The sequence below is a fragment of the Gymnoscopelus microlampas genome, assembly GCF_963454915.1.
Source record: "Gymnoscopelus microlampas genome assembly, chromosome: 1".
NCBI lineage: Eukaryota > Metazoa > Chordata > Actinopteri > Myctophiformes > Myctophidae > Gymnoscopelus > Gymnoscopelus microlampas.
Window position 1 is genome coordinate 8,166,282 of NC_139962.1, and position 72,089 is coordinate 8,238,370.

At 40.1% G+C, this 72,089-nt stretch overlaps 2 protein-coding genes across 2 annotated transcripts; one reads left to right on the forward strand and one right to left on the reverse strand.

The window, feature by feature from the left end:
- The first annotated feature begins 14,122 nt into the window (after positions 1–14,122).
- LOC311048215 (uncharacterized protein) lies at positions 14,123–23,695 on the forward strand. The gene is made up of 5 exons (XM_084061333.1): positions 14,123–14,343; positions 18,576–19,715; positions 20,216–20,296; positions 20,989–21,067; positions 21,613–23,695. Exons 1-5 carry the CDS (start codon positions 14,274–14,276, stop codon positions 21,788–21,790), a joined length of 1,548 nt encoding a protein of 515 aa, XP_083917459.1. The 5' UTR covers positions 14,123–14,273; the 3' UTR covers positions 21,791–23,695.
- A 7,305-nt stretch (positions 23,696–31,000) lies between these two features.
- LOC311042618 (excitatory amino acid transporter 2-like) lies at positions 31,001–53,825 on the reverse strand (the record flags this gene model as incomplete). The annotated part of the gene is made up of 10 exons (XM_084053452.1): positions 31,001–31,084; positions 32,679–32,943; positions 34,624–34,758; positions 35,466–35,660; positions 41,689–41,922; positions 43,761–43,887; positions 44,315–44,423; positions 45,456–45,706; positions 49,118–49,270; positions 53,687–53,825. 10 exons carry the CDS (start codon positions 53,823–53,825, stop codon positions 31,001–31,003), a joined length of 1,692 nt encoding a protein of 563 aa, XP_083909578.1.
- Between the last annotated feature and the right edge of the window lie 18,264 nt (positions 53,826–72,089).

Sequence of the window (72,089 nt, forward strand, 5' to 3'; positions counted from 1 at the left end):
CACGCACGCACGCACGCACGCACGCACGCACGGGGCTGCCTTCTCCGTGAGGAAGATGCGAATCCTCCTGATGTTGTAGAAGAGGAATCTGCAGGACCGTGTCACTGATGCGATGTTTGCAGAGAACGACAGTTGATCGTCCAGGGTCACACCCAGCCACACCCAGCCAACTACCTTGTTAGTAGTTGGCTGTGTGTTTTCTTTTCTGTGTTTTGGGTCCTACCTTCGCATCCTGAGTCAGTTTGTGATTTCACAAGTTGTTTGGTGGCAAGAATTTGTTCAGTGTTTTGAAATTCACCCTTTTAAATGATTTCGCCTTAAAACAGCACTGTGCCACTTTTTAGTACTATATAGCATATTATTTCCCACAAAATGATAAAGTTACAAAGTTCCATACAGTTATAGACTCAGGGGGGTCCCTGCGAGGGGATTGACTGTATTACTATGTATAGACTCCGGGGGGTCCCTGCGTGGGACTTGACTGTATTACTATGTATAGACTCCGGGGGGTCCCTTCGAGGGACTTGACTGTATTACTATGTATAGACTCCGGGGGGTCTCTGCTAGGAATTTGACTGTACTATGGATGGACTCAGGGGGGTCTCTGCTAGGGGCTTGACTTTATTACTATGTACGGGTCTCTGCTAGGGTCTTGACTGTATTACTATGGATGGACTCTGTGAGAGGTATTTGTGTTTGTTCACTTTTTGTCAGTGAAGACTTTCGGTTTTGCCAACTACCTTGCTAAAGTGTTTTTTTTTGTGTTTTGGGTCCTACAGATGTGCCACTTCAAAACTTCACACGTTACTGTTCTTTCCCTGAAAGTGGCCTGAAAACGCTTTTTTTTCCCTCCCTGTTCTGCCATTAAAATTGCACTGTTTTGCCCCTGAAAAGAAGTTGTCACTACACACCCCCGTTTTTCCCTTCAACAGACATCCATATACATGAGAACAAAAGAATGTGTGTTGAAGAAGGTGTCAGACTCATTATGAGGCGAAAGGTGATTTGAAGAGGTCCTTGACCAGTTGCTCAAATTAATTAGCATCATAAAAGCAGTGATCATCAAAATAATTCAGCATTTTAAATGCCCTTCTTTGTCCCTCTTATTGCCCTGGGAATCCCCTGAAAATTTACTGTCTTGCCGATGGCAGGAATTTTGAAGTTTTGAAATGGCACATCTTGTACCTTTGCATCCTGAGTCAGTTTGTGATTTCACAAGTTGTTTAGTGGCAAGAATTTGTTCAGTGTTTTGAAATTCACCCTTTTAAATGATTTCGTCTTAAAGCAGCACTGTGTAACTTTTTAGTACTGTATAGCATATTTTATCCCACAAAATGATAAAGTTACAAAGTTCCATAAAGTTATAGACTCCGGGGGGTCCCTGCTAGGGGCTTGACTGTATTACTATCTACTCCGGGGGGTTTCTGCTAGGGTCTTGACTGTATTACTATGTATAGACTCCGGGGGGGGTCCCTGCTAGGGGCTTGACTGTATTACTATGTATAGACTCCGGGGGGTCCCTGCGAGGGTCTTACTGTATTACTATGTACTCCGGGGGTCCCTGCAAGGGACTTGACTGTATTACTATGTATAGACTCCGGGGGGTCCCTGCTAGGGTCTTGACTGTATTACTATGTATAGACTCCGGGGGGTCCCTGCTAGGGACTTGACTGTATTACTATGTATAGACTCCGGGGGGTCCCTGCGAGGGACTTGACTGTATTACTATGTATAGACTCCGGGGGGTCTCTGCTAGGAATTTGACTGTACTATGGATGGACTCAGGGGGGTCTCTGCTAGGAGCTTGACTGTATTACTATGTATAGACTCCGGGGGGTCCCTGCTAGGGTCTTGACTGTATTACTATGTATATAGACTCTGTGAGAGGTATTTGTGTTTGTTCACTTTTTGTCAGTGAAGACTTTCGGTTTTGCCAACTACCTTGTTAAAGTGTTTTTTTTCCTGTGTTTTGGGTCCTACCTTCGCATCCTGAGTCAGTTTGTGATTTCACAAGTTGTTTAGTGGCAAGAATTTGTTCAGTGTTTTGAAATTCACCCTTTTAAATGATTTCGTCTTAAAGCAGCACTGTGTAACTTTTTAGTACTATATAGCATATTATTTCCCACAAAATGATAAAGTTACAAAGTTCCATAAAGTTATAGACTCCGGGGGGTCCCTGCGTGGGACTTGACTGTATTACTATGTATAGACTCCGGGGGGTCCCTGCGAGGGGCTTACTGTATTACTATGTACTCCGGGGGGTCCCTGCTAGGGGCTTACTGTATTACTAGGTATGGACTCAGGGGGGTCTCTGCTAGGGTCTGTATTATAGGGGAGACAATGAGTTTCATCCTGGCATTTGCCAAGGCACCATAACATCCAGTCAAAGCCAAGACTGGCCAATCACAGCGCGTCCTCGCCGGACATGCTTGCAGAGACTCTTAATGAAGTCAAAGACGTCGGCTGCCATGTCATCTGTGTCCAAAGTGGCCACTGATACCCCAAACCGCATAGTGCTGCTGTAAGACGGTTCAGTGATATTTTTGGGCCTGTAATTATTCATTAGTGAGATGATTAGTTACATGATTGGCTGGCTGACAGCAGATGTCAGGGCCTGTGGGACGCAGCCTGCAGAACAGAGACACATGTTGACAATTTGTAGAAGATCTGAAGGCCGTGAAATGGTTGAAACGGTTTTGAAAAAGCCTGTTGGCAGAATATCAAGGCAGGAGGAGGATTCCATACCTTTGCTCCAAGGTTTTATGACTACTTGTCTAAGTTTCTGAATTTTATGGTAGGCAAATGCATTGCAGGCTCTGGTGGATAAAAGCGTTTGTTAGTAAGTAGTATAGCCTTTATTGGAACCACGGTTCCCGAGCCATGATGTTACCAACAATTCTCAGATCAGATCTCTCGTTTTTTGTTGCGCAGTGGTTCTCAACTAGTTGTCCGGGGACCACCAGTGGTCCTCCTGTGGGGGTTCCAGGCAGTGTTGATTTTGACAGCAAATTTTGATTTAGTCATAGTCTTTAGAATAAAATTCCATTTAGTTTTAGTCACATTTTAGTCATCCGAAATGTTTTAGTTTTTGTCTAGTTCTAGTCGACTAAATATCATAAGATTACAGTCGACTAAATCTACAGTTGATTTAGTCGACTAAAATGTATTTTTAGACACCCACCATAAGGGGCCATTTGGGAACCAAAATGGAGTGTTTCTAGTGAGCCAACATGCACGATATCAGCACCCTGACCAGAATGGAACAGAGCCCTTCATTAGTATCATTGGTAACACCTGTGAAGGAAGTAAGAAGAGGCCCAATTTCTATCCAAAATGGCTGCTGTGCATAGAGCCTATTGCATCAATAACATTCGCAATTTTTGAATTGAAATGATCTACAAGATAATTGACTGAGACCCAAGAAAGAGAGAGTGAGAAAGCCTGAGTAAATATTACACTGACTGGTGTTTTCAGTGTTATGCAATTGTGTGATTACGTCTTATTGAGCATCTGCGTACACGGGGATACAGACAGTAGTACTCTCATGGAACACACATGAATGATCAGAGAGAGACACATTAGTCACCATTACCTTGAGCCGTTCAGACACTTAATGGAGGTGATTAAGACGAGAGTGTTTCCCCGTTGTGTGTGGCCCCGCCCCCCTCGTTATGCTGACTCAGTCCTCCTTGGTTACCAAGATTAAGAACACAATGAACTGCTGTAGTGCTTTGTCCTGAGGGCTGTTAACATGGAGAGATAGACAGACAGACAGACAGACAGACAGACAGACAGACAGACAGACAGACAGACAGACAGACAGACAGATAGACAGACAGACAGACAGACAGACAGACAGACAGACAGACAGACAGATAGTGTGGAGGCGGAGTGATTTTGATTAATATATTCATTAATATATTAAGAATAAAGTATATAACCAAGTGTGCCTTACCTAGAAAAGGATTACTTAAACATTATTAAGAACCAAGTGTGCCTTATATAAAAAGGTTTATTTAATCATTAGTCAAATATATAATCCTACTTGTAGTAAAAGAATGTATCTCTCTGTATGTAAGCATGTAACCCGTGTGGCCTTGAGGCTTTATTAGAATATGCTGTGCTTGGAATTATGAATCAGTACAGGACATCAGGTGCAGAAACCACCCTTATCAGATGTATGGTGGCTGCAGAGCTGCTGGAGGAAGATCTATAATAGGCAAATAATCATGTGTACATGCATGCCTAGGATGCTGAATCAAGGGAAGGGCGTGAGAACGCCACCTTAATAGGACTCAGGGGATTTAAATATCCTCATCAGACCCTAAGAGGAAAAGATCACCCATCTGGTTTAGGTAATATGTGCCGCCAGGCACATATATTTGTAACTCAGTCATGATTTAGGCCCAAACTTGGAGGATGTGAGCTGCAATGTGTTGCAGTTTCTATGTGTTTAATGTACTCTGAACATACGATATGATGACAGTTGATGACAGCGTAAAGGGCCAAGGTCGAACCTTGTGTCGGATGACGTGTGATGATGATATTTTTTGATCTTTTGGGACAGTATAAAAGCTTGTCGCCTGTTGTACACTTCACTTGGCTTGATGCTTGTACATTGAATCAAGGCATTGCATCAGTTATTGAATAAATCATTGCTTTTGAAGAGTATCTTGGTCTTCTCGATAGATAGACAGACAGACAGACAGACAGACAGACAGAAAGACAGGTTGGTAGGTAGGTTGGTATAGGTCGGTCAGAAGGTCAGTATACAGACAGACAGACAGACAGGTGGCCTGTAGATATTTTGAAATATAGGCCGACAAGAGGAAATCCACAAAAAAACTATTTCCAGCTCCTTTTTTTTAAACATGGTGCTTTGTTGTTTTAAACTTCTGCTGTGTGTTATTCCTTCAAGGGACATGCATGCACAGCACATTACTCTAAGGACCGGTTCAAACTGCTTTTGTGCGACTGGATGTAAGCAAGCAGGGCTTTTTTTCTGTTCTATTAAAGTGAACATTATTATATTATTACTATGATATTAGGTTATTTGTTATTGTATTTCATTGATTTCAGATTTTGTCTCACGAAGCGTTGTTTTTTATTGCAAAATTGATAATAAATCGGTAAAATCAGGCAAAAATAAGAATGAAATAACCTAACCCTAACCTTAAAACCGAAATAAAGTAACCAAAACACGGGGAAAAAAAACACGCCCAAAAAACGCAACATTTTGAAAATACAGAATTTGTTTACATTTGACAGTTACAAATGTTTTTCACGTTTTTTCAAAAATATCAGATCTACAAGCTCATAGCGCGGCACTCTGTGCCGCGCTATGAGCTTGTATATCTGCTATTTTTGAATAGTGTAAAATAAGTGTATCTGCTATTTTTGAAAAGTGTAAAATAAGCGGTATACAGTAGTCCACCGAAAGTCCATCCCCCCCACCTTCTGAGAGCCCGTGACGTCCCTGGTAAGATTGTATATCTAAATGAAGGCAGCTGGGTGCATCATGAATATGTGACAGCCAGTCACAGGGTCCGGATCTGGCAGAGACAGCTGGCACCAGTTTGCTTGCGCAGGTGAAGATAGAGAGAGCAGATAGACAGAGGAAGCTCTGCCATGACGCATGCACTTCTCTTCTCACTGAGAGAAGAAGTACTCGGATTTGGTACTTAAGTAATAGTAGCAATACCACGATGTAGAAAGTACATGAGTATAAAAGGCCCGTCTTCAACTTGTTTTTGCATGATGCGTTGTGAGCTTGCAGACTGGCCATTGTTTGAATTGACAAAGTATAAAAAGAGGGCTTCATTGGTTAAAGTATGTCATTTTAATCTAAATCTACAAAGTAAAGTGTGGCTAAAGTTTTCAACACTAGAAAAGTACATGTGCTCCTCTGAGTTTGGCTCTCTGTAGGGCTAGTGTGTTGCCTATACCCAGGGCTGTGTTGCAACCTGTCATAGCGCGACCAAGAGGCTGATTTTAATCAATTGGGGTGGCAGATCTTCTTTCCAGATCCATTCCTGAAGGCCAAGTTGGCCTATACTGGGAATGTGCGTGCAAAGTCTCATGCCTATTGGACACTGTTTGCACACTGACACATTTTGTGCAAAACGGGCCCCTCCCGCAAACTTTGGAAGCCAATGGAAAAGGATTATTGACAATCTGACAGCTATATCTTGACCACATGACTAATATGAGATAACTGGTACCGATGTGCGTGAGGTTTGGACAGAATCTGTAGTTGGCACTATAACAAACACTCAGACAGACAGACAGACAGACAGACAGAGCCTTCGGTCGTTCCGGGCTGGCGGGATGATAACATAAAAGTAAAGCAGAAGCACCACATGTTTTTTAAACTTAAGTAAAAGTGTCAATATACTGCAATGTAGATATACAGAATGTCCCATTTCAGAAGTTCAAAATGAATAAAAAAATCTTTTGAAATGAGCAAATCTACAAGCTCACAATGCATTGCGATGCGATGTGACGCATTGTGATCTACAACCAGGTAACAGGTTGTAGATCGGCTATTTTCAAATGGCCAAAACATATATAGGTCTGAAGCGCTTGTAATAATAATCAAAATCTACAAAATAACTACTAAAATGTTCAAATAAATGTAGTGGAGTAAAAGTATAATATTTGCCTCTGAGATAGTAGCTGAGTAGAAGTAAAAGTACTGAAAATGTGAAATACTCCAGAAAAGTAAAAAGAAATACCTCAAAATTGCACTTCAAGTACAGTACTTCAAGTAGATGTACTTTAGTTACTTCCCCCATCACCGGCACTCCTTTCGGCCGGGGTGTGGAGGTGTACAAGACTGAACAGGGACCAGCCCACACCTCGATGAGTCACTAGAATCTCATCATACTATCTGAGTCACCACCAGACAATACCTGCGTCGTAGCCCCAGGCTATTCCCATGTTTTCAGCCATCCTGCAAATATTACCACACTGCAGTGAAAACAGTGAAAACAGCCACCCCGCTTATACAAAACCACACCGTTAGATCAGCGCTTCTCAAGGGGAGGTCCGGGGGACCCCCTCCTCCGGGGTCCTTGAGGGGGTTCCCCGGCAAAAATAAGTTAACCCATTAAGACCTGGAACTGTGTCATTTTTAGATTTGAGCTAAAAAGCATTGTTTTACACTTTGGGCTATTCAAAAATAGCAGATATACATCTGCTATTTTTTGAAAAATCGTGAAAACGTGTGCAAATCTTTGAAATATATATATTTTTAAAGCGAACATTTTTAACTCAAATCTTTGCTTCTGGGGGGTCCCTGGAACAAAATATTTTGATGGGGTCCGCGGCCAAATACATGTAATTTTGGGGGTCCTTGACAGTTTGAGCACCACTGATATTTTCAGAATACTGTTGAGATTTAGGAGACATGTAGAATCGGCTTCAGGTCTTAATGGGTTGATGTAGAATAGAGAGTTTGAACCACTTTCAACTGTAGACTATACACCGGCTATTTGAGAATATCTGACATACAAGCTCACAACGTGTCGATTGTAGATCCGCTATTTTCATAAAATCTTGATAATCTTTGGAAAAACACACGGGGCCACTACGCGGCCCTCACGCCTACGTTGGCACAGCCAATCGGACCAATGTGTCGGAGTCAGAGTACCCGTTCTGTCTGTCTGTGTCCCTTTTGTTGCCCATATATGGGGATCTCTCTATCTGTCTGTCTGTCTGTCTGTGTCCCTTTTATGCCCAAATAAATCTCTGCATCTGTCAGTCCTTGTCCCGTGTATGCATATCGGTCGGATCGGCCATTCTGGACAACCATATCGGGTTTGTTTATGGTTATGTTTGAGTCAGAGTGACGTGTCCGTGGTCCTGCCTATATATGGGGGTATCAGGTTTGTTTATGGTTATGTCTGAGTCAGCCCGCCGACCAGCCTGCCCCTCCCATTAGCGAATTTTGAATATAGGATCGGAATGTGAAATCTTGTATGGAAATCCCTGGCACTCAGCGTTTTCAGATGAGGATCGGCTATACTTTGGCTATTAAAAAATAGCAGATATACAGTACAAGCTTGTAGATCTGCTATTTTTGAAAAATCGTGACAATTTGTGCAAACCTTTGAATTTTAAGCGAACATTTGTAACTCAAATCTTTGCTTCTGGGGTTCTCTGGAACAAAAATAATTAGATGGGGGTCCACGGCCAAATATATATCATATGTGTAGGATCATATGTAGGAGACATGTTCTCTGTTACTCTATGTTCAATGTCTCATGCACACGTACAGAACTATAGGCTACACAGTATACATTAGAGCAGCTAGATTAGCTGGTTGTCAAAGCCCTTCCCTGCATGCACTACATTCTGTAATAAAACAATGATTTGCATAAAGCCCATCAGGTAGATACTATCAATCAAGGCAGTTATTTTACCCTCAGGTTGTTTTCAACCTGCATGGCTTCTTCATTATGATGATGATGGGGTGAAACCGCTGGGCATCAGGTGCTCTCTTAATCCATTAAGACCGGGAACGCATACTGTGTCATTTTAAGATGTCTTTGGCTATTCAAAAATAGCAGATTTACAAGCTCATAGCGCGGCACCAAGTGCCGCGCTATGAGCTTGTAGATCTGCTATTTTTGAAAAATTGTGAAAATGTGTGATCTTTTTTTAATCTATATATTTTATTTATTTTAATGTATTATTATTGTTTTATTTTTAAGCGAACATTTTGTAAAATATGTTGTTCCAGTGAACCCCAGAAGCAAAGGTTTGAGTTACAAATGTTCAAATGTTCAAAGATTTGCACACATTTTCACCATTTAAAAAAAAAATAGCAGATCTACAAGCTCATAGCGCGCCACCGAGAGCCACCAAAGAAAACCAAAGAAATCTTCAAATGAAACAGATGCGTTCCTGGACGGAATGGGTTAAGCAATCGATTTATGCCCCGTCATGTGACGTCGTCGCACGCAAGATGTCACTCTGCACCGAATGTAGGGCATAGCAGTGTGGCACCATTTTGTGGTGCCACAGATAGAAAACCCTGTACATTTTTTCCTTCGAGATTTCCGAAATGATTTAAATTAATTATTTTAACGCTGGAACCAAGCCAACCAGGCTGCTGGTGAATCACGACCATAAAACATGTTCCTCTGGGTCAAAACGTTTTATATTATTATTAATTGTATTATTATTATTATTAGTATTTATTTATTTAATAAATACCCTTTTTGTACCCTTTTTTGTACTTTTTTTTGTTTTCAAATATCTTTTGACACAGAATGCCCACACAACGCAGCAGCATGGGCTTGTAGATCCGCCGTTTTCGTTATACGCGACATTGTGTGACAGAGGCAGAGCATAAATCAGGTGAAGACGGAGGCTCTACGACGTCCTCCCGGTGGGGGCTCCTTACAACATTGGTTCTCAAAGTGGGGTCCGGGGACCCCCAGGGGTCCTTGAGGGAGTTCCAGGGGGTCCCCAGCTAAATGATAGATTAGGCACCAAATGGACCCTTATGGTTCTGTAACTCTGAGAGTGTACAAATGGTTCCATTTGTACACTCTCAGAGTTAAATTGACATAGATTTTACAATATAAATTGCGCTCCAACTCCAAGTGATAGAAATGCCATTAATTGGGGGTCTGTAGCCTAATGCATGTCAAACTGGGGGTCCTTGAAATTGAAATGGTTGAGAATCACTGCTAGAGCCGTAAAAAATCGTCCGCGGGCTAATAAGTGTCAATTTGGGGGTCCTTGACACGAAAAAGTTTGAGAACCACTGCCTTACAACATCAGTTGTGTGTTGTTGACACTGGAATTAATTGGCATAATAATAATGACTTAATTGTGGAGAAAAAAGGCTAAAAAGCAACACATGAAAAGAAAAAGGATCTATTGAAGTATGTTCCAGGCTCAGTGCCTAAAGGTAAACATTCACACCTTGCCAGCTGGTACGGTATAAATCAATAACCCTATAGTTTATGTTTCTTGATTAACCCATTAACACCTGAGGCCGATTCTACAACTTTTTCATGTCAAGGACCCCCAACATTATATGTATTTGGCCGCGGACCCCCATCTCAAAATAGTTTGTTCCAGGGACCCCCCAGAAGCAAAGATGTGAGTTACAAATGTTCGCTTTAAAATATATATATATTCAAAGATTTGCACACATTTTCAAGATTAAAAAAAAAATTCTAATGATGTTCTGCATATAGTTTATATCTGTCTGTCTTCTTAAATGTCATCATGATTTGAGTGCATGGGGATCTCATTTTAAATAAGCTATTGTGCTTTTTATGGGCGATCCAGTGTAGAGGACCTTGTATTGTAATTTGTACTTACATGTACTTTGTCCATGTCTTTCTAAATAAAGTACTTCAATCAATCAATCAGAGAATATAGCAGATCTACAAGATCAGAGCTTGTAGGCCGTATGTCTGCTATTTAAAAAATATATATATTTCATTTCATGGAAATTATTTTATTTATAACATTTTATTCATGAAATACTTTTGAAACATGGTGTAATTCAGTTAATTGATGAAAAGCCTTGATTCTTTTTTTAGACAGACAAATAGCCAAAGAAACCTTAACATTACACAGATTTGTTCCCGGTCTTAATGGGTTAATAGGAAGAACGTCAGTCATGAGAGTTATATAATGACATTTGCGGTATTTATCAGATGAAGAGCTATTTTTTATGAATTAAATAACCAGTTGAATCTCATTTTACAAGCTAGGGAGAGAATGTTAATAAAGACAGGCTCTTCCAAGACGTGTCAACTCTTAATTTATTGTTAGTTCGCCTAAAGCAGAAAACCAATAAAAAGCGAGAGTTTCCACTGCATCTGTACTCAAACACATATATATTTGTTACGGTATGTTTAGGAAAGTGCAATCGGCTGAGAGAAAAGCAAATGACGCAAATTAATGTGATAAGAATCACCATTTTACCCTATAGCATCCCAAATAGGCTGTATTCACAGCAGCCATAGTGTGAAAAAATGCACAGGTGTTGCCAATGATACGAATGAAGGCTCTGTTCCATTCTGGTCAAACAGAGTCAGGGTGCTGATGTGCATGTTGGCTCACTGGAAACACTCTGCTACATCAGTGGGTCTAAAGTTGGGGTCCAGGGACCCTCATGGGCTTACGGGTCCATTTGGTTCCATTTGTACACTCTCAGAGTTATGGGGGTCGTGGAAACCATAGATATAGAAACCTAGATACCTCATTGGCCTCTGCAGTTCATTGGAGCAACCTGTATCGCAATACCTTTGTATTGCTTCCGCCCTCAGTCGCGTGCGTCACAGAAGGGGACGTTCAGTAGGCCTCTGATTGGCCTACCGAACGTCCCGCTCTGTGACGCACGCGACTGAGGGCGGAAGCTGGTGCGCACCCGAGATACAGCCGTCTCAGAGCCGGAGGAGGCGTCTACCTTTATATGTCTATGGTGGAAACCACTGTGCTACACTAAATGGAACAGAGCCTTCATTAGTATCATTGGTAACACCTGTGAAGGAAGTGTTAATATGGCTGCTGTGAATAGAGCCTATCACCCCTTCTTCCGGGTTGCGAAATGTGATGGGCGAGGCCTATTTGGGGCTTCTGCGCATCACTTCTCTGGCGCGTTTTTTTTTGCGTTACAGAAGCGCGTTTTCCAATAAATGTAGTGGAGTAAAGGATAATATTTGTCTGTGAGATGTAGTGGAGTAGAAGCAAAAGTACGGAAAATTCGAAATCTTTGTGTGACTTTTTCTCTTCTTTTTTTTAGAAATTGATAATTCAAAATATGCTCCTCATTGACTTACATTGTACAGTGAAACAGCTCTCAAAGTCACTCTTATATCACATAAACGAACACAAACAAAGCTGATTCAGACAATATAGAACATCGCCAAATCCACTGTTTATTTTTTCAAAATGTTAACTTCCTGTTTATTTTTCTATTTGAGGATCCAGATCCGCAGATCCAGTCAGGATTATTTGTATTAGTTATTTGTATTAAAAGAACAAACAATACTGGGTTTGGTGATGTTCTATATTGTCTGAATCAACTTTGTTTGTGTTCGTTTACGTGCGAAAAGAGTCAAATGAGGTCAATGAGGAGCATATTTTGAATTCTCAATTTCTAATCAATGGAGTAATTATGTTTGATTTCTTACCCACCTTTGGAGTTACATCATGGCAAGGTAACTCCCAACCCAAACCTCTACTAAAGTGCTCTTCCCCTTTAACCACTTGAACCCATAGCATTCCTATTCTGAAGGGAACATTCGCCAAAAATTGCAGATCTGCAAGCTCAACTTGTAGATCGTCAGCTTGTAGATGTTTGCTGTTGAAGAGGTTTGGTGTAGTAGAGGGGAAAAGAGCGTGCTAAGTACAGAGTCAAAGGTCAAGTTCTCTTACAAGTATTGATGGTGTAAAGTGGTTAAATGTCTGAAAATGCACATTAATATGAATTTCCTAAATTCCTATGAATTTAATATGAATGAACAAACACATTAATAGAATGTGTAAATAAATAAATAAAACACAACAACATTAAGGTACACAACACTGGAGACCTGCTGGAACGTATCTGTCACTTTAGATTTCTTTGGCTATTCAAAAATAGCAGATATAGCTCATAGTGCGGCACCGAGTGCCGCGCTATGAGCTTGTAGATCTGCTATTTTTGAAAAATCTTGAAAACAGATTTTTTTTAGATTTTTTTTCAAAAAACTGTTAGGATTTAGAAAATATTTTTAAGAATCACCTCAGGTCTTAATGGGTGAAACAACTCTATGAAGCGAACTATGAAACCTATGAATAGGTTTAATCTGCAGCACTTAATACAATATGTAGTGGGGGGGTCCCTGTGGGGGTCCATGTTGCATCTCTCTCTCAGCTAAGAGGTCCTTGGCCTGGAAAAAGGTGAAGACCCCTGTATTAATCATTTAAAAAAGTATGTGCATTTATGTACAAAGTTTGGACTGATCTGTCCAGCGAGATTTAGCTCCAGGGGAAACAGACACACAGACAGACAGACAGACATACAGACAGACCCTTTCATAGACGGCTATAGCAGTGGTTCTTAAACTTTTTTCATGTCAAGGACCCCCAAATGTATATATGTTTGGCCACGTATGTTTGGCCACTGAAACATCTTGAGGTCAAGATGTTTGAATAGCCAGAGAGGTCATTCTTGAATAGCCAACGTATAAACGGATAAAATGGTTAAAATGTTTGTGGTGCTACATTAACAATTTGTTTCTGGTACCCACTCAAGGATTGAGAACCAATGCAACTCTGATGATGGAGAGGGAGGGCCACTATATTTCCACACTCACTCCAGAGGACCACATTGCATTATACTGTCGGGCAGAAACCTCTCATTCCTCTTATATTTGAACTTTAATACATTAATAATACATTAATGCCGTACTTCGCCATTCTATGTCACACAAAAATAGCAAAACTAGCCGATCTACAGTACAAGCTCAAGCTCGAACTGTACAAACAAGCTTGTACTGTAGATTTGTACTGTTTTGAGCTTGTAGATCGGCTATTTTAGCTATTTTTGAATTGGAATCCTGATTTGTTTTTGCTATGTTTTTAATTGGAATCCTGAAAAGTATATATTTTTTTTCATTTAATTTCAAATGCATTTAGTTAAACTTATGTTAACTTTAAATACATTCGACACAAACATCTTATAAAAAACTATCATTTAATACTAGTCACTAAGCTACTAATATAGACTGAAGTAATTAAAGCGGGTCATGTTTGCATGTTTGGAATTGTAACAGCTGAAATCAATAATATATCAGTATTCTGATATTAACCTGTGGGCCACATTAAGTGAAGGTGGGGGCCGCATGTGGCCCCCGGGCCGCCAGTTGCCCATGTATGGGTAATAGCCTTCACCAGAGCCATGCCATAAAAACAAAAAGAAAACATTATTATTTTTTTCAGTGGTTTGGTGGTATATTTCCCACACTGTTACAGGTGAGTTTCAGCAGAAACAGAGGGTGTGTTCTAGTTGCATGATGCTGATGATGATCTATTGTTTCACCAGAGCCACTCCCACTGACGTCTGTCTATATAAAGCCAGACTACACCTGCAGCTCAGAGTGGTCTACCTCACCGTACCTTACTCTGAACACTGACTACCTTTTATGAAGTCAGCTCCACTCATCTAAGAGGTGGGACATTAGACCATAAGAGAACCAACATTCAACTTCAATTTATCGTCATCGTCATTTTTAGTTTTCTGTACTTTCTGTGTCACGATGATGGGGACTCTACTTTTTGGAGTTATCTTTGCACTTTTGACCCCTGGCTACTCGTTACCGCTTAATGGTGAGTGAAAGTTTACACTCTCTCTATGTCTCTCTGTCTCTCTGTGTCTCAGTCTCTCTGTCTCTCTGTCTCTCTGTCTCTCTATCCCTCAGTCTCTCTATCCCTCAGTCTCTCTGTCTCTCTGTCTCTCTGTCTCTCTGTCTCTCTGTGTCTCTGTGTCTCAGTCTCTCTGTCTCTCAGTCTCTCAGTCTCTCAGTCTCTCAGTCTCTCAGTCTCTCAGTCTCTCAGTCTCTCAGTCTCTCTGTCTCTCTGTCTCTCTCTCTCTCTCTCTCTCTCTCTCTCTCTCTCTCTCTCTCTCTCTCTCTCTCTCTCTCTCTCTCTCTCTCTCTCTCACGCAAAATCACTCTCTTTGATGCTTGTGGGACTTAATTTAAAATGTATGCATTTAGCAGATGCTCTTATCCAGAGTGAAGACAGTGAAATGTGACAGTTCCTTTATCTGGATTAAAGTATTATGACCAAATATTGTCGCTGTCGGGCAGAAACCTGGTATCTCCATACTTATAACGTTTTTAAAGTTTTTTTTCTCTCCGTAAATTAATGCTAACTTCATCATACTACAGTGTCACACAAAAGTAGCAAACAATAGTGGATCTAAAAGCTCAAAATGCATCACATGTTGAGCTTGTAGATCGGCTATTTTTAAATATACTTTTGAATTTTGAATCCTGAGAAGTAACAGTTTTACCTGACGGGGAAGAGATGCTGCTGCCTATACAAAGCCATGTTGCATTTAATTCCCAATAGAAAGTCTAGTTTAACACGCATGCACACACACACACACACACAGGCAAACATGACATATGCCATATCGTTGCGGTCAGGAGGAAACCTTGTATGTCCCAAACCGTTACTTTAAAAAAAAAATGTACAAAAGAATAACCTGTAGTTTTTACGTAATCACAAGCTCTTGTTCATCGATAGTGTCTTTCTCGATGCGTGTGTGTGTGCGTGTGTGTGTGCGTGTGTGAGCGTGCGTGTGCGACTGTGCGTGTGCGACTGTGCGTGTGCGTGTGTGTGCGTATGTGTGCGTTGCACCTGTGTACGTTCACGTTTGTGTGTGCGTGTGTGTGTGTGTGTGTGTGTGTGTGTGTGTGTGTGTGTGCCCCCGTGTGTGCATGTATACGTGTCTTTGTCAGACTACACTTTCTACTGAGAAATGCAGTGCACATACCTGGTGGCTTTCTGCTCACGAACTAGAGTATTCTGCAACAGTTCACAGCTTGCTCTCTCTCTCTCTCTCTATCTCTCTCTCGTGCGCTCTCTCCCTCCCCTACACCGTGAGTCAGCTCTCTCTCTCTCTCTCTAAAGTTCACCTGAGATGCTCCTGGTGTTTCATCAGGCGTGTAGAGCCTGCCTCACGTCTCCAGACTCTCTCTCTCTCTATCTGTAAGAATGTCCACTCCGGGCTCCTGTTACATCACACACACACACACACACACACACACACACACACACACACACACACACACACACACACACACACACACACACACACACACACACACACACACACACACACACACACACACACACACACACACACACACACACACAGGGGGTCTTTCTTTGTAAAAGTGCTGAGCAGCTCCAGAAAGTGCATTAATGCCTATATCCCCTATCGGCGTTGTTGAGCGAAAACCTCATATCTCCGAAACTGTTACTTTTCAGGATTCAAATTCAAAAATAGCAAAAATAGCAGATCTACAAGCTCAAAACGTGTCGCTTCGCGACACGTTTTGAGCTTGTAGATCGGCTATTCTTTGCTATTTTTGTGTGACACTAGTAGTGTGAGAAAGCAGGGCATTAAATAACAGTTAAAATATGGAGGTATGAGGTTTATGCCTGACAGAGAGCAGTTCTGCGTGCACGTCTGGCTGAACAATATGTTCATGGTGATCGCCCACACACACTGAACATGACTAGACACAGATGGAAGATGGAGATATTTACACTGGAACCTGATAGGATTTCTGACTTGGACATATTTAGTATTCATTCACTTTTCTTTGAGAATGCATAGTATAGTATACAGACAGTCCACACAGACAGTGGTGTAAAGTAACTATGTACATGTACTCAAGTGCTGTACCTAAGTACACTTTTGAGGATTTTTTTTTACTTTACTGGAGTATTTGCCATTTTCTGTACTTTTACTTCTACTCTAGTTACTAGTTACTTTTAAGATATGAATTATGATATTAAACATACATTAACCACTTTAGCCCTATTTCATACAGGCTATTTGAAAATTGCCGATCTACAAGCTCACAACGCGTCGAATCACAACGCCCTGTGAGCATGTAGATCTGCTCTTTTCAAACATTTTAGTATTTTTTACTGTTGGTACTTTAAGTACATGTTGATGCCAATACTTTTGTACTTTTACTCAAGTCAATTCTGGACTTTTACTTGTAACAAAGTATTTCTATAATGCAGTATTGGTACTTTTACTTAAGTACAGAGTTGTAGTACCTTGTCCACCTCTGCAAACAGATATTTTAAGAATTAAGTAAGTAAGTAAGAAAGTATTCTTAAAGTTTAAACCATAGGTTTAAATTGTTACTAATCAACTAATACTTAGTTTATTCATGTCTCTCAGGGCTCCTGTTTTCCCTCTACACTAAATATCTTAGCTGTACAGCTCGGGCGCATTGTGAGCTTGTAGATCAGCTCTTTTCATGGAATGTTTGCACCACAATAGCGACCCTGGGGTTTTATTCGTTCAGGTGTTTACTTGTCTTGAGAAAGTATAGGCAAACAAAGCCCAAATGGCTATTTGAAATGGCACCAATAACCGTTACCTTAACAGTGAAAACGACTGTTTTGAAATTGGAATAAAGAATGCTTTACGAGAAAAAAAAACAATTTCCACCATGATTGATAGGCTCTATGCACAGCAGCCATTTTGGAGAAAAAGTGGGCCTCTTCTGACTTCCTTCACAGGTGTTACCAATGATACTAATTAAGGCTCTGTTCCATTTAGTGTGGCATAGTGGTTGTCTTATTTTCAAGGACCCCCATAACTCTCAGAGTTACACACCCACCATAAGGTGCCATTTGGGAACCAAAATGGAGTGTTTCTATAGCGAGCCAACATGCACGATATCAGCACCCTGACCAGAATGGAACAGAGCCTTCATTAGTATCATTGGTAACACCTGTGAAGGAAGTAAGAAGAGGCCCAATTTCTTTCCAATATGGCTGCTGTGCATAGAGCCTATTGCATCCCTGGCACCATCTGCATTATCTAGAATGTGGCGTCCGTCTCCATATTCTAGAACAGGGGTGGAGAGGGCCATTATATTGCATATACTGTCGGGCAGAAACCTCTTATCTCCATCATTCATTTAAACTTGTATCTTAATTAATGCCCTACGTCGTCATTCTACTGTATGTCACACAAAAGTAGCAAAAATAGACGCTATTTTTGCTTTTTTTTATTGGAATCCTGAATTATTGTTTGCTATGTTTTAATTGGAATCCTGAAAAGTAACATTTTTATTTTATTTTAAATGCATTTAATTATACTTATGTTAACTTTATGGACTTAAATACAAAGACATCGAACATAAAAAACACAATAGCATTTTAAAACTAGTCATTATAGACTGAAGTAATTCAAGCGGATCATGATTGCATGTTTGGAATTGTAACAGCCGAAATCAATAATACATCAGTATTCTGATATTAACCTGCGGGCCGCATTAAGTGAAGGTGCAGGGGCCGCATGTGGCCCCCGGGCCGCCAGTTGCCCATGCATGTTCTAGAAGAGTCTACGTGCTGCAGTGCAAATCCTGAACATGATTAACATCAGTTTGCGTGAGACAGGGGAGCGGGGGAGTTACTCAACTTATCCATGTAGTTATCGCGTGCCAAAAGCTTGCGTGGCATGCTTTAATGAAAATGAACAATTTGACGAGATTGCCACTCCTTTGGTTAACACACAGGAATGATTAGTCAGTTAAGTAAATCAATACTTGAGCAACTGACTCACCTGGCTCACCGCTCCTTATCAAACAGGCCTCATTACAGCTACGACAAGTTTATACAAGCACTCTGTTCTGTTTGCTGCTTAAGCTCTTATCCTTAGATCTTATACAAAGCTCTTGTGAATTTCCTTTCCCTCCAGGTCAGGGCACGATGACGCAACACAACGTACTGTAGGTTAAACACTTTGCGGTGATGTTGAAGTTTTTTTTTTCCCCTTTCTTTCTCCATTTGTCACACAGCCGTCACGGAGCTCCCGGCGGCCAACGCGGAGGAGGAGAACGTGATGCGAGAGGCCGTGAAGGACGGCTTCATCTTGGGCAACGCCTTCCAGACCGAGGCCACCAGCGAATCGCCCAGAAGTAGCGGCGGCAGCGGCAGCGGCAACGCAACGACGTCGGCTCAACTCCCAGACGACGGCCAGCCGCCCACGGACGAAGCCGAGGAAGGCAGCGTCCCCACCGCCTCGGACGAGTCCGACCCGACGGAGGCCAGCGGGATGTTCGAGGGCAGCGCCGACTTATACACCACCACGTCGTCCAGCCAAGCCCCGACTCTCACCTCTACCTTACCCAGTAGTGCCACCACCCAGGGCTATTATAGTATTTCCTCAGAGTCACATACAACAACCACTACAGACCCCAGTACGACAACCATCGGTGTAACCCTTGCACCCAGTCTTACAGAAGAACATGACGTAACAGACTCTACGACTAGCAGCGCTGCACGACACACGTCTACGTCTATATCTACGTCTACGTTTATGTCTGACTTTATATCTAAGTTTATGTATATGTTTATGTCTACGTCTACGTCTACGTCTATGCCTACGCCTACGTCTACTTCTACGTCTATGCCTACGTCTTCGTCTACGTCTATGCCTATGGTGCCTATGTCTATGTCTACGTCTATGCCTACGTCTACGCCTACGCCTACGTCTTCGTCTACGTCTATGCCTATGCCTATGGTGCCTATGTCTACGTCTACGTCTACGTCTATGCCTACGTCTACGTCTACGCCTACGTCTTCGTCTACGTCTATGCCTATGGTGCCTATGTCTATGTCTACGTCTATGCCTACGTCTACGCCTACGCCTACGTCTATGCCTACGTCTACGTCTGCGTCTACGCCTACGTCTATGCCTACGTCTACCTCTATGTCTATGTCTACGTCTATGTCTACGTCTATGCCTACGTCTACCTCTATGTCTATGTCTATGTCTATGTCTACGTCTATGTCTACGTCTACGTCTATGCCTACGTCTACGGTTGCTGCTGCTGTCAGTAACGACATCGATCCGAGGTTGACCACTACAGGGTCACATCCAGAACCCGAGGAACCCGAGCTGGAGGAGACGGCAAGACCAGACAATGAACTTCCAGGTAAATACCGTGGAGCCGTGGAGTCAATCTTTATGGGAGTGGTGGTGGAAAAAGTATTCCCATTTTTTTACTTAAGTAAAATTATTAATACAAAAGTTTTGGTATCAAAATGTACTTAAAGTACCAACAGTAGAAAGTACTCATTATGCAGAATATCACATTTCACAACTTTTCAGCATTTCAAATGTATAATCATCTTTTAAAAATAGCAAATCCACAAGCTCACAATTGCATTGTGAGGTTGTAGATCTGCTATTTTCAAATGGCCAAAATGTATATAGGGCTGAGGTGGTTAATGTACGTTTAGTAATAATAATCGAAATCTACAAAGGAACTAGTAACTCAAGTTTTCTAATAATTGTAGAGGAGTAAAAGTATAATATTTGGTCCATTTGGTTCCATGTGTACACTTTGAGAACCACTGCTTTGTCACTGCTACTATACGTGTATGAGTGTTAATAGCTGTTTGTTTTTACCCGGTCGTTTTCTGGTCCCTATAGGTCTCGAGCCACAGACTCCACAGTCGGTATCGGATCCAGCAGACAATAATAGAGCTAAGCAGGAAGACCGCAGATCATCAAGTAAGTCCAGAGCAAGACTGCTGCTGAGAGGCTGCAATGGTAGAAAATATATTAGTTGATATAAATACATACACACACACACACACACACACACACACACACACACATTGACAGCACATTTTGTTTTAGTTTTAGTGATAGTCATTTAGTTTTAGTGATATTTTAGTCATCTGAAATGTTTTAGTTTTTGTCTAGTTTTAGTTGGCTAAATATCATAAGATTATAGTCGACTAGTCTAAATCTATAGTTGATTTAGTCAACTAAAATGTATTTCGGCGGTGCCTTGATGGCGTCGTAATAGCTGATTCTACACTAGGTTGCATACTGAAAATAGCAGATCTACAAGCTCACAACACGTTGCAGCGTGACGCGTTGTGATGAGCTTGTGAGCTTGTAGATCTGCTATTTTAACACCGGAGCGCAAGCAAACATAAAATGACTTGTCTTTTAGTTTAACTGGATCTCTTCTCCACTAGTCCCTCACTAACATTTTAGTCTAGTTTTTTATTTGTTGACGAAATTGTCAATATATTTAGTCATAGTTTTAGTCATCGTAGCTTGTTTATTTAGTGTTCATCAGTGAAAAAAGGTAGTCGACAAACATTTTTCATCATGGTTTTAGCAGACGAAATCAACACTGGCCGTACCTACAGAACAATGCATTGATGTATACATGTCTCTTATGTTGCCAGGTTGGATGATCATCACCGCCTTTGTTGTTGGCGTGGCTGCAATGGTAGTCGTCATGGTCGCCATAGCAACCAGAGACAGGTACGATTTCAACAGTTACTGCATGTACACATATTGTCATAAAGCTGTGGTTCTCAAAGTGGGGTCCTGGGACCCTCAGGGGTCCTTGAGGGGGTTCTATAGGGGGTCCCCAGCAAAATGAGGAATGTTTTTTTACAATACTTTGGCTATTCAAAAACAACACAAAACACTTAAAATAATAATAAAACAAAAATGTAATCTCCTTTTATGGGGGTCTATGGCACAAAACATTTTTCAAATGGGTGTCTGCAACCAAATAAATCTGAAAATGTTTGAGAACCACTGTCATAAAGAATATCTATATATTTTAGTATTGGTATTGTTTCTCAACCCATGCTTAACTTTTTTTTTATACATTTTAGTCTTGTACCTTGGACCTTGGAGTAGTTAGAAAAGTGCTGCATACATCTGAGCTATTAATATTATTATAATAATTATTATCATTATTATTATTTAATACTATCATTATCATTATCATTATCATTATTATTAGTAGTAGCAGCAGTATATTAATGTTTTTCCCCCCTAATAACTTGCACCCTTAGATGGCGTGGAACACCAAAGCAAGTGTCTAACGCAGAGGAGAGCAAGGCCAACGGCAGCAACCAGCAGAGGGAGCTAGAGATGGAGACGTTCCTGGAGAAAGGAACGCCCAAGGAAGACCAGGAGGAGTACACCGTCATCCCCCTGAACGAGTTCCCGGAGAAACAGGCTCTTCAGTGACACTCTGAGGTACAGACCTTCTTCTGAGGGACGTGGTGACCTCCTTCTCTGAGGGGAACGCGTGACAGAACGGAAGGGCTGGATGTTTGGGAGCTAAAAGAATGTAAACTCGAGTGCAGGACTGCCGTCGCCGTTGAACAAAACAGGCTTCTGTGAATCTTCAGGGCTCTGAGCCCCCACAAGCAGCGCTAGGAAAACCAAAACTTTATGTTTAGCGGACTTTTCAAAAACGTTGACATCTGTGTTTATTATTATTATGATCTCTGTCAGGCCAAAGGCCTGGAGCGGAGATTATGTTTTCAGCCCTTGTTACAGTACAGTATGTGTCTGTTCGTCTGTCTGTGTGTTCGGGGCCAATCTCAGAAACCGTTGGACCAATCAGTGCTGTACTTTTTCATGCACGCAGCCAGTACGCCGAGGAAGTACTTCCGCCCCACAACTTTTCCAAAATCGGCCTCATAGTGGCACTATACCAGCCCACTCTATGTTTTGGACTATAACCCTTGAACCATAGGTTGCAGTGGTGGAAAGTAACTAGGTACATTTACTGAAGTACAGCACTTAAGTACAATTCTGAGGTATTTGTACTTTACTTGAGTATTTCCAATTGTCTATACTTTTACTTCTACTCCACTACATCTCAGAGGCAAATATTGTACATTTACTCCACTACGTTTATTTGAAAACTTTTGTTACTAGTTACTTTTCAGATATAAATGATGATATAATGAAACATAAAGTACATTAACCACTTTAGCCCTAATTTGTACCTAGACTATATGAAAATAGCCGATCTACAAGCTCACAACGCGTCACGCGTTGTGAGCTTGTAGATCGGCTATTTTCAAATATTTAGTACTTTTGCTTTTGGTACTTTAAGCACATTTTGATGCCAATACTTTTGTACTTTTACTCAAGTCAATTTTTAATTCTGGACTTTTACTTGTAACAGAGTATTTTTATATTGCAGTATTGGTACTTTTACTTAAGTAAAGAATTTGAGTACTTTTTCCGCCACTGATAGGTTGTACAATCAAACAGTATCTTTCCCTGAATTCCTTGAATCATGATGCATTATGATGCAACTCCCCATATAGCCACACCCATTTCCACCTAACAAGATTTTCAGTTATTACGCATTTTCTACAAAACACACGTATTTGCTCCTCCTCCTACAGAACCCCAAAAAGCTCTTACACATCATGACCATAGGTGTCACAAATGCAAAAAAAAAGTTGAACCATATGTTGTATTAATGCCTTTTCCCTAACGGCTTCCTCGGGTCCTGACGGCTGCAACTCACCTCTTACACAGCCCCTGGGTAGGGCCACCCGACCAGGCGGAGATATGCACTCCGCAGAACAACACCCCTTTATCAAGGGTTGACATATTTATTGTCATATTTTCACATACATAATGTTTTTCATAACGCAAAGTGGTCAGTTACGAAGAAGAATACCATTCATCAAAATTCACCTTTTTGTGTTTTTGTTGTTTTGAAAATTGCACTGTTTCGTTTTCTGTTGAGTTTACTTGTTTCATTGTATTGTAAATAATTGTGGGAATAGTACGTTTTTAAAACATTAAATGTGGTTAAATACATATTCAGTACATGCACCGGATGTGCTTAATAGTATTTTGTATTGTGAGGTTCTTTGTATGATATTAACTTACTTTCTAATAACTTAAGTAATGATTTCCCCATACATAATGTATGTTCTTAGTACTGAGCATTATTCAGCATATTGATTTTCTCTTGTCTATGGGCTAGAGTTTCTAGGTCACTGCTATGACAATAAGGTTTGCGCTTGTACAATGAATGTGTGGATTCCAAGATCACTGCACGACCTCTGGAATCGTGCCGACAAACTAACACGTTTGAGAAATAAACACAGAGGCACCATTCATCTATTTGTCATTTATATTTACCCCCTAGGTATTACAACATTTAGACGGTCCATTTGTCTGACAGATAATGTCTGTTTTGTGTTGCTGTTTGTACATCGTACAGCACTAAATACCTGGAGGTCAGTTAGCAATGACATCAGTTAACGATGCTGTCAGTACAAGCAGAAAAATGAAGGTTCAAAGAACCATTAACTATACAGAACTAAAGAACCATTTTATTTAGTGAATGGTTCTTCATGTTCCTCATATGGTTCTAGATAATTATTTTCAGTGGTGTAAAGTAACTAAGTACACATATTCAAGTACTGTACTTGTAAAAAATGTTCAATAGTGGAAGGTGTATGTTGTTAGGTGTGACGCACTTCTTTCCTTTTGTTTGTTTTATTTTCACACTAGGGGGTTACAGGATATGCAGTTTAGTTGTGTGTGGTTTTCTGTATATCAGACAAAATACAGAAGGAGAAAAGTTACCCACATGTGAACAAAGTAACATAAACATAATTCGGTTATACTGCACATCAAACATCCAAACTCAAAAACAAACTTACTTATAATGGACGCACACACTGCAGCCTCCGCTGCTGCTCTCTGCACCAGACCTGACACACTGACCAAACACTTGATTTTAAGGGTGCATGGGATTGGAAATCAAATCAACAGCAGGTGCAACTAAATGGCCAATTAACTGCTGTGCACTCAGCACACATTGAAGTGAAAAACAAAGGGTCCATTTTGGAGGAAAAACAGAAACAATACTACTAAACTTAGAGTTTGGGGAATCTTCTTAACAGTACTTAAGTATAATACTTAGAGCTTGTAGATCTGCTATTTTCAAACATTTTGTACTTTTACTTTTGGTTCTTTAAGTATATTTTGATGCCAATACTTTTGTACTTTTACTCCAGTAACATTTTGAACACAGACCTTTTACTTGTAACAGAGTATGTCTACATTGCGGTATTGAACAAATTGATAACTTTTTCCACCACTGATATTTTTTGGGGTCAGATTTCTTTTAGGAACCCAGAAATGGTTCCTCAACGAGTGATGGTTCTTTGAGGAACCTTTAAACCACTATAGTGTGTCTCTTTTCTGGGTATGTTTTAGGTTTAAAATTAGGTGAAAATGTACAATCTTCAAGCTCACAACAGTTTGCATCGTGACGTGTTGTGAGCTTGTAGATCGGCTATTTTTTTTAGGGGCCAAGTGACCCTGGAGGACACCGGTCGTGGTTCTTTATAGCATTGGTTCTCAAAGTGGGATCCGGGGACCCCCAGGGCTCCTTAGCGAGGTACCAGGGGGTCCCCAGCAAAATTATTTAATATAGCGTCACAATCATTTTGACAACTTTAACCATATTTCATACTTTGGCTATTCAAAAATAGCAGATCTACAAGCTCATAGCGTGCCACGCTATGAGCTTGTAGATCTTCTATTTTTGAAAAATCCCTGGCACAAAATATTTTTGAGATGGGGGGTCCACAGCCAAATACATCATTGTGGGGGCCCTTGACATGACAAAGTTTGAGAACCATCGCTTTATAGAACCCAGGGGTTGACACTATAAGGTCTCAGAGGGACTTGGGGTCATGTTCTACTTGCCCAAAGGTCACGCCCACTTGCCTGAAAGCTAAATTGTCCATTATAAAGTAATAGGTGAAATTTGATATTACCATTCATTTTAACACTTATTTCTTTTACTTTCTACTTGTAAATTCCATACCTCAATATTTATACCAAATATCTTGATAGCTATATAATATGACAGTGGGTTCACACTTATTATCTTATATTTTTAAGTGTAGCAACAGTGCTTAAAAAAAAAGAAAGAAATGTGTCGCTTCACGCCGCGTTTCCAGCTTCTGGATTTGCTACTTTTGAGGCTTCCGTGTGACGCTGTAGTGTGATCAAGTAGGGCGTTCATTTGTGTTCACAAAAACACCCAACATTTGAATATAGTGATAAAAGGTTTCTGCCTGACAGCAATGACATTATAGGTCAACTGTGCTCTCATTATTTTATTATTCCTGTTCTACCTGTTGTCACATAACGGAGGCCATGTCTCTGACATGGGTTACAGAGCACACAGCTGTCTGTGACACACCTCACTTGGGGAATGTGGGTATCTTTATGGGGAATAGGCTCTATTCACAGCAGCCATATTATGAAGACATTCACAGGTGTTACCAATGATACTAATGAAGGCTCTGCTCCGTTCTGGTCAGACGGCGTCAGGGTGCTGATATTGTGCATGTTGGCTGACTGGAAACACTCCCAAATGGCCCTTTACGGGTGTGTAACTCTGAGAGTGTACAAATGGAACCAAATGGACCCTTACGGGTCCATTTGGTTCCATTTGTACACTCTCAGAGTAATGGGGGTTGTGGAAATCTGAAATTCAAAAATCTGAGAACTACTGTGCTACGCTAAATGGAACAGAGCCTTCATTAGTATCACTGGTAACACCTGTGAAGGAAGCGATAATATGGCTGCTGTGCATAGAGCCTATTTGGGGATCTTTATAGCCAAACTTGGGCATATATCAGTGGTCTTCAACGTTTTTCAGGTCAGGGACCCCTTAGCAGAGAGAGAGAGAGAGAGATGAAGAAGGGACCCCCACATACAAAATTGTGTTGCAGATTCAACTTTTTCATAGATTTCATAGATAGATTCATAGACTATATCGTCAGTGTGTAAATGCATGCGTTTTGTTCTTTTCAGACATTTAACCACTTAAACCTTCAATACTTAGTACTTGATTTGCTCAATTGATTTGAATTGATTTTACCACACCAAACCTCTTTGCCGAAAATAGCCGATCTACAAGTGCAAATGTTCCCCTCAGAATAGGGATGCTAGGGTTCAAGTGGTTAATGTAAAAAAAACAGTACTATCACACAAAGATTTGGCGGACCCCCTGCAGTTGCTCTGAGGACCCCCTAGGGCTCCCGGACCCACCTGTTGAAGACGCCTGGCATAATATGTTTTCGAGACAAACACACTGACACACGGAAAACGTCTCCAACTTTATTATAATAAGATGATCCCTTTCAACCCCGCCCACATTCACATAGCCAACCAATCAGAGCAAGCATACAGCTACAGTCAATGACACAGACAGTGTCAGACCTCATGGACATAGCATATACATTATTGGACCAATATGTGTATATTGAGTCAAACAAAAGAAAACGAAAAGATATAAAATAGAAGTTAAATGACCTAAATATACATTTGACATTCATACAAAAGTCTAACCCTTTTTTTTGTTGTTGTTGTTGTCATATCAGGCCAGTTGAGACTACGGAACAAAGCTTTATGTACAGCAAAGGGCTATAAGGAAGTCAATTATAAAAGGAATAGATATAACAAATTATGGGTTTTTAGCAATGGATTCAGGTTAATCGTCGCTGTTGCTGGGTAGAAACTTTGTATGTCCAAAACTTTTTTTTTAGGAAATGGGGGGGGGATAACCTGTGTTCCAATGGATCCAATGTTAACCCATAAAGACCCGGGAAAGCAGCATCTGTGTCATTTTAAGGTTTCTTCGGCTATTCAAAAACAGCAGATATACAAGCTCATAGTGCGGCACTCGGTGCCGCACTATGAGCTTGTATATCTGCTGTTTTTGAATAGCCAAAGACGTCTAAGAATGACACACAGATAGATGCGTTCCCGATCTTTATTGTGGAGATATAAGGTTTCTGCCCGGCAGTGCCATTATGCAGTAAGACTAGAGGACAAAGAGCTTTTCTATTTCGGAGTGATACCGTCCCTGAGCCCAAACACTTTATGGCTAAATTTGGTGTAGCTGGAAATAGGCCTAATGTGCGGCTGCCAGAGATAATGTTTTGACAAGCTGCAATCTTGTCTTTCGTTTTAACCCATTCAATCTGGGGAAGGCATCTCGTGTCACTTTAGATTTATTTGGCTACTAAAACATTGCAGATATACAAGCTCATAGAGCTATGAGCTTGTAGATCTGCTATTTTGTTTTGTTTTTTTCAAATCGCAAACATTTGTGCAAATCTTTAAATGGATATTTTCTAAAGCAAACTTTTGTAAAATATTTTTGTTCCAGGGACCCCCCCAGAAGCAAAGATTTGAGTTACAAATCTAAAAATATATATAATTATTCAAAGAATTGCACACATCTTTTCAAAAATAGCAGACCTACAAGCTCATAGCGCGACACTCGATGCCGCGCTATGAGCTTGTAGATCTGCTGTTTTTGAATGGCCAAATAAATCTAAAATGTCAGAGACGCTGTAAATTTTCAATTTGACTTTACAACCAAGTGCTTAAGGTATCATTTTTTTCTGTTATGGATCCATCATATCTGATTATTTGGTACACTCTGTGCCATTTACAGTAAAAATATACATATTATCTACAGATACAGACAATCATTCTGAATAAACAGTTGGAACTGAATAACCTACAGTATGTGAGAGAGCTACTGGAACCACTATAGGCTATATTATAGGACAACTGCACTGGTCTATAGTTTTAACTTATTGTTATCATTTTTTTAATATACAGTAGGCCTAGTCTTCTATTTTATAGAAATGCATAGCAAAAGGAAATCACAAAAAGTGCCAAATTCTACACAGTTGAAGAATACATTTGAGCTACATAGAATATATACACAAAGTGCAAGGAGGCACTTTAAACATGAAAATATAAACTGGTGCAAAATAATTCCGCAAAAATATATGCATATATTTATATATATATAATCCAGTTTTGTCGCTGAACATGAAACAGCTTCCTCGTATAAAACTCTAAATGGTCTTGATGGTAACATCCAGGGACGTGCACAGATAGACTCTAGGTGGTGCTAGAGCACCTGCCCTTTGCCCTCTTGACCAGAAGTGCCCTTTTGAAAAAAAATTAAAAAACACGTTTTTTTTTCTTTCAGTTTACAGCAGGGGTCTTCAACAGGGGGTCCGGGACCCCTAGGGGGTCCTCAGAGTTACTACAGGGGGTCTGCCAAATCTTTATGTGATATGATTTTTCTTTTTACCATAAACACTCGAAACCTAGCATCCCTTTTCTGAGGAGAACTTTAGCCAAAAATAGCCGATCTACAAGCTCACAACGCCTCGCGCTGCGAGGCGTTGTGGGCTTGTAGATCGGCTATTTTTGGCAAAGAGGTATAGGTGTAGAGGGAAAAAAGAGCAGACCAAGTAAACAAAAAAAAGTATAATTTACTTGAGCACCTGCCCCTCTGTGCACGCCACTGAGAATAGTCCATGTCCACGTGTATGCTACACAGATCAGATTAATGCTATACTTAGATTGCAAGCGCTTGTTTGTGTATTTAACATGCACAGCCTGTTGAACCATTCACTGCATGAGCCATGGAGTCGTTTTACAAGAAAGGCCCAGCCTTACTCCTCAAGATTGTATTTAAAGGGGTAGTTCACCCCAAACTATCAATTACTATTTTTTTTCTTATTCAATATTTCAATATGTAAAAAAAAACACCAAAACAACTCTGTGTAATCATTGAATGGACTACTACTGTCCAGGTTATACGTGATCGTTTCAAACATAGCAATGCTTTCGTTAAGATTGGCCTCCTATTTACTTAAATATAATATTCCAATATATTATATTGGAATATTGGCTCAGGAATGCAAGACAAAAAAAGATCCATGAATTCAAGGCTTCATGGGGCGAGTAATTGATTTTCTTCTTTTTTCATGTACTTTTTGAGGTGAACTAGCCCTTTAAACTGGCTGCTGCAGAGCGACAGAACTTTACTTTTTATCTCATTTCATTTTAATTAGATCCCACGTCAGTCCTAATACTCTATGATGTCATAATGTCCAGCAATGTCATTGTCATCATACGGACTGCACTTTGCTGTTGACATCTTCAAGGCAATGTTGTCCATTCTTTTTTTTGCAAAGAAATACACAGTTTTGAAACAAAACAACAGAGCAGTGCACCGGCACCGCTGAGAGTACGAGAGACACAACCCTTTGAATGTTAATTTCACACTATCTCTCTTTATCTTGCGGTCTCTCTCTCGCTCTTTCGCTCTCTCTCTCTGTCTGCAGCACGCGCACACACACACACACACACATACACACACAATTGTTCCCATACGAACACAAACTTAGTGATTCACAATAAACAGACAAAAAAAAACAGAACACATTCAGTGCTTGTGCATTAGAACAACGGTTCTTAACCCCCGGGTCAGGGGACCAGCAACGGGGTGGGCAAATCTATAACTCTGACAGCGTACGAAATGGAACCAAATGGGTCCATTTGGTTCCATTTGTACGCTCTCAGAGTCACATTAAAACACATTTCACAGTGTACTGTCGATTCGGGTCCCCGAAGATTGAAAAACAACAATGCATCACAGGAAAAAACTCCAACACTTTATCGTGTGGCCTTGGCCCTGGACTCTCTGCAGCACAGCCTGGACAGGTTGCGTCGGTAGCTTTTGTTTATAAATAATTACGCCTGGTGTTATTTGGAGGCCATATCCACTGAACTCCTCTTACAGACTTACAGTAAGTCCAAAGACATAAGCCCTGGCGCTTAGGTCTGGACCATGTGAGCTGACGACAACAATAAACACGGTTGACTGTTTGACTTAAAGGATTATTAGAGGTTAATGCAGTTACCTCAGCAGCCTGAGGTTTGTTCATACAGTACTGACTGACTGACACACGAGGTCTGTGTGTTTGTTCTTAGTTAACTTCAGGACACTGCATTGTGGTGCCTTCTGTCAAAACCTATTTGGTTTAATATTTTTTAATGATTTAATTTTTTTTTATTTATTTTTTTATTTATTTTCCAGAAGGCAGAGGGTTGTGGAAAAAAATGTATTCAATTGAAATCAGATAACGACGACCAATCATAATTGGTCATTGAAAATAAAATGAAAATCGAAAGTTAATGGGATAAACTCGAGAAATATAAGAAATTACAGGCCGACATTGCTCTTGTGAAAATCAATTAAAAACAGATTTTCAACTCTGATTTAGACCTTGTGTGGTCATATAACTGGCAACAAGGCCATGATCCCATGAACACAAACTATATCAAGTCTGCCTCTCAAATTAGAAAACAAAAAAAGGTGATCAATCCACTACCGCCCCCTGCTGAGCAGGTGGAGAGAAGACTGTCCATGGACCATGTTTTTTTTGGGGGGTTTATTGCAGATGTCGTACTGTGTGTAGCTGTAAGTTAGAATCTTTTTAGAAGTTTGTGTCTTTCGTTTGTTTTGCGGGGAAAGCTGGTGGAACTCCAGGGGGGAAAGTTCCGTCTTGTTCAGCGTTAGTCACGCTTGTTCCACGGCTCTTCCTCAACAAGAGAGTACTCTCTCTGGAGGCCGTTCATGGTCTTGCCATTTGCGGTCACCTGCAAGCAGTCATCAAGTCATCTAACTGTGTAGTAATAATGATAATGATAATAATAATACATCCAATTTACATAGCGCTTTTCTTGGTACTCAGAATTTGCTTAGTGTACGTAGTACGGACCAAGGCACCGTCACATAAACGCTGTCACAGGTTGGGAGCAGAGAAGCCAATACCTTAACCACTTACAATGTTTGATTAAAATAAATAAAACAAATTAAGAAAATAATAAAAAACACTTTCACCTACAATGTCTAAAATAGGGTTGCCAGGTTGAAAGTGGTCAGAAATGTTTTTTCACTGAATTTGATGTGATGATCCCCAGTGTTGGTATTCACATAACATGTACTCTCTTTAAAGCTACAATCTGGAACGTATTGATGAATAAAATTGATTTCAATCAATAGAACCATTATCTGCAGTGATTGCAGGTGGTCTCCCTAATCTTCCATTAAGACATTTAGACATAGCTGGTGTCAAGCAGCACAAACTGGTTGACAATGTCCGTAAAGTTATTTGAAGCAGACGGCACACCGGATTGGCCACTACATGCGCCGCCATCTTTGTTGTAGTTCAGACATTGTTGTAATTAGCTCTCTCCGTTGATAGAGAGAGATGACGGACATACAACTTGTGGATTTCAGCTTTAAATGTGATCCAGTAACGTGTAGAGAGTTACAGTACAATATTGATGAAGATATATCCATAACTGATGGTAGAACATCTAAACCTGAAGGATTTTCATACATTGGCCATGTATTTGATGGATTCTCTGCCCAACCGAACTACAATACTCAGCAATACCACAACATTATCCTTAATAATAATATTCATTCAGAATATATCAGGCACAATGTTGCACCAATGCGGACAATCCAATGTAATAATTAGCAAATAAATGCAAGAGCATTGAGGGTTCTTTTTTGTTGTTTGTTGCATTTCATGAATTATTATTATTTATTTACATTTTCTTTTTTTTTTGGGGGGGGGGGGGGTTGCTTTTGGCATTTCATGAATATTATCACATTGGATGAAACAGCAGTTTTTATGTCTACCATTGCAGCAGACTGCCAGGTTAAATGTTGTTGATCAAAGAGCAACATTTGATCAAGGGCTACCACGAATACATGTCCAATTAAGAAAACAAACAGCAGATATCCAATTAAGACATCAACACAGAACACAAAATGATTTGAGAGCAGAAAAAAGCTTGAGAAAAGCTGATGCTTAACATCTTAGGCAAGTGCTGTTCTATAAGGATGTATTAAAAGAACAAGTGGTAACAAAAATGCTGTTGATTAACTATACATTAACTTTGTTTTTTTCTGGTATCACAAAAACTGCTTTTCCCCCGTACGATTATGGTGTACAGTATATACATATTATTGTACACCTTTGAACAATGTTTTCAACGAACATATAAAATTGTATACTCACATAAACATAATTATGTCAATATACAAAATAACATTAAAAAACAACAAAAGACAAACACAATGACAGTTACAACGACACAAGCACATGACGAACACGCCGGGGAGGTTCTCTCTCTACATGCACGTCTCTATGTCCGACATTCTATATCCATATTGTACCTTGCACTGATCGTCCAAAGCTGAGTTATGGTGGTTCATCATGTGTTGTTGTTGTTGTTGTTGTTGTTGGTGCTGGGCGTACATGTTCTGGTTATTACTGTTGTTTTCATAGTACGACGGCCGCTTTCCCGCGTTGTCGTATTCGTTGGCTCGCTCTGCGGCTTGCTCTGCGTCGAACTGGTCCAGCTCGTCTTTGGAGAGGTGGTACACGATGCCCGCACCGTACGAGTCTCCCACCACGTTGACGGACGTACGGAAACGATCCCTGCACACGATCAAAGTCAACGTAGACGACAAAAAAGAGAGAACGGTTAGATACCAAACGTAAATAATAAAATCCTCAGTCTTCAAATAGGCTCTATGCACAGCAGCCATATTAACACTTCCTTCACAGGTGTTAGCAATGATACTAATGAAGACTCTGTTCCATTTAGTGGAGCACAGTGGTTTCCAAGACCCCCATAACTCTGAGAGTGTACAAATGGAACCAAATGGACCCTTACGGGTCCATTTGGTTCCATTTGTACACTCTCAGAGTTACACACCCGTAAGGGGCCATTTGGAAGCCCATGAGGGTCCCTGGACCCCAACTTTAGACCCACTGGTGTAACAGAGTGTTTCCAGTGAGCCAACATGCACAATATCAGCACCCTGACTCTGTTTGACCAGAATGGAACAGAGCCTTCATTAGTATCATTGGTAACACCTGTGAATGTCTTCACAATATGGCTGCTGTGAATAGAGCCTATTCAGGAAATAGATCCAATGAAGCACTTGTTAACCCATTCAATCTGGGAAAGCATCGCATCTCAAAGTCATTTTAGATTTCTTTCGCTTTTCAAAAATAGCAGATCTACAAGCTCATAGAAAAATCTTATCTGGAGGTCCCTGGAACAAAATATTTTAGAAATGTTCGCTTTAAAAATGATATAAAGATTTGCTCACATTTCCAATTTTTTTTTCAAAAATAGCAAATCTACAAGCTATTTTTGCTACTTTTGTGAGACACTGTCGTGTGACAAAGTTAGACATTAATGTATAAAAGCAAAACACAAAAAGTTTAAATATGGAGATACGAGGTTTCTGCACGACAGCAGTGCTTTGTAAACTGATGTTCATTTAGTTCACCATTATGAGTAGGTTTTCTCATTAGTGAGTTTTTCATCACATCAAAAGATTGTTGTAATTAATCATTCCCAAGACTGGATGACACTTGAACAAACATGCACACACACACAAACACACACAAACTCACACACACACACACACACACACACACACACACACACACACACACACACACACACACACACACACACACACACACACACACACACACACACACACACACACACACACATGCATGGGCACATGCTCACACACATACTCACACACATGCACGCACGCACGCACGCACGCAGGTCGTACGCAGATTCAAGAGACTGAGTTACATTTCTGTGTGTGCTTCTGTGTGCAGGTTCATTGCAGGATAACAGGGGGGGGGGGGGGGGTCAAAAATAAGTTACAACTTAAACCACTTAACCCATGAAGGCCGATAAAGCATCTGTGTAATTTTCAGATTTCTTTGGCTATTCAAAAAAGCTGCAAATACTGTATACAAGCTCATAGCGCTCAGTGCCGCGAGAGCAAATCTCTCTCTCTCTCTCTCTCTCTCTCTCTCTCTCTCTCTCTCTCTCTCTCTCTCTCTCTCTCTCTCTCTCTCTCTCTCTCTCTCTCTCTCTCTATAATAGTGTATTTTCTGTTTTCTGTTATTTTGGGGGAGAAAACTCAACATCATTATAAGGATGGGCGTGGATTGAGATGCATTGATGTAAGATCAGGAAAATATGCCCTGACAGTCACCCCCCCCAAATGACACCCTTGTGTGTGCAGGTGCATGCGTGCATGCATGCATGCATGTGCACACACATATATTTGTACTCACAGCAGCCAGTCGACAGCCACCAGCAGACTGATGTCCTGGGTGGGCAGGCCCACCGCGGTGAGGATCAGCAGCATGGTCACCAGGCCGGCACTGGGAATACTGGCGGCGCCCACACTGGCCAGCGTAGCGGTCATACTGCATGGCAGAGAGAAAACCCATGTTCAAACCCCACCAACTCCAAATGTACTTATTAACCCATTCAACGCTGGGATCTGTGTGTCATTTTAAGATTTATTTGGCTATTCACAAATAGCAGATCTACAAGCTCATATAGCGCGGCACCGAGTGCCGCGCTATATGAACTTGTAGATCTGCTATTTTTTTAAACATCTTGTGTGCAAATCTTTGAATATATATTTTTAAAGCAAACTTTTGTAACTCAAATCTTTGCTTCCGGGGGGTCCCTGGTACAAAATGTTTTGAGATGGGGGTCCACGGCCAAATACATAACCTAAACATGTTTTCTAAATCCTAACAGTATGTTGCTATATCAGTGGTGCTCCAACTTTTTCCATGTCAAGGACCCCCAAAATGATATGCATTTGACCCCCATCTCAAAATATTTTGTTCCAGGGACCCCCAGAAGCACAGATCGGAGTTAAAAATGTTCGCTTTAAAACATATTTATATATTCAAAGATTTGCACCAATTTTTCAGGATTAAAAAAAAAAATAGCAGATCTACAAGCTCAAAGCTTGAGCTTGTAGATCTGCTATTTTTGAATAGCCAAAGAAATCTTAAAATGAGTTCTCTCTCTCAGAGATGCACAGATATGGAGATACAAGGTATGTTTACCTTGCACATCAACATAATCTTGTAGAGTTGAAGGGCTGATGTCTCACCTTACGGTAAAGATCTGACCCCAGTCAAGGTGAATGTCGTTCATCTGAGCGATGAAGATAGCGGCCACGGCTTCGTAGAGCGCCGTCCCGTCCATGTTGATGGTGGCTCCCACGGGCAGGACGAACCGCGTCACTCTCTTGTCGATATGCAGGTTATCCTCCAGGCACCGGAACGTGACGGGCAAGGTACCAGCACTGGAAAGAACAATACGAAGAGAAATGCTTTAGACCATGGGGTCTTAAACATGTTTTTTTTCAGGCCAAGGAAAACGTTTTTTTTTGTCCACAATTCCATCCATGCTGTATTGATGTTAGTTCCATAGGAGAGATAACAGTTGATCAAAATATCAATTCTTTAATTAAGTAAAGCAGATGTTTAACAATAATTTAACTCTTGAAAGTTAAATTATGGTGGTCCTTGAGACCACCTGGAACCCCCTCAAGGACCACTGGTGGTCCCCGGGCCACTGGTTGAAAACCACTGCTATAGACAAAAGGAAATAAAACCGACAACAGAAAGAAATGCGGTTTGACTGCAAAACACAGCATCAGGTTTCAGAATAGAATAGTGTAGCTGAAATATATTGACATGCAAGACACTGTACACAACATGATCGCTTAACTTTGTATTAACCCATTCAATCCGGGAACGCATCTGTGTGTCATTTTAAGATGTATTTGGCTATTCAAAAATAGCAGATCTACAAGCTCATAGCGCTGCACCGAGTGCCACCCTATGAGCTTGTAGATCTGCTATTTTTTTTTTTTTTTTTTTATGAAAATGTGTGCAAATCTTTGAATATATATACTTTTTTTTAAGCGAACATTTGTAACTAAAATCTTTGCTTCTGGGGGGTCCCTGGAACAAACTATTTTGAGATGGTGGGGGGGGGGGACAAATACATAATCATTTTGGGGGTCCTTGACATGAAAAAAGTTTGAGCTCCACTGATATAGAAACATACGTTTTTCAGAAAACTGTTAGGATTTAGAAGACATTTGTAGAATCCCCAGAAGCAAATATTTGAGTTACAAATGTTAACAAAAGGTTTGCACAAATGTTAACGATTAAAAAAAAAATATTAAAAAATCAGATCTACAAGCTCATAGCACGGCACTCTGTGTCGCACTATGAGCTTGTATATCTGCTATGTTTGAATAGCCAAAGAAATCTAAAATGACACAAATGCGTTTCCAGATTGAATGGGTTCATAGACATAGAAGACTATCCACTGGAAAATATTTTAATTAGTTTGTATAAGAGGGTGAAAGTGGAGTGGTTGTTTTTGTGTTTGTGCAGTTCAAAGAGCTTTCTTATGATTGTTGCCAAGCTGTAACCGGAAAGAAGTGAGCTCCAAACCGACATGGGTTTCAGCCTCAAACACAAACAACTCTGTTGGAATCACGTAATTAATTGACACGCCGTCTCTCTTGTGACATGGGATCATTATCAGGCTCTCTTTCGTAAACAAGAAGTCATGCTTTTACAAGCAGCCGTAAAATGAAAAACATCATCAATCACCATGTTTTTGCGGTCCGTTCTTTCATCAAGCATCTTTCTCTGCCACCAATCTAAATGTTATTTCACTGCCTGCTATTATAACAAACATTATTGCAATGTATGGTTTTTAACCACACTTGAGCCTTAGCCAGAGGCGTGCGTCATTTGGGATCCTAGGGGATAGCAATTTGCACCCCCTAGTGCAGTGGTTCTCAAACTGTTTCATGTCAAGGACCCCCACAATGATATGTATTTGGTCGCGGACCCGCATCTAAAAATATTTTGTTCCAGGGACCCCCCAGAAGCAAAGATTTTAGTTACAAATGTTCGCTTTAACAAATACATATTCAAAGATTTGCACACATTTTCAAGATTTTAAAAAAATAGCAGATCTACAAGCTCATAACGCGGCACTCGGTGCCGCGCTATGAGCTTGTATATCTGCTATTTTTGAATAGCCAAGTATAAAAGGTCATAATTATTCTGATGCTATATTTCTATATTTCTATATTTGCTATATTTCTCCTCCTTTTTGCTATATTTACACATTTTGCTGGGTAGGTACCCCCTGGAACCCCCTCAAGTACCCCTGGTGATCCCCGGACCCCACTTTGAGAACCAATGCCCTAGTGGGGGGGAAAATGTCAAGTACAAACTAATGTGTTGGTAAATGCATTAACCTCAACATGCTGTAATTTTATGCATTTTCTTCACCTTTGCACCTTTTTTTGCAGATTAATTAATTTAATTATTTTAGATCGCCGCTGAGCCCATTTCAGTGCACGCCAGTTCATCTAAATACTAGGGGTGTCACGATTCACTTACCTCACGATTCGATTCAAAATCGATTCCTAGGGTGCCGATTCGATTAAAATTGCGATTCTGCGATTAATTGATATTCGATTCTGCGATTTATTGCGATTTTCTAGGGTGCCGATTCGATTAAAATTGCGATTCTGCGATTAATTGATATTCGATTCTGCGATTTATTGCGATTTTCTAGGGTGCCGATTCGATTAAAATTGCGATTCTGCGATTAATTGATATTCGATTCCATTCTGCGATTTATTGCGATTTTCTAGGGTGCCGATTCGATTAAAATTGCGATTCTGCGATTAATTGATATTCGATTCTGCGATTTATTGCGATTTTCTACCCCAAATCACTTTGCTTTAATTATACTAGAACATTTTAATATAATATAAACCATGAAAAGTTGAATCATACACTTCAATGCAGCCAGATCATGTCAGTCAGTCTTTCTGACATTGATTTCAGACAAAGTGGCAGTGAAAAAGGTACCAACTTATTAAAAAAAATAAAATAATAATAATAATAATAATAATAAAAAATCGATTTTAATATTTTGAATCGATTTTTAAAATCGTGGCATTAAGACTCGCGATTTATTCATGAATCGATTTTTTTTGACAGGCCTACTAAATACTACTCCACTTTGTCAAAGCCTCTGGCCCTAGTGTCCCTATTCTGGGGGCGAACATTCGGCAAAAGTAGCCGATCTACAAGCTCGTAAATTGGCTATTTTCGGGAAAGATATTTGGTGTAGAAGTAAAAACGGATAGAGGCTATTAGACCCCTGGGAGACTCCGGTCAACTACTTATATAGTAAATAAGTGGTTGACTGAAATTGTTTTTGTATGTTTTTAAGACTAGCTGGTGGCTATGGCAACAGTTAATGGGGTATTTAACCACTTCAACCCTCTAGTCTTACTAAAACAGCCCTGAGTTACAACTGTACTTTGGACATTTTGTTCCCTCTACATCTTGGCCAAAAAATTGCCGATCCACAAGCTTGAGCTTGTAGATCCGCTATGTTTGGCAAATGTTTCCTCCAGAATAGGCATGCTGGCCGGGGTTCAAGTGGTTACAATCGAATGAAATCAATTATCATCATTATTTCATGGCTAATCTCTGAAGCCCAGAGGCACATTCTTTCTTCTTTTCAGAATGGGTTCCCAGGTTGTCTCAGGTATGTGTTTTGTTTTGTGTTAGTTTATTTCAAAGAGGTGTTTCATAAACCACAGAGCTGTTCTGCCAAGCCAGAAACCTGAAAGAATTCTGAGCTCACCTTGGGATGGGAATGAGTAAAGCTAAATCTCATTTACATTAAAAACACAATGTAAGGACAGCGTGAAAAGCGGGATTCCTTGGAGAAGGAAAACTTTGAGGCAAACGGCAATAAACAAAGTATTGTTTTCTGGAGTTAACAGTAGTCTTTAAGTTTAGGATGTGATAATGGAAGAGAAGTGAATCAGATGCAGCATGTTCAAGGTGAAATCGGACGGAATGAGTTTGTAGATGGGCTGTTGTCGGTGCACGACACCAGCGCCCTATTCATCGTGCGTGTGTTGGCGAATGACTAGTGAGACAAAAGTAGAAAAATCGATGCGACACGTTGAGAGCTTGTGTAGATCTTCTATTTTTTTAGAAACCTTTTTGAAAGTGAAAGTGTTTGAAGCAGCACTATGTAGTTTGTGGTATCAGTGGCCACTTTGGACACAAATAACATGGCAGCCAGCATCTTGGACTTCATTACCCAAGAGTCTCTGCAAGCATGTCCGGCGAGGGCGCGCTGTGATTGGCCAGTCTTCGCTTTGACTGGCTGTTCTGCCTTTGGTGCCTTGGCTAATGCCAGGATGAAACTCATTGTCTCCCCTTTACATATACAGTCAAGGCCCTAGCAGGGACACCCCTGAGTCTTTACATAGTAATACAGTCAAGCCCCTAGCAGGGACCCCCCTGAGTCTATACTGTACATAGTAATACAGTCAAGCCCCTAGCAGGGACCCCCCTGAGTCTATACATAATACAGTCAAGCCCCTAGCAGGGACCCCCCTGAGTCTATACATTTATGGAAGGATGATTGTTACTGCTTAAACGTGTAGCTTTATAATGTTGTGGGACATAATATGCTGCCAGGATACAGTTGTTAAAAAGTTACATAGTTTTGCTTTAAGTGTGTCTGTGGGTTTTATAAAACAATTGAAGAGTTTGAGATAATTTCTACATGGGATCCACTGGAATCTCTAAGCACCTTAGCGTCTATAAGTATATCATGCACAGTGTACATACATTGCTGCTATGCTCAGGCACCTTAGTTTGTTTCTTATGTCAGGTACTTTGTAAATATGTAGATAACTTGTTTGGCCTCTAATGTTCTCTTGTTCGATCTCCTTCCCACTTGCCCCCTACCCCTCTTCTTCTTCTCTCTCCCCACTCTTCTTTCTACGGAATTTAAGGTTGCGATGGGAATGATGTACAAAAACGAATTTCACCCACTTTTTTACCTTGTAAACCTGTGATGTGACAATAAACCTGATTCTGATTCTGATTCTGGAACACAGGTCAATTTTTTCCTTCCCTAATCCCCTCCCATATCCCGAAAAGTAACGGTTTTGGACATAAAAGATGTCCAACTCACAATCTAAAATCATTAACCCATTAAGACCGGGCTCTGTCTTTGGCTATTCAAAAATAGCAGATCTACAAGCTCATAGCGCGACATCGAGTGCCACGCTCTGAGCAGAAAATCTGCTATTTTTGAAAAATCTTGAAAATGTGTGCATATCTTTGAATATGCATTTTAACTTAAATCTTTGCTTCTGGGGGTCCCTTGAGCAAAGCATTTTCAGTTGGGGGGGGGGGGGGTCCGCCGAAAAATACATTTTCATTGACATGACAAATGTTTGAGAACCACTGATATTATAGCAATACAAGTTAAAAAATATATATACAAATAAAACTGTTATGTTAGAACCCCCAGGAGAGCAATGATTTGAGTTACAAATGTTCGCTTTAAAATAAATATATATTCAAAGATGTGCACACATTTTCACAATAAAAAAAAAAAACAGATCTACAAGCTCATAGCGCGGCAACGAGTGCTGCGCTATGATCTTGTAGATCTGCTATTTTTGAATAGCCTAAAGAAATCCAAAAAATGACACACAGATGCCTACAATAGACTCTATTCACAGCAGCCATATTATGAAGACATTCACAGGTGTTACCAATGATACTAATGAAGGCTCTGTTCCATTCTGGTCAAACAGAGTCAGGGTGCTGATGTTGTGCATGTTGGCTCACTGGAAATACTCCCAAATGGCCCTTTATGGGTGTGTAACTCTGAGAGGGTACAAATGGAACCAAATGGACCCGTAAGGGTCCATTTGGTTCCATTTGTACCCTCTCAGAGTTATGGGGGTCGTGGAAATCTGAAATTCAAAAATCTGAGAATTACTGCTGTGCTACACTCATAGGCGGCAGGTAATGAAGGCTAGGGTAGGCTAAGCCTTCCCAAATGTTATCCTGGAAAAAAATTTAAATTGAGCAAATTATATATAATAAATGTGCGCAGCATTATTTAGGCTACTAAATATTTTGTGTGCTGTCGCTGGTCAATATCTAACCCTAACCCTAACCCTAAAACCGAAATAAAGTAACCAAAAAGTAACTTTATCCGCGCTAAACCCGGAAAAAATCGCGTGCTTCGCGCGCGCGCGGGGGACATGTGTCCCGTATCAGCCTTCCCAAATGTCGGGCTCACCCGCCGCCTATGGCTACACTAAATGGAACAGAGCCTTCATTAGTATCATTGGTAACACCTGTGAAGGAAGCGATACTATGGCTGCTGTGCATAGAGCCTAGTCCCGGTCTTAATGGGTTAAGTTGAAGAACGTGTGACACATGTGGCGCCCCCACCTGGACGCCGTCCCCAGAGCGGTGACCCAGGCCTGGAAGACGCCCATGAAGAAGGTCCAGGGGTTCTTCTTCACGATGACGAAGTAGATGGTCGGCAGGAAGATCCCGCCGTGGATGAGCAGGCCCACGATGACCGTGACCATGTACATGCCCAGCTGTCGGGCCACCACCTCCAGGTCGGCGATGGAGATGATCTTTCCGCAGATCAGACAGGCGATACCCAGAGGAGAGTACCTGGAGAAAACACATTTAGACCATTTTAGACCCGAGCAGTGGTGGAAAGTAACTATGTACATTTAGTACTGTAATTAAGTACTTTACTTGAGTATTTCCAATTTCCAATACTTCTACTTCTACTCCACTACATTTCAGAGGCAAATGTTGTACTTTTACTCCATTACAATTATTTGAAATATTTTGTTGCTAGTTACTTTTCAGATATAAATTATGATATTATAAAACATACATTAACCACTTCAGCCCTATTTTATACATAGGCTATACAAGCTCACAACGCGTCGCATCGCGACGTGTTGTGAGCTTGTAGATCTGCTATTCTCAAACATTTTAGTACTTTTACTTTTGGTACTTAACACATCGGGTGCCAAACACGGTCTGAACCGTGTGTTTACATAGTGGCGGTTCCGAAGCTTCGGTGCCGTTCACGGTCTGAACCGTGATTTCAGTCTTTTTGTTTTTTTCGTTTTTCTCCGCGCGGGCGGGGCTAGAGCAGCTCTGGGAGCACCCATTGTAATCCTGCGAAGGAAGTGCCAGATCGCTCACCGGAAACACTTTTTTTCCCCCCATCCGGTTCCTGTCTATTTCCTACTTTGAAACGCCTATATCTCCGAATCTGTTTCCTGTGGGGAAAAACGGTCATGCGCGATGCGCGATCCCCCCCCCCGTTGTAACCCGCGAGGGGAATGTTATGGTTCCAGCCTGTAGCTAGGCTCATGGCAGAACATGAATCGATGCTTTTTTTTGCGTGGATTTGCTTGTAACGCACGCGGAAATGTTAAACAGCAAAGCGCAGTCAATGGGGAGAATGCTGGCACCCACGGTAAGTACATTTTGATGCCAATACTTTTGTACTTTTAATCAAGTACATTTAGAATTCTGGACTTTTACTTGTAACAGAGTATTTCTATATTGCAGTATTGGTACTTTTACTTAAGTAAAGAATTTGAGTACTTTTTCCACCACTGGACCTGAAGCCCAGTCTTAAAAACGCTGTCTAAATCCTGGTGTAAGTTTTATTCAAAAATCTTTAAAACAAATGCAACAGATGTTGCTATCGGTATCGGTATTTTGACAGGAAGTTTTGATTTAGTTTAGTCATAGTCATTTTAATAACAATTAGTTTTAGTTATATTTTAGTCACCTGAAATGTTTTAGTTTGTGTCTAGTTTTAGTCGGCTAAATCTACAGTTGATTTAGTCGACTAAAATGTATGTTGGCGGTGCCTTGATGGCGTCGTAATGGCTGATTTTACACTTGGTTACATGCTGAAAATAGCAGATCTACAAGCTCACAACGCGTCGCAGCGTGACACAATGTGAGCTAGAATGTCCCATTTCACAAGTTTTCAAATGTATAAAAATCTTTTGAAAATAGCAGATCTACAAGCTCACAACGCGTCGCATTAACACATTGTGAGCTTGTAGATCTGCTATTTTCAAATGGCTGAAATATATACAGGGCTGAAGTGGTTAATGTATGTTAAATAAAGTTTTCAAATAATTGTAGTAAAAGTACAATATTTGCCTCTGAGATGAAGTGGAGTAGAAGTAAAAGTATTGAAAATTGGAAATACTCCAGTAAAGTAAAAATACCTCAACATTTTACCCAAGTACAGTACTTGAGTAAATGTAATTAGATACTTTACACCACTGTCTACACCATTTTCAACCTATATTCATATAATTGGTCCTCACTAATGCTCATTTTAAGATGCCACTATTTCTGTCCTCTCAGAGGATTTGTTCATTTAAAACAATATTTCATATTCATATTACTCAAGTGCAGTACTTGAGTATATGTACTTGGTCTTAGTGGAGGTACACAGTACTTACCACATAATGTAGCCCACCAGCCTCATTACGATCTCGTTCAGGACGTTGAAGAACTCCAGCATCAGCTTGGCCTTCTCCCCCATCTTGGCCATGGTGACTCCAAACGCCACGAAAAACCCGATTAAACCTGCAAGTAAAGAGCATAATGGTACATACAGTAAGAGAGACGTCTGCCACCTGCTTTATGAATCCATTCACAGTTCAAAAATTCCACCTTACTGTGGACATGCATGCTTGAGATTTTTTCTTTGGAATCATTTATAGTTTGGGAGATATTTAACTTTAAGCGCCCCATGTATTGTCGATGCGGCAATGGACATTTAAAGGCAGGCTTACAACTACATACTTACACCTAGTAACCTCATTCATACTTTATAGCACTGTTTCCCAAACAGTGGTTCGAGACCCATGTTCCAGTAGAGGACATATTTCATCAATTAAAAATAAATAAAATAAAATACAATAAATAAAATGTCCAGGAATAAAAGTGATCATGTGTATTTCAATAAAAGTAAATAGGCTACATTACACTATGAAATAAATGTTTGACTAACCGAGGACGTTCATTCCTCCTTTAAACTGGAGCGACCTTTTGATGGTGAACAGGGGCGGTGCTTTGGTCCGGTTAGTGGCCACTGGGATTTTGGTCGTCACCGTCTGAATCTGCAAATGACATTTAAAACATCAAATTAATATAATACAATTACACAGTAAGACAAAACATATCTTGAACATTGTGCCGAATCAATTACTTTAGTCTCACTAGTCGCGCTACGAGTTAGAATAAAAGATGGACATACCAAACGATTATCATACCAAAAGAAACGTAACAATTATACCAAACTAAACACATTTTAAACTAGGGGAATCATTTTGGAGGTGTCACAACGCTTTGGGTTATATCCACTCTAGACCGGATCAGAAAACCGAAAACGGAGTTGATCCCATGCAGGGAAGCCATGAACAGAATCAGCTTGTCATGGGCAATCACCTCCACTAGGTGGCGACCTGTCAAAATGACCATAGCATTGTGTGAAGTAGAAGGCTTCATACTCCAACCCAACAGCAGTGTTGATTTCGTCGACTAAAACTATGACGGAAAATGTTTGTTGACTGCCTTTTTTCACTGACGAAAACTAAATAAAACCTAAGCTACGATGACTAAATATATTGACAATTTCGTCAACAAATAAAAACTAGACTAAAATGTTAGTGAAGGGACGAGTGGAGAAGAGATCCAGTAGAACTAAAAGACAAGTCATTTTATGTTTGCTTGCGCTCGGGTGTTGCGCTCTGAAAATAGCCGATCTACAAGCTCACAAGTTTGTAGATCTGCTATTTTCAGCATGCAACCAAGTGTAAAATCAGCCATCACGACGCCATCAAGGCACCGCCAAAATACCTTTAAGTCGACTAAATCAACTGTGGGTTTAGTCGACTATAATCTTTTGATATTTAGTCGACTAGACCTAGACAAAAACTAAAACATTTCAGATGACTAAAATATGACTAAAACTAAATGGAGTCAAAATCAACACAACCCAACACAAACCTTGTTCAGCCTAATAAATAAAGCAAATTCATTCTGATTCTGACCCAATCCAGGATTGGGAGTTGGGACAATCTGTTTTATAGAATAAACACATTGTCATTATTGATGATCGATGACAATAATGTAAAGACAAACGGTTATACCTGTTGGAAGCAGGCTTGCACCAGGTTCTCCGGGAAGAGGTTTCGGATGAGGTCGAAGAAGGAGTCCAGGCTGGAGACCTCGTCGTTCTTCTTGCCGGCCCCCATCTGCCCGCGGAGCTTGGGGTTTCCGGGGTGGATGATGAGCACCAGCACCACGCCCAGCACGGCGGCGATCACCGTGGTGGACATGTAGTACACCATGGCCCTGGTGCCCATCCGACCGCTGGACTTGGGATCCAGACCGGCAAGACCTGTTGTGGGGAAACGATGATAATGTTTTTTTTTTAGTGATGGAAGAAGTACTCACATGTTTAACTTAACCCATCAAGACCGGGAACGCATCTGTGTAACCACTTAAACCATTATTTCGTCGCCTTGCTAAACTAATGGCCTAATGGTAACTAATGGTCATTTTTTAAAGTTTTTCCGGAAAAATACAAAACGGATCCAAAACAAAACTATATGATATTTCTTAATCATTTCACCCAAAATGTTTATAAAAGTACGACTATTTAAATAGAAATAACACTGTCTGTCAGTTATGTAACATAAGAGATTTAAATAGGTTTAAATAGGATTAAATCTGATTTAGGCAATATATATATTTTTTTAAATGGTCTAAATCAGTAAATAATTTGTCACAAAACCATGTGACTTAGGCCAAAAAAATGTCCTATTTTGTTCTAAGTCACACTAGGGAGTTAGGCCATTATACTAAAAGGGGAGTGAACAGCGTGATCCTTTTCAATTAGGAGATGGGCGATTTTACCAGAGGTGGCCAGTGTCATGAGGAGCTGACTTAGGCAAAAATATCACTTTCCTCAAAAAATGACTTAGGCCATTAGTTTAGCAAGGTGACAATTTTACACTTGGCTATTCAAAGATAGCAGATCTACAAGCTCAGTGCTGCGCTCCCCCCAAAACATAATCATCAGGTATTATGGTTATACTAGGAGGAAGATTTTTTTCAAAAAAGTGTACAGAGATTGTTAAAATTATGTTTTTATGTGGACACGCCTCCAGTTCATTAAGTATACATGGTTCTCACCTTAGCACCTCCTCCACCACCTTAGCACCACCCACCTGTCCTAGTCCCTCCTCCTCCTCATGCCCACACCTGTTGTGTTATGATAATGAGGGGGAGGGTATGTTTTTACTATGTCACTAAAGCGCTGTTTCTCTATTGGCACGTTTGACCCTCAAGGTTTCAGCCATCAGGTAGAAACTCAAAATAGTCAGAGAAGACATAAAACACCATAAAAACACCACCAGGGGGCTTAATGAAGTTCTATCAACCTCATAGACACATGAAAAACAGACAAAGTGCAAAACCATGGCACCACCTCTTTAAAGGGATAGTTCAGCTCCAAAAAAATGAATTTGAATCCTGAGAATAACAGTTTTGGACATAATGAGGTTTCCACCGACAAAGATGATGTACTCAAGTATATACTCAAGTATTCAAACGTACTGTACACATTACGAACTGTCTGAAACTGTCAGAAAAGTCAGCAGCTTCCAAAAGACAAAAACATAAACAACGAATACTCCAAAAAATGTACTGGATTACAGTACTCACTACCCAAGTAACGATGCACTTATTTACTGTCCACCAGGACTGAGGATTTAGCCAATGAGATTGCATGACCTTCAGAGCTTGTACAATGTGCGTACCAAACAGTGCCAACCAGTACCAACCAGTACCAACCAGTACCGGCTCAGCAGCCACGACCAAAACAAAAGTGTCCTTAACCCATTCAATCCGGGATCGCATCTGTGTCATTTTAGATGTTTAACTATAGCCAATAACCACTATTTTATACTTTAGCAATTGTTTTAAATCTTGAAAATGTTTGCACATCTTTCAATATATATATATATATATATATATATATATATATATATATATATATATATATATATATATATATATATATATATATATATATATATATATATATATATATTGTTTTTTTTGGAAACAATATTTTAACTCAAATCTTTGCCCCTAAAATGATATGTATTTGGCCGCAGACCCCTCATCTCAAAATATTTTGTTATAGAGATATATAGCCTATATTCAAAGAGTTTTCACGATTTCTTTCAAAAATATGTCACAGATGTGTCCCCGGATTGAGTGTGTTAAACGGAGCAGTCAGATTTGTATTTAGGTCTGGAAGTGATCCAACACGGCCCTATTGTACTGGAAGTGCATTTTATGTTGGTCTGTCTCTGGTGAGAAATAAAGAGTAGGCTATAATGGTGCCTCCCTGTCCAATGCTCCTCTGGAGGAAGAATGATGTTGTTTACAGATATTTAGAAAGATCTCTTTGGTGTATAATAAAGACATTACAGATGGACTAAAGCACTGAGTGGAAGACACACAATGAGCTCATTCATAATATAACCTATAGTCTCATGGCCACTGCTAAGTGTGTTTTCACAATGTCCTCAAATAAAATGGAAATGGAAAATAACATAAACGCAGTGATGTTTTTTTTACTCAAGTAAAAGTAGCAATACCACAAGGTAGAAATACTCTGTTACAAGTAAAAGTCCTGTATTCAAAATGTTACAAAGTATACAGTATTGCCATCAAAATATAGTTTCAGTTATTCAAAAAAATAGCAGCTCTACAAGCTGATGCAACACATTGTGAGCTGGTAGATAAGCTCTTTTCAAATAGCTTTAGTGTAAAACTGGGCTTTCATGCCTAAAGTGATGTTTCAAGTGTCATTTCAGTGTGAAGTTGCAATATAATAGATTCATGTCTACCACGTTGCATGACAAGCTCTGTAAGTACAGTAATATAAGTGTGTTGTACCAGTCTTTTCCCCATTCTTAGTGGATATATGTTTTCACTCATTGTTATATACTGTGCTATAGGCTATTATACTTAATACCCACTGGTGTAGGCCGGCCTGCTGACATATGTACATACAGTCAGTGGTGGAAGAAGTACTCAGATATTTTACTTAGGTAAAAGTAGCAATACCACAATATAAAAAAATACTCTGTTGCAACTAAAAGGCCTGTGTTCAAAATGTTACTTGAGTAAAAGTGCACAAGTATTGGCATCAAAATATACTTAAAGTACCAAAAGTAAAAGTACTAAAATGTTTGAAAATAGGAGATCTACAAGCTCACAACGTGTCGTGATGCGACGCGTTGTGAGCTTGTAGATCGTCTATTTTCAAATAGCCTAGGTATACACAAAGGACTTAAGTGGTTAATGTAATTTTTATAATGTAACAATTTATATCTGCAAAGTTAGCTAGTAACTAAAGTGTTCAAATAATTGTAGTCGAGTAAAAGTACAAAATTTGCCTCTGAGATGTAGTGGAGTAGAAGTAAAAGTACTGAAAATTGGAAAATGTCCATGCTTGTTTGTTTGTTTGTTTGTTTGTTTGTTACAATGTGACTGCATTCTGCATAGGCCACACATCAGATGTGGGCTGCCAATCTGAACTGGCCCTTAGTTTATTGTTTTTAATATAGATCTTTTTTATATTCAATATATTATTTGTATTTCCCTACTCTTACCTGTATGTTCATGCTTACTGCTGTTGCTACTACAAAACATGCATTCACAAATGGATATCATCAATAAAGGTGTATCTACTGTATCTCTGTAAATGTAAAATGCACCAATAGCCACTCACCTGTGACCAGACTGGAGACAACCAGAGGTAAGATGAGCATCTTCAGCATCCTCATCAAGATCTCTCCTGGGAACGCAATGACCATGATGACATCCGGAGGTATGGGAGAGAAGTGTCTGAGCAGCATCCCCGTGCAGGAGCCCAGTAACACACCTGAACACACACAAAACATCACCATGAATCTAACAGTAACACACCTGAACACACACAAAACATCACCATGAATCTAACAGTAACACACCTGAACACACACAACACATCACCATGAATCTAACAGTAACACACCTGAACACACACGAACATCACCATGAATCTAACAGTAATACACCTGAAAACTTAAATCATGCTTTCACTTAAATACTAATAGAGAGTATGCACATGCATCACTTTTCCACCAGGACACGTCCCCCCCCCCCCCCCCCCCCCATCTAGACTGAGTGGCAAAACATTGAGCAGCATGGAGCGTTGGAATTTGCAAGCGCTCATTGTTAATCACTCAGCGGTCCTGTGCACCACCTGTTCCTAAATGACACATAATGCAGGAGGCAGCAGGATGTTGCGTTAGTGAAAACGAGCGCATCCAAACTCTGACACTTAGAAAAAGAATCACCAGCACAGAATGTATTGACAGAAAGTAGCTCATACCATGTCTAGGGTGGATTTTTATGAAACAAAAACTTTGCCGATAGAAAGAGAATAATTCATTTTTTTCAGTACAGCTGCCATGTTGGTGAGTTTAACGTCGTTTAATACAATCAGATAGGACTTTTCTGTGTGGATGTATGGGCTGTCAAGGCCAGAAAGTTTTTTTTTTGCCACTCAGTAGGCTTTCCCGCATAACTTCCGGGTACGATGATGTCACACACATAGCCTCTATAGGACTCAGATAAACTTATTAAAGGAAACCTGGACTGGAGCCGTGGATCCGGATTTGGATCCGGATCCGAATCTTCAAATAGTAAAATCAGCAGGAAGTTGACATTTTTATTTAAAAAAAAAACAGTACTGGGTTTTGTGATGTTCTATATTTTGTGAATCAGCTTTGTTTGTGTTCATTCATGTGCTAAAAGAGTGACTTTGAGAGCTCTACTCTACCGTACAATGTAAGTCAATGAGAAGCATATTTTGAATTATCAATTTCTAATCAATGGAGCAATTATTTTTGATTTCCACCTTTGGAGTTACATCATGACAAGGTAACTTACACAACCCCAAACCTCTACTAAAGTGGTCTTGCCACTTGTCTGTCCAGTGTGTAGCCTACTGTTCAACTGTCTATGGTTATTTGCATAGTCTGTTGGGTGAGTTTCATCAATTTTGGCGCTTTTGATTGGCAATACTGTGGTATAAACTGTTGCCAATAAAGTATTCTATTCTATTCTAACATCACCAATCTTCAACCAAAATTCAACATTAATCCAAAACACACAAACATATCGTCGCTGACAAATGAACCTGGCATCTGTCTACATACAGTAACGTGCTATCTTAATGACATTTTAGCCTTTGCATAAGCCTGCAAGGTCGTCGAGGCTATAAACTTTCCAGGAAGAGAAAGGCTGCAGTTGCTTGGAATCTCATTGATGAGGTCACTGGTAGGCAGGTTTCTGAACTGTCCACAGTCCACTGATGAGATGCAGTGTGAGTGGATGGAAATTGTGCCATCTTATAATGAGCAGTGAGGAGCAATTATATGAAGATATGGTTGAAAATGAGTGAAGTGCTACTAAGTATTTACATTTAAAAATACAATTTAAATAAAAACAACAAATTCAAACCAAAGCCCCGTTAAAGTTTGGTTGAAGTAATCCTTGCGACAGAGCATTTTGCTTTTATTTACAGCAGATGATTAATGACAGTCTGTCAGGGTTGTATGTAATAGCCTTATAAGGAACTTTGGGTCACAAATACTGTGCTATTTCTGTCAACACGCAACAAATACACTTTATTTATGTCAATAAACAACAACTACTCTTTATTTCTGTCCACACGTATTAACTACTCTTTATTTTTGTCAACACACAACAACTACTCTTTATTTCTGTCAACACGTAACAACTACACTGCCCTGCCAAGCCAAAGAGCAGTAACTACGTTTTTGGACACACCGACTTATTTGGGTTGCCCAAAGGTCAAATTAACCTTTGTGATGTTGGGGGATAAACAATTACCTCAAGAACAGATGTACAATTAGTGTAATATCACTTATATACCAATATCTCATTTGGCTGACCAGTTGAATCACTTTTAAACCCATTTTTCAGTGATTTTTGTTTTCGTAGTTACTGCACTCAGTACTGTCAACATGTAACAACTACTGTCAACACGTAACAACTACTCTTTATTTCTGTCCACACGTATTAACTACTCTTTATTTTTGTCAACACACAACAACTACTCTTTATTTCTGTCAACACGTAACAACTACTGTCAACATGTAACAACTACTGTCAACATGTAACAACTACTCTTTATTTCTTTCAACACACAACAACTACTGTTTATTTCTTTCAACACGCAACAACTACTGTTTATTTCTTTCAACACGCAACAACTACTCTTTATTTCTGTCAACACGCAACAACTACTGTCAACACGTAACAACTACTCTTTATTTCTGTCAACACGCAACAACTACTGTCAACACGCAACAACTACTGTCAACACGCAACAACTACTGTCAACGCGTAACAACAACTACTCTTTATTTCTTTCAACACACAACAACTACTGTCAACACGTAACAACTACTCTTTATTTCTGTCAACACGTAACAACTACTGTCAACATGTAACAACTACTGTTTATTTCTTTCAACACGCAATACTGTTTATTTCTTTCAACGTGCAACAACTACTGTTTATTTCTTTCAACACGCAACAACTACTGTTTATTTCTTTCAACGTGCAACAACTACTGTTTATGTCTTTCAACACGCAACAACTACTGTTAATTTCTGTCAACACGTAACAACTACTCTTTATTTCTGCCAACACATAACAACTACTCTTATTTCTGTCAACACGTAACAATACTCTTTATTTCTGTCAACACGTAACAATACTCTTTATTTCTGTCAACACGTAACAACTACTCTTTATTTCTGTCAACACGCAACAACTACTCTTTTTTTCTGTCAACACGTAACAACTACTCTTTATTTCTGTCAACACGTAACAACTACTCTTTATTTCTGTCAACACGCAACAACTACTCTTTATTTCTGTCAACACGTAACAACTACTCTTTATTTCTGTCAACACGTAACAACTACTCTTTATTTCTGTCAACACGCAACAACTACTCTTTATTTCTGTCAACACGTAACAACTACTCTTTATTTCTGTCAACACGCAACAACTACTCTTTATGTTTGTCAGCACTCAACAACTACAGTACTCTTCATTTCTGTCAACACGTAACAAATATAATTTTGAGGTACTTACCACTATTTATTTTACTTAGGTATTTCCATTGTTTTGATACCTTTACTCTATTACAACTCATAGGCAAATATTGTACTTTTTACTCTGCTACAATTATTTGACTTTTTCTTTTCTTTTTTTACGTATTTACATTTTGGTAGAAACCTTGGTTACATTTGGCTACACTGCCATTTTAACACATTATTTATTGGACTGTACATATAGACCCCTTAACAGATGACGTCACACTGGCTCCAAGCGTCATACTGGCTCCAAATGAAACCCATTCTGTCAGGTCTTGCTAGGACGCGCCTCACTAGCCAACACACAAGAGGGGGTTGGGGTGCTGAAAGCAGCGCACCCCAAAACAACAGGTTGAGAATTGATTGCATGAAATAATCACCTATGCATCCAGTCTCAATGTTAGTAAACAAATAATTGGTCTATACAATATCACTTATATACTGTAATAGCAAAGCAGTGCATGCATGTGAAAAAAAGACTGGGAAAAAGTTTGAATTGTTTTTGTTTTCTTCTCAGCATGATGACTTACATTTGGCTACGCTGCAAACAATAGACTATTGATATTGCCCTGTAGTTAAATAATACAATAGCTGTAATGCGATGCATTCAAATAAACCCCTCACTTAAACCCTATATCCTTCAATGATCAGGGTCCCCCAGGGGTCTATACTTCTCTTTGCCACAACAACCGTTATGAGCTAGATTGGCTATTTTTGGCGATTGCTCGCCAATTATGACATTCCCACAATAGAGATGCAGTTAGGTATAAAATCGTCTCTGTCGGGTGGAAACCTCATCATGTTCACAACTGTTACTTTTCAGGATTCAAATTCAAATGTTCTTCCTAAATAAAGTTGCTTTTATCTTGTTTCTGCAAAGCAACTTTGAGTAGGCCTACCTAGAAAAGCGCTATATAAATCGTATGTATTATACATTCAAAAGTAACAAAAAATGCAGATCTACAAGCTCAAAACGCGTCGCTTTGTGGCACGTTTCGAGCTTGCAGATCTGCTATTTTATGATACTTGTGTGTGTGAGATGAGAGGTTTCTGTCCGACATCAACGAAATGTGAATACTTCTTCCATCACTGACATAACAGAGCAGTCCAACATACTGTACCTAGGATGGTGAGGGTGAGGACCATGTTGTTCATGAGCTTCTGACACAGTCCTCCGCACGCCCCCGATGACTTCTCCTCCTCCATGGGCATGGGCTCCATGTGGCTCTCATGCATCCTCACCTCCACCTGCTTCTGCATCTTGTTGTTGGCACTGGAAACAAAGCAACACACAGAAAACTGTTGATTGAAGGCAATGTTTCCTTATCGACAGGGTGAAGTTGTGGTTAATATTTCAACACAGCATTAGATTTGTTAAACAGAATCCATTATTTAATATGAGTGGATAGTGGCTCAGGTGGCTGTTTGGTCCGGTTGGCGTTGTGTTGAAGTGTCCTTGAGCAAGACACTGAACCCTAACTGCTCCTGCCTTGCATTGTTTCCCCTGATGTCTGTGTGTGAACGTGTGCATGTATGGGTGAATGTGTGCATGAATGGGTGAATGTGTGTATGAATGGGTGAATGTGGTACCACAGACACACTTCACCACTTTCACGTTCACTTTCAAAATCTCTCGGATATAGCAAATTTAGCCGATCCACAAGGTCACGCAACGCGACGTGTTGTGAGCTACTTTTGCACGACACTGATATTGGAATAAGCAGGGCATTCATTTTTGGAAAAACATTACAAAGTTGAAATATGGCGATACAAGATTTCTGCCCGACAGCTCAATGTTATGCTGAACACACTAAAGGTGGTTGGAGGGTATTTTTCAGTGAATAATTGAAAACGCCTCTGGGTAATAATATTACTTGTGACAGATTCTAGAGCTTGGTTTGAGGGCATCTCCTCATGTACCCTCCTCTCCTGTCCAGTGCCTCTCATCTGTGTTGATTTTGACAGCAAATGTTGATTTAGTTTTAGTCATAGTCTTTTGAATGAAATAATATTTTATTTATTACATTTTTGGCAGGCCGAGATCGCATCAAAATGATTTTCACTTAGCTGCATGCCAAAATTAGCCGATCTACAAGCTCACAACGCGTCGCAGCGTGACGGGTTGTGAGCTTGTAGATCTGCTATTTTCGGTCTGTGACACCCGCGCACACCCATGATGACTTGTCTTAGTTCTACTGGATCTCTTTTCCATTAGTCTCTCCCAAACATTTTAGTCTAGTTTTTATTTGTAGACAAAATTGTCAGTATATTTAGTTTTAGTATAATTAGTCATCGTAGCTTAGTTTTTATTTTCGTGAACAAACTAAGTGAAAAAAGGTAGTCAACAGACAACAGACAGCAACAAGACAGCAGCAGGTTTGTTGTGGTCTGCATCAGACTGCGTGGCTTAAAGACTCTTTGCCTTAAAGATCCTCCCTCCTCTATACGCAAACCCTTTTAAATCCTCCGTGTGTGTTTTACGTAACGCCAGGCCAGGAATGCCATGCATATGTCACACCCCCGTGTCCTGTACTGTCACCCTGTCATCTGAACACTTGTGTGTCCTGGGCTGTCAATTTGTTCCAGATCAGGTGTGGGAATCTGCTAAAGCTTAACAAAGTAAACGGTTTGCACCATGATACCTATAGACATGACATCTGACCTTCTTCTTCACTTTTCCTGATCTTTTCCCTGTAAAGTCTTTTCCCCCCCTTTGTCGTCCCTGATTTGCCTTTTGTGAAAAGAGGCCAATTCGCACCTGGCACCATTTCACACCTGGCAAATCCCCCCGTTGTGTCTGTGACAATACTTGGACAATCCACTGATGTGCCAATGGCTCTCTTCCAACTTTGGAACGTCAAATCTGTATGCCTGTATTGATTGATTGAATATTTTCTTAGACAAAAATGTAAACAGCATGGGTACAGTCAAACACTTCGGGACATATTTTCGCCAGTGCCTTACCAATTATCCCTAAACTTCTTTGCCACTTTTTAGTATTTTTGAAACAGTTTCAAATAATTCAAGTAGCCAATCTACAAGCTCAAAACATGTCGATGTGGATCAGCGAGTTGTATTATTTGAAAATGTTTTTTAAAAATAGCAAGAAATTGCAAAAAAGTGATAATAGGTAAGGCACTAACGAAAATATGGCCCCAAGTCTAAAAGGATAACACCAAAAAAAGTCCTTGCTGTCTTGTATCTCTGCCTACTACATGCACACCTGGCCAGCCCAGGATCAGCGGGCCAGGTTGGATGTTAAATTGCCTTTTTTGTTGTATTTTATACATCATTATATTGTATCGGAATAGGACCACATCAGGCACGTGGACCTCTACGAAGGCCTCCCGGCTGCTCACGGACAAGGTCAGGGAGAGAGAAGGATGAGTTTATTGACTTTCTACATTGTTGTGCAGTCGTTTTTGTTGTAACCGTTGCTTTGTCCAGTTGTTGGAGTGTTGAATGTTTAATGAAACAAGCCTCTGGGCTTTTTGTGTCTCGTCCATTTGGCGTGTTTTTAAACTTGAATGTTGTACAGCCTGTACCCTTTAGAAATCATCAATAAAGTTAACTCAATCAATCAATGAGGCTGGCAGTGTGTCAGGCAGCCGCCGGAACTGGTGGCGAGCAAACAGTACACTGTGGGAGCCAAGGCAAATTAACCCATTCAATTCGGGAACGCATCTGTGTCATTTTAAGATGTCTTTGCAAATACATTTTTGAATAGCCAGGCTATTGAAAAATAGCAGATCTACAAGCTTGTAGCACCGAGTGCCAGGCTATGAGCTTGTAGATCTGCTATTTTTGAAAAAAATTGAACATTTGTGCAAATCCTTGAATATATATATTTTTAAACCAAACATTTGTAAAATATTTTGTTCCAGGGATCCTCCAGAAGCAAACATTTGAGTTAAAAATGTTGTTTCGAAAAATATATTCAAAGATTTGCACAAAATGTTCAAGATTTAGCAAAAAATAGCAGATCTACAAGCTCGTAGCGTGGCACTCGGTGCCACGCTATGAGCTTGTAGAACTGCTATTTCTTTTTATGTAACCAAAGTATTAAATAATGGTTATAGCTCAAATTTAAAATGACACAGATGCGTTCCCGGATTGAATGGGATAAGGCACAGCTGGGCGTGGAAGAGGGGGGCATCACTGCGGCGTGACAGCAGAGCTAGCGTTGCTATTAGCTTCACTGCAGAGCGCCGGAACCCTGATGATGCTGGATGGGGATCCCTGGCTTTATTGTGTGAGCAACTCGCTAACCCCTTACACATGTTCCTATGAGCGGAGGAGGGCAGCCATCCAGGAGAACTCCTCCCGACTCTGTGTCAGCTAATAGTCTGCATCCATCCCATCACATGCATCGTTATCCTGTTTTTACTAGTGTTACAACTTCTGCACTTACTTCTGTACTTCTGTACTTACTCAATTCTGTACTTATTCTCTACATTTACCTGTATCTTTGTTCTATATCCCTACTGGGGTGCTGCTATGACAGCTGTATTTCCCTTGGAATCAACACAGGTCTAGCTACAGTATCTATCTGCTGTCTGTCTGGCTGAATTTCTAAAGCAACTTTACACATTGGGCCTTAATTTTGCCGGTGCCTTACCCATTATCCGTAAACTTCTTTGCTATTTTTTACTATTTAAAAAAACATTTTCTAATAGTTCAACTAGCCTATCTACATCGACACGTTGTGAGCTTGTAGATTGCCTATTTGAACTATTTGAAAATGTTTTTTAAAATAGTAAAAAATGGCAAAGAAGTTTACGGATAACGGGTAAGGCACCGGCGAAAATAGGGCCCAAAGAGTTTTAACAATTGTCTATTAGGTTTACCTAGGCAAGGCGCCCACCTGCTTCTCAGCAGGAGCAGTTAGGGGTTCGGTGTCTTCAGCTCAAGGACACTTTGAAAGGCAGCCAGGTGTAGCCGCGGGGATCAAACCAGGAACATTTTGTTTTGTTTTGGTATATCCTGAGTCACTGCCACCCCCCCCCCCCCCCCCCCCCCCCTATTTTGAACCACTAACGCTAACGAGACCCCACCGGTTGAAGGAACAAGCTTTTTGTTATTCTGCAATTATCTTTAATGGAACACAAACAGAAATGCTAATTACAGACGGTGTTGTTGGACACGAGACAATTCTAACGGACTGACTTCAAAGGGCGCGCAAATGTACATGATTTATTTAGTGTCCTCCTTACAAAAACAAGCCAGTGAGGGAATTGAAGTTGTGTGGGGGGGGGGAAAGAACAACTAAGTCCATCAGGCCCTGCTGTCTGAAACATTGTGCTCCTGCGCTAATGAGAGTTAAGCCTCGTAAAGAGGATAAAATTAGCAAGTCAAGCACACAAGTGATTGCATTACATAACAACACGGGGGCACACCATCAAATGTCAAGGTGTCAGCACTCAGCACCACTTGCCAAGACCAACTGTTACGCGGTACACAGCCAGCGGATTACTGGCTTGATTCACAGCCCTCGAACATCCCCTCAAGCAGTGGTGCGAAGAGACCAAAGCACATGTACTCAAGTACTAGTACTTGAGGACAATGTCACGGTACTTTTACTTTGATTGAGTATGTATAAAAATATACACAACACCTCAGATTCAAATGTTACTCCACAATGTGATGACTTTTTTCCCTAGATACTTCGCAGACTTGGATGATTCATTTGGTGAGTCAAATTATTAATCAATTATCAATCGTATCGCCTTCAAAATATTTATAAAGCAGATCTATCAGCTCTGATTGTAGATCAGCAATGTTTCCGAATAGCTTAAAAAAGGCTTAAATTATGAATAATAGTCCAATAACATGATACTGTATGATTCATAATTGGACATTCTGCATTATGAGTACTGTACTTTTACTTTGGCCAAGTATATTTTGATGTTAAATGCGGGGTTTTTACGTGTGACAAAGTATTTATATACTGTGGTATATTGATATTTTTATACTTCTCCGTCCACTGGCCTCCTGCTACGCAACACCGTGTTTGAGTCCAAGTTTCAGTGATCACATCAGCATATTGATCTGCATAACTCATCCAAGGTGAATGGTAGGGCGGTGTGTGTGTGTGTGTGTGTGTGTGTGTGTGTGTGTGTGTGTGTGTGTGTGTGTGTGTGTGTGTGTGTGTGTGTGTGTGTGTGTGTGTGTGTGTGTGTGTGTGTGTGTGTGTGCGTGCGCGCGCATGTGTGTGTGCATGCGCATGTGCAAATCATCACTAAACTTGACAACACCAGATGTTGTCAAGTTTAGTGATTCCAGTGAAATGGTTCCAGCGAGGCCAGTGGGCAAGCAGAATTCTTAAAATACAGCTACAACGATAAACCAGGCGTGCTGAAACAATTATTTAAATCAGTAACAAAGGTATAGCCCTGCTGATGAATCAATACAAAGTACAGCCTCCAAACAACTATTTATGTACATTCCAAAGGCAAAGATGCCACCCATAAATGTTCACTTTTTAGGAATATGGAAACAAAAGAACCAGTTTGTACATCGGCTATATCTTTGCTTGGGCATTAGAAGAAACTTCTAAGAAGAAAAGCTGAAACCATGGAGATACGAGGTTTCTGATCGGCAGCCCCTGCCCTGCCGGGTGCAGTATGTTAGTCCGACAGCGCATTCCTCCGACAGCGCAGCGCTCCGACGTTTCCAATACTAAACCCGAACCAAACCCTAACCCTAACCCTAACCGCACGCGGATGCCACATAGTCGGAGAAAAGGTCTGTCGGATTAACGCATGCCTCCCGCCCTGCCATCGTCTCTTACTGTGTAAACACCTGATTGATTGACCCGTTCCACCCAACAGTGAACCATCTCTTATGACAACCTTATAATATTCAATCTAAAATCCTATTCATACAATTCTAGACAAGACACACACAGACTCAACGTACCACCAAGGTTACTGGAGGGCGGCTTCTAAAAATTGTTCACTTACCAATTATTTTTCTATGCCGCTGCTTGGAGTCGATATTATATTTGGCGAAGAGAAACTACTCAGCCATGGGGCTTTGGTACAAACATATATATTCCAAAAAGAATCACGACTTATCCATTTTGTAAAATCCAAGTTTGGAAGGCTATTTTATTCCCCGGTCGAGGCTCTTCTTGCAACGTTTTGAAAACCTGCCGGACGGATAAGCCTGGATGATGTGTCCAAAGAAGAAGCAGTTTGTCCAAAGCCAGACATGTGCAGCTCTGTTGACGGACGGTGTAGCTGAAGGTGAGCTGACCTGTTGCACCGACAGGAGACTCCCATAGGGGGTGGAGTCTCACCTGCTATACTTAGCAGTGTGGAGGAAAAAGTACTGAAATGTTCACCTTAAGTAAAAGTATCAATACTGCAAGTACTCTGTTAACAAGTAAATGTCAGGAATTCCAAATTTTACTTGAGTGAAGGTACAAAAGTTTTGGTATCAAAATGTACTTAAAGTACCAAATGTAAAAGTACTAAAATGTTTGAAAATAGCCTATGTATGAAATAGGGCTAAAGTGCAATGTATGTCTTATAATATAATGATTTATATCTGAAAAGTAACTAGTAAGTAAAAGTGTTCAAATAATTGCAGTGGAGTAAAAGTACAATATTTGCCCCTGAGATGTAGTGGAGTAGAAGTAAAAGTATTGTAAATTGGAAATACTCAAGTAAAGTTCAAATGCCTCAAAATTGTACTTAAGTACAGTGCTTGAGTAAATGTACTTAGTTACTTTACACCACTGATACTTAGAGTATACAGAGCAGTGAAAGTGTTCCTTATGCCGTCTGTCTAATCCCTCCCTACAGTAATGGACTGTATGGCTGCACTCTGAATGGAAATATAGTGTTGCTGTCGAGTAACTCAACTCACCATACGACTCGAATTACAATACTAGGTTCACGATACAATTTTTAAAAAAAATCTCTATATATGATCTTTTTATCGTTTTTCAGAGTCATCGGTGTCAATCAGCATTTTATACAGATGTGGTCGCGGCTTTCCATGTTAGACATAATAATAGCATTTAGTAAATAATAATAATTATAATAGTCATAATCATAATCAGAAATGTCAGGGGGAAAAACAAAAAGAAGGAAAAAAAAACAAGAACAAAATTAAAAATAATAATAATAGTAATAATAATGTCCAATTTGTCATATTTACATGCAGCAATATATCAAGAGAGAGATTAAACACATTGCTCAGTGCAAATAATAATTACAATTCCTATAATATTCAGTGGCCTGAGTCTCTCTTATCCTCTTTTCAATACATTTACAAATGACTGAAAACTCTTCTCTTTTTTTTGTCATCTTACAAAGATCCTGTATTTTCTTATTTTTTTTCTGCTGTTTGCATCGCAATACGTTTTGTATTAAATGGATGTCAATTGTCACCAGTTTGAATCGATTTTAATCGATTTACGATAAATCGTTACATGCCTATACTGTCGGGCAGAAACCTCTCATCTCCATATTCTAACTTTTTGTGTTTTTTCGTAAATTAATTGATCAAAAGTAGCAGATCCACAAGCTCAAAATGCGTCTCGAAATGGGGCGCGAAGCGACACATTTTGAGCTTGTAGATCTGCTACTTTTGCTATTTTTGATTTGAATCCTGAAAAGTAACAGTTTCGGACATGTGAGGTTTCCACCCGACCGACACGATATCCTGATATTTCACACTGGCATATTGTCCTTGTTTCATACTTAGAAATAGTAAAATGAAATTAAACTAGCAAAAGTGTTCCTCGGAGCACAGGTCTCCACCAGGTCAGGTATATAGGTTACTGTGGGCCAGCAATGTTCGGAGTTCGCCAATCAGGCTGGAAAGTGAAAAATCGGACGGATCGCACGGATCAGTCTTGATCATTTGACTAAAGAGATCATGCGTAACGATTTGTGTGACATTTGGATAAAATGTAAAGGAGCAATAGCCAAAAAAATGTTTTACATAAGTCAGCCTCCTGGTGGCGTTATAAGAGGCAGATGTGAAAAATCAATCTGACAAGCTAACTAGCTATAGGTTTAAAACCCACCTTTTCTCCCTGCACTTCATGTTAATGGCTAGTTATACATGTACTGTGTTTGGATTATAACACCTTTTGGTTTTATTGTCACTAATGTTTTAATGCCTTTCTATAATAATGTTGTACATTATTGCCTTATTTGCATCTATTATGTGTATTACTAGTTTTTGAACAATAGTGGGTGTCTATATGCGTGTGTGTGTGTGTGTGTGTGTGTGTGTGTGTGTGTGTGTGTGTGTGTGTGTGTGTGTGTGTGTGTGTGTGTGTGTGTGTGTGTGTGTGTGTGTGCGTGCGTGCGTGCGTGCGTGCGTGTGTGCGTGCGTGCGTGCGTGTGCGTGTGCATGTGCATGTGCTTGTGCGCACATATATATATATAAATATTTGTGGTTGCGGTTTATTATAAATACAAACTGAACTGAACAGAACCATCTCATTCTTGTGCCTTTACAATGATGCACTATTCTATTTTGCATTTGCAATTCTTCAGTCAGGATGCTACAATGGGGCTTCTGTGAGACAATACTGCATGCATTCACAACATTCACAAAAGTCCTTCAAGCTTGGATGTTGTTGCACAAACTTCACAAAGTCTCCACAATGCCTTGATCTCTGCTCAACTGTGTGAGTTAAGTTCCATCTTCTCAATGTCAATCCTTCCACAAACAAACAACACACATCACCGAGAGATATGAGAGTCACTTTTGACAACAAATCGATAAGTTTTCAACATTATCCAAACATTCCGATTATAAACATGAGTGCTGCTTGGTACAACAGGGATGCTTATTTCAATATTTCATCAACGTGTTTTCAGTCATTTCCAAAACCAAGTGAATGAATACACTGCACATGCGCTATACTGCAATATAGCAGTTTACATTCATAGGGCTTGCATTTATGTTTCAATAATATTTGATTCAGTTGAATTAAAGGCTTAGTTTATTGAAGGGCCTTTCAGGTCTACAACAGATGAGTGAAAGCTTGATCCAGGAATCAATTACTTGAAAACTAATTAGCAACCGACAAATACTTCAAAGCTAAGCGGTCGATTTGCTCCAAATAAATAACCACTGCTTATCGGACCCAAAAACACATTGATTACTGCTGTCCTGCCACAGTTCACTCACACTGAGCCGATCCAAATATTGAACACAGCAGCTAATTTCTGACGGATATGAAAAGATGACAAATACTACAAAACACCGTATTGACAACAGTCCACCAGGGCATTGTAATTCTAATTCTGCTCTACAAGCTGTCAGCTTATCTCCATAACAACATCAATTACACAGGAGCAACTTTGGTGCTATTTATTCACTTAAAATGAAGGCCCGGTTTATGCTTGCTCTCGTGCTCTGAAACTAGCTTGGATGCGATGCATTGTGAGCGTGGATGTTTTCAGTGTGAGACACCATCGTACGACAGAGCATAAATAAGCCATAAATCGGCGTATTTGGCATTTGCTATTATTATAAAGCCATGACATGCAAGACAGTTTCAAATATTGTAACATGTTTTCTATCTACAAATCAGTTTGTTTAAGAATTTATGTGTGGATATAACCCCCTGAAGCAAAGATTTGAGTTAAAAACGTTTGCTTTAATAAAAAAAAAAAAGTAATATAAGATATAAGATTTGCATGTTTCACGATTTCTTTATTTTTTAAAGATATATTTTTAGGCTTTTTTCTGACTTTATTGATAGTATAGTAGATAGACAGGAAATGGGGGGAGAGAGATGGGGAGTGACACGCAGCAAAGGTCGTCAGGATCGGGACACGAATCCGCGACACGCTGTCAGGCCGCATTGCAGCCTAGCTTGTACTGTATATCTGCAACTTTTTTAATGGCCAAAGTATAAAATAAGAGTTAAAGGATCTACACCATGAATTTGAAAACAATATTTAATATTTAATATCATATTGTTTATGTCCCTAAAACGTTTTTCAAAAGGTTTGAGCCTAAATCAAGCCTCAGATATACTCATTCCAACTAACTTCTCTCTGGCTTCTAAAGCACCTTCACCTGCAATACCACATTGTCCTGTTTGGCACGGGGCGCTATTGAGCCAGTTTGTATGCATGTTATCTCCTGGTGGAAAGAGTAAAAAAAACGTTTTTAAAAAAAGTAAAAAAAAGTTTTTTTTTTTTGTTTTTGTTTTTTTGGAACTGAACAAAAACGGGAGGGATTGTACCGAACGTGACACGTTCGGGTGAAAATCAGTTTGGTCTGTTTTGGGACCAATTTACAGAAAACACCAAATATGCTGTGAAAGCCTGAGTGTTCAAACTGGGGTATTTTTTGGGGATAGAAGAGAGGTAGGGGAGACCAAAAACACACAAAAAAGAAGGACAAGTTAAAATTCATGGTGTAGTCCCTTTAAAGTGGTGAAAATCTAAAATGACACAGATGCCTTCTTGACGGTTTGTGTTGCTTAATGAGCTACTGTGCAGACAGGGACCAAAGTGTTCCAGTTGGGTGTATTGAAGAATAACTGGAACACAGTGTAGAGAATGTCCTCACATGGGGCGAAACATTAAACAACACTCAGTTCCTTTAAATCAAAGCTTTTCAAGGGTTTCTTTTGATTAGTCTCTTGTGCTGCGCTGTAATTTCAATCTCATATATTTTTTTTATATTTTTTTATTCGTTTCTATTCTCTTTACTCATTAATAGCATTTTTTTTCATTACATCTAAAGGTCCTTTTATAACGAGTTTTGCTTTTTAATATAGGTCGGCCCAAATCTCCTTTGGTTTGTGCTACTTTATTTCTCATCATCCCTCTGCACTACTATCTGTTTACTCTTTTATATTATTATTATTATTATTATTAACTCTTAGTTCCTGAAGTTCCCTGTTGGATAATTAAAGGTACTGTCTGTCTGTCTGTCTGTCTGTCTGTCTGTCTGTCTGTCTGTCTGTCTGTCTGTCTGTCTTAAGGTTCTCAACCTGTGGGTCAATTTGGGGGGGTCCCCACATCATTTGGGGGGGGGGGGGGGGTCCCCAGATGATATCTTTTTTTTTGGGGGGGGGGGGGGGGGGTCCCCAGATGACAGTGAAGTGACAGTTTAAGGACTTTTAAGACCTTTTTAATAGCTAAAAAAGAAAAGAAAAAAGATCCTTACTGCATCAAAAGTAATGGACAAACTATGCTATGAACACTGGTCAAACATTGGCCAAATTGGCAAATGATATAAGAAAGAGGCAAGAAATGTGAAAAAAGCCGATCTACAAGCTCAACGCAAGCCTCAACTTCAAGTGCTTATCAGGCTATTCTTCTGCCTACACATACGTCATGTCCTAGTTAGTATGAGCCAATAGACCCCTTAACAGACGACGTCACACTGGCTGCGTGCAGCCAGTATGCGCGCAACGAAACCCATTATATCAGGTCTCGTTAGGACGCGTCTCACTAGCCAACACACACAAGAGGGGGTTGGGGTGTGCTGAAACCAGTGCACCCCGAAACAGGTTGGGAATTGATTGCGTGAAACAATCACCTGTGCGTCCAGGCTCAATGTTAGTAAACAAATAATTGGTCTATAGGGGAAGGGAATCAGCTCTATGACGAAATAAACCCATAAAATGTAACAATGTGTGCGTTCCGTAATGCAGTTATAACGCTGAAAGCTGTGTTGTTTCACCCGAAAAAGTAATGGCGGATTCAGGCACGTCCAAAAATAATATAAATATATATTATTTTGGGGGGTCGAAAAGTTTGAGAGCCACTGGTGTAAGGCACCGTGTCGTGGTTGAAATTTAGGCCTACTATACCAGTAACCTTGCCCTGCCTTGCCGAAAGGCACACACACACACACACACAAGGATTTGCGGTGATTCTTGCTTCCCATATGTATGTGTGTGTGTGTGTGTGTGTGTGTGTGTGTGTGTGTGTGTGTGTGTGTGTGTGTGTGTGTGTGTGTGTGTGTGTGTGTGTGTGTGTGTGTGTGTGTGTGTGTGTGTGTGTGTGTGTGTGTGTGTGTGTGTTTCTGAGCTGTTCTGGTACAGTGGAAGGTTGTCAGGTTGTCACATGGCAAACCATCTGCAAAGCAAAACTGTAACTCCGCCTCCTTTCACCTCATATGCTGCACCACATGACCACACGCACACGCACACGCGCGCACACACACACACACACACACACACACACACACACGCACACACACACACACACACACACACACACACACACACACACACACACACACACACACACACACTCACTCTCTCTCTCTCTCTCTCTCTCTCTCTCTCTCTCTCTACGCTTAGACAGCAGGTGGCTATAATTACCTAATCTGTCCTGAGCCCATCATAATCCAACCACTCACACACACACACACACACACACACACACACACACACACACACACACACACACACACACACACACACACACACACACACACACACACACACACACAGAGAGAGACGGGATAGGACACACCAAAGCCAGATTTATGCGTGCGGCGGAAAGAGCCGATCTGCAAGCTCACAGCGCGACACATACATGGTGCGCTGTGAGCTTGCAGATCGGCTTTTTCCGATGGCGCAACACAGCTCTACGGCGGAGCATACAGAGGAACGGCATTGGAAGAAGTAGGCCTACTACTTTTTACTTGAGTAAAAGTACCGTTACCACAATGTAGAATTAATCTGTCACAAGTAAGAGTCCGGTATTCAAGTTGCACTTGAATAAACGTAAACAAGAATGACCAAAGTCATAATAATTTCATTTTTTTCATTTTTTGGCCCCAATCTTTTCATAGACATGATTACTTGTTTTTTGGATTGCTTGTTTCTCTCGCCAAACCTGGCAACATTTAGCGTCGCAGATTAACACTCTAATGTTTTTTATATAAGTGGTGGCAACATTTTGTGACATCACACGGGTCTTCCCAACAATAGCTAAGATTGAAGTCAGTGTGAACATGGCCAAATAATAACTTAATAGCCAAACTAGGTCTAATGAAGCACGCTAGCATTTAGGCTAACCCTCCTGCCTGAAGCTCTCTCCCTTTCTCTCTCTCCCTCAGTAAAAAAAAAAGGACGCTATTTGATGATGTAAATGTAAGTCATTACAGCCCCATAACGTGGTTAATAAATAATCTTTTGGGATGCACAATACATTAAAATTACGGGAATAATAACGTGACTCGCGTCAATAACTAATGGGATTGGTTTTTTTTTAACTAAATGCACTTTTTTTCTCCTCTTGTATCGTGTAACTCCGTGCGTTGGCTTGTTGTGATTTGTGTTCGTCCATGCTGGCCCCTAATATGGTCTGCTTCCGGGTGGATCAACCTAACTAACAATGAGGATCGTTCTGATTGGATCCCTTCCCAACTAGTCCCACAAAAAGAGTAATTCTGATTGGATCTCTTCTCCATTCGTCCCGCCCTAACATTTTCGTCTCGTCTAATTCGTTGACTAACGCGTCCATTACATTTTCGTCTCCCCATTGGCTTAAAAGGGGGGCTTAAAAGGGGGGAAGTGTGAAGGACAGCCAGGACAGCCAATGACACTTAGGTGTCACTAAATGTCACTCGGGTGTCGGACTAAGACTAGTGCTGTTTATAGAGCCGCGCTGCTTTCAGCATGCGGCTAAAAAGTATTGGCATCAATGTATGCCTACAGTACCAAAAGTACAAGCTCACAATGTGCTCACAATGTGTTGCATTGCCATGGGTTGTGAGCTTGTAGATTGGCTATTTTCAAATAGCCTAGGCATAAAATAGGGCTAAAGTGGTTAATGTACAGTACAGTATGTTTTATAATGTAATCATTTATATCTGGAAAGTAACTAGTAACTAAAGTTTCCAAATAATTGTAGTCGAGTAAAAGTGCATTGCCTCTGAGATGTAGTGGAGTACAAGTAAAAGTATTGAAAATTGGAAATACTCCAGTAAAGTAAAAAATACCTCAAAACTGTACTTAAGTACAATACTTGAGTAAATGTACTTAGTCACTTTACACCACTGATATCCATACGAGATTAGAACACTTATACACTATGTATGATTTGCGATTAAACGGCAGTCATAAATCTTTTAAGCACAGCATACAGTCATGTGGAGGCCAAATGCAAATCCAGATCCAACCCGCTGCTCACATGCTTTTTTTCGTTGTTGTCGGGCAGAAACCTCATATCTCCATATTTCAACTTTTTATGTTTCTTTATAAATGAACGCTCTTCTTCGTCACACTAGTCACACAAAAGTAGCAGAAATAGCAAATGTACAAGCTCAGCACACATTGTAGATGTGCTATTTTTGCTGCTTTTGATTATATTTTTTTTAAGTAGGCCTACAGGTGAAACTGGAGAAGTGTGTGTGGAGGGTTTTATACATATTGAATAAAACGAATGTGCGAACGAATGAGCTTGTGGAAAAACAATAACAATGGATCTTTTGAAACAAAGGTTATTTTTGTCTCCGCCAGGCCGAAAGGCATGGCGAGAGAGTATGTTTTACCCCCTGTCCGTCCGTCCGTGTGTGTGTCCGTCCGTCTGTCCGTCCGTCCGTCCGTCTGTCCGTGTGTCATTCTGTCATTTTGTGTACAGCTAATATCCGGCACCGTTGGCTTGATCGCAGCCAAACTGTGCACACACACTCCCTGGATGCCAGAGCAGAACTTCTGCCCCACATTTTTCACATAGGCCTGTTATAGCGCCACCAGGAGGCCGCTTTGTGCAAAACATATTTTTTGACAGTACTCCTACAGATTTTGCCCAAAAATCATGCAAATCGGTACACAGTATCTCTATAGTCATTAAACGAAACTAGTCATTCAGATTTTTCATATTCCATCTTGATTGGCTAAAAATGGCTATAAAGTTTGTGCTCAGTATTGAACAAAATGCCTCAAATCATGAACACAGTGTGCAATTTCCATGACATTTTGCACACACATTCCCATTAGGCCGAGAAAGAAATGCCACTTGAAAATGTTCAAATCAGCCTCATGGTGGCGCTATAACAGGCCCATTTGTGTATTTACCTATAACTGCACCGATCTGTGTAAAACTCTGTATGCGCACTCCCTAGAGGTCAAGGAAAAACCTTTGCCTTGCATTTTTCACTTCTGCCTTTTATAGCGCCACCAGGAGGCCGACTTATGTAAAACATATTTCTTTATATTACTCCTTCCGATTTTGTCCAAATTTCACGCAAATCTGTACACATGATCTCTATAGTCATGTGATCAAGCCGGATGGGTTTCATTTTTCATATTCCATCCTGATTGGCTAAGATTCACATCTAAAGTTTGCAGTAGTGGCTTGTTTTGAACAAAATGCCTCAAATTCACACTATGTTGAGGAACAAATGCTACCATTTTAACATTGGCCTGTTATAGCACCACCAGCAGGTCTAATTTAGCAAAAGAAATTTTTTGAACAAAATGCCTCAAATCATGAATGCAGTGTCCTATTGGCCTAAAAGGCCTAAAAGGCCTAAAAAGAAATGGCACCCTTTTCAAATTGGCCTATTATAGCGCCACCAGGAGGCCACAATAACCTACCTGACCTGGCGGAGACCTGTGCTCCGAGGAGCACTTTTTCTAGTTTTTTTTATGTTTTCCATTCCCAGAATATTTACGGTTTTGGATATAATAATGTTTCCACCTGACAGCAACGATACATAGCTCTTTGGAAAAGCCTGTGTCTATAACATAAGCCTGGCATGGAGTTGATTTTTGCACGTCTTAAGTTCACTCATTTTCTTTCAGGATACTGCCATCCACTATGGCCAAAGTCTGACTATTTTACTTTTTACGTTTTTAATAATAATAATTCCCCACTCCTGTGGGGTATTAAGATTTGTTTTTGTCACAAAACATTTGCAGGTATGTGAAATCTGTACTCTGCATTTACTCATTTTAACTATAGGAGCAGAGTGCTATCACCATTAATACAGCACCCAGGGGAGCAGTAAGAGGTAAAATGCCTTGCTCAGGGACGCTATAACACATAGACCGTGAACATGGGGACAATTCTGTTTCCCAGATGGCCTCTTTACTCTACCCACTCAGCTATGGCCAGCAGACCTCAAATTCATCTTCTTTATTCTTATCTATCTTGGTTTATTTCTTATCTGCAACCTCTTCTGTTTCATTCTAAATGGTAAATGGTTGCATTAACTGTATAAGGCACCTTTCTCCAATTACATTCACCCATATATACGCACGCACGTACGCACTCACACGCACACGCACACGCACACGCAGTGGTGGAAAGTAACTAAGTACATTTACTTAAGTTCTGTACTTAAGTACGATTTTGAGGTATTTTTTACTTTACTTGAGTATTTCCAATACTTTTACTTCTACTCCACTACATCTCAGAGGCAAATATTGTACTTTTACTCCACTACAATTATTTGAAAACTTTAGTTACTAGTTACTTTTCAGATATAAATATATTACATTATAAAACATACATTAACCACTTCAGCCCTATTTTATACCTAGGCTATTTGAAAATAGCCGATCTAAAAGCTCACAACGCGCCGCGATGCGACGCGTTGTGAGCTTGTAGATCGGCTACTTTCAAACATTTTAGTACTTTTACTTTTGGTACTTTAAGTACATTTTGATGCCAATACTTTGGTACTTTTACTCAAGTACATTTTTAATTCCGGACTTTTACTTGTAACAGAGTACTTCTACATTGCAGTATTGATACTTTTACTTAAGTAAAACATTAATTTGAGTACTTTTTCCACCACTGCGCACACGCACACGCACACGCACACGCACACACACAGCACACACACACACATGTTTCATGCCATAATTAACCACTTGAACCCCAGCATCACAAATTTAAATTACCCATGAATGCATTTATGTCATTTACATGCCGATTCCAGCTCTGGAATTTAAATGAAAGGTAGCCTGGTATTACCAGATTGCTACTGTGGCTTTAACACATTTTAGATGGGAAAAAAAAAAAAAATAATTCTCTTTCTCTCTGCTGAAAAAAAAGAGATTCTCTGAGAAGACCGAGAAGTCTCAACCTGGAGTATGGCTGGTCACATAATTATTCTGGGGGGAACATTTGCAAAAGAAAATTGCAGATCTAAACTCACAACGGCAATTCGTTATCTATTTTGGTGAAGAAATGTGGTGTAGAGAGAGGGGGGGGGGGTTTCAAGTACAGAGCCAACTCGGGTACGTTTTACTAAGTTTAGAAGTAGTTAAACACACAAATGAAGATCCTGTATTCCAAAGGATCCAATAGTTATTAGTCACAAGCTTAATTGTTAAGGCTTTTGATTGGTTCAATGTTTATAAAACCCACACACACACTTTTTTGTACTGTACAAATGTTTCAAAAGAAGCAAAAATTGACGATCTACAAGCTTACAATGTTAGCCATTGCGAGCTTGTAAATTGGCAATTTTTGCTACTTTTACGTGGCACTCTTGTACGACAAGGTACGGCATTCATTTACCAAAAAAACCCCAGAAAGAGCAGTTTTAAACAGGAGCTACACAAGGTTTGTGTGGGACAGCAGTAAGTAGTTTCTAGGTCTACGTGTGATTGGTCGACTCAGAGTGCAGAATCCAAGTATAGTCAATACTGCCTGAAAGTTACACTCCAGAACTAGTGAACCTGTTAAAGGACAACACCACTTAGGTAGAGGTTTGGGTTGTGTAGTTAAGGTGGACAAGAAATCAAAAATAATTGCTCCATTGATTAGAAATTGATAATTCAAAATATGATCCTCATTGACTTACATTGTACAGTGAAACAGCTCTCAAAGTCACTCTTTTAGCACGTAAACAAACACAAACAAAGCTGATTCAGAATATATAGATATAGAACATCACCAAACCCAGTAGTGTTAGTTTAAAAAAAAAAAGAAAGTCAACTTCCTGCTGATTTTACTATTTGAAGATCTGGATCTGGATCCACGGATCCAGTCCGGGTGTTCTTCTTAATAAAAATAGCAAAATCAACAGGAAGTTGATGAAAAGGATGTTCTATATTGTCTGAACAACTTTGTTTGCGTTCTTTTACGTGCGAAAAGAGTGACTTTGAGAGTTGTTTTACTGTACAATGTAAGTCAATGAGGGGCATATGTTATGATATTCTAATCAAGGGAGCAATTATGTTTGATTTCTTGTCCACCTTTGGAATTACATCATGGCAAGGTAACTACACAACCAAAACCTAAAGTGGTCTTGCCCTTTAACAAGAAACTGAGTTAGCTAGTTTAGCGGTTCTCAATCTTTTTTTCATTTCAAGGACCCACACTTTTATATGCATTAGGCCACGGACCCCCATGACTCTGACAGTTACACACCTGTAATGGTCCATTTGAGACGGTCTTCGAGGTATGAAAGGGTCCATTTCGGACGGTGGTCGAGGTACGTAAGGGTCCATTTGGGACGGTCCCCGAGATACGTAAGGGTCCATCTGGGACTGTCCTCGAGGTATGTAAGGGTCCATCGGGGCCGGTACTTGGTGATGCTTTAACAGGAACAGGATTG

What these genes read in the sequence shown, in the direction of transcription:
- LOC311048215 (XM_084061333.1), top strand. Translation starts at nt 14,274, where the DNA reads ATGATGGGGACTCTACTTTTTGGAGTTATCTTTGCACTTTTGACCCCT. An exon ending in ACCAGACAATGAACTTCCAG is followed by an intron (nt 19,716 to 20,215) that starts GTAAATACCGTG and finishes TGGTCCCTATAG; the next exon opens with GTCTCGAGCCACAGACTCCA. An exon ending in GCCATAGCAACCAGAGACAG is followed by an intron (nt 21,068 to 21,612) that starts GTACGATTTCAA and finishes TTGCACCCTTAG; the next exon opens with ATGGCGTGGAACACCAAAGC.